Genomic DNA, 54176 nt, shown 5'->3' with positions numbered 1-54176 from the left:
CCTGGTCAGGAAACTAAGATCCCACATGATGGTGTGGGAAAAAAAATTGTGTTTGGCAAGGTTACTGAACACAAAAATTAACAAAAATCAGTTCGATTTCTAAATACCAGCAAAAAAATAAAAACAAAAGATATTTACAGTGGCATAAAAAATGCAAACTATCTAGGAAAAAAAGCTTTAAAAAATACATGTAAATCCACTGTGTGAAAAAGTACAAAACTTAACTGAAGATAATAAAGGCCAAAATAGATAGTATCATGTTCAAGGACTGGGGGGCTCTGTATGATAAAATGTACTTTTTCCCCAAAGTGATCTTATAGATTCAATGAGATTCTAATAAAAATTCACAAAAGTTTTCATGAAACTTAACAAGCTTATTCTAAAACTTTTATGAAAGTACAAAGGTTACAAATAACCATGACAATCCTTCAGAATAAAGCTATGTATGAGGTACGCAGAAGATAATACAGAACAACAGCTTTAAAATACTTTTCTCCATTATGATGTCAAAAATTAACAATAAAAAGAATACATAAAGGGAAAAAGATTAACTAAACATATTAAAGTTAATTTTTATTCATCAAAAAGTACCATGAAGAATGGGAAAGGACAGTCACATCCCAGAGAAGATATTTGCAAATATTTAACCAGTAAGAATTAGTACTCAGAATATGTGAAGAATTCCTATGAACTTATAATAATGGGCAAAAAGACTGGAAATGAAAATTATAACTACAATTCATGCCTAAGGCCCACTAGATTAGCAAAAATTAAAAAGTTTGACATAATTAAGTATTGCCAGGGATGCAAAGTGAATCTCTTACAGTGCTGGAAGTGGTCCACTTTGGGAAGTAAGTTGAATATACACACAACTGGTGACTTAGCATCATTACTCCTAGAGAAGTTCTCAAATGCTCGTAAGAGACATACACAGCAGTATTCATGGCAACATTGCTTGTGACAGCCAAAGCAAATAAGGAAACAAACGACAAAAAAAACGAGTGATCCAAATATCTATCAAGAGTAGAAAGAATACTGCAGTATATTCATTTAGTGGAATCCTAATCAGTAATTAAAATGAATTAACTTTGAGATTAACATGAACGAACAAAAAAAAACCACTGACTGTTAGAGAATATATGATGAATTAATACACATATTAATTCAAAACAGGTAAAATAGTCTATTGTGTAGATATACATACATAGTTGGGAAAACAGTGAAGAAAAATAAGTGAAAAATTATCACAAAAATCATCAGGATAGTGACTAATACGGTCAGAGTGAGGGTATGTGATTAAGAAAGTGCACACAGAGGCCTTTCATCAACAAAGTTTGAGATTCAAATCTGAATAGCTGCTACACTGGTGTTGGCATCACTATTCTTTAAAGTACACAGTTATATGTCATGCAATTTTCTGTATTTGATACTTTTCAACAGAAAGAAATTAGCTTATCACATTTTGATTTAACTTTTGATAATAAAATACTTTATTGGTATCTTTTACTATCAAAAACATAGTAAAGTTTCCATTGCTTAGCTTCCATATTTAAATTAAAAGCCTGTTTTTTAAAAAAGAAGAAAAAATTCATTTGGTTCTGTCAAAAAACAAACTACAACTCACTTCTGTAAATAATTAGGTTCTCTCACTTTAAATATCTTAATTCACTGGTCTTTACAATAAATAACTGTATATAAAAGGAGACAATGACCTGAACAATTTTGCAGAGAACATTTTACACATCTTAAAAAACCAAGTCTAAATGCTATCCCAATTTAATACTTAAAAGAACAGTAAGAGTTACTGTAAAATTGAATTCATGTAGCACCAAGAAATTTGGGACTTATAATATTTCAGATGATATGATATACAGAGCAAAAAGAATAATGATTTGTCTTCCATGAATTTTCAGGGGTTTATATACAATAGAAAGAATTCCGTATAGGTCCCTTTGAAAAGCCAAAGGTTCAAAAATCTATGCATGCCTTTCACCACATCTCCAATTTGTGGATATAGTGCTTGACCCTATGGCAAAAGATCCATGTGTGATAAACAGCACAGTACAGTCCTATCTGAATGTAACTGCTTCCTCATCTTGTCTCATTAATATAATTTATACCTCAATTAAAACATCATTCTATCTGCAAGTTATATATTCCCTAAAATACTCTATAATTCAGATTTCCATTTAGACAATGTTCTGTTCTGCCCCTTTCCTTGAATCGGTATGATCTTATGGCATACCTCATTAAATTGCTTGGTTTTTCTCCCCTCCACTCTAAGTATTATAATAATGTAAATACAGATGTAGCATAATTAACATAGAAGACAAAAAGGATAAAACAAACATATGGATCCATGCTAAATGAGACAACACAAAGCAAGAAACACACAACGCTATGCTATGTTCATCTACTCTGAGTCACAAGAAGGCCCTGCTAGAGCCGTGGCTCACGTAAACTGATGTTCCCAGACACCCCCGGTGTCCTGTACTCCAGCATAACTAACTGTTACGTTTAAGGTGCTTCCATATTTATTGTTCAGAACAGGCTATAGCAACTCTGACTCCTAATCCTGAACATGATGATAAATTTGTAACACATTATATTTTTAATCAAGTGATAGATTCTATCCTTAGTATTTTCTACTATTACCCATTTGTTTAAAAATAGACATTCAGGGGGCTAGGCAACACAAAGCTGAGGAATTTTTATCTCTGCCTGCTCTTCATTAGTTGGGAATTTAGGTATGTCATTTAGTTATACTCTGCTTCAGTGAAAAAGGATTCTTTAAGCAAATGACCAAAGATCTTCATTTAAAACCAAGCAGGTTGACTCAGTGGTCAGCAGGTGAAGAACCCTTGTTGACACACTCCATCCATAACACTCCATCCTCTCTAAAGGAACAGGATGCTCCAACCTACCTTGAGCACAACACATTTCACCCCTCAGCCCAGATGCAACCAGGATACACATCAGAACATGAAGCCAGGTAGAAACTAACTCAAGACTACTCTCAGAACAAATACCAGATTTTGATTTGTCAATGATCCATAGTGAGGTATGCTCAGAAAAAGAGACTCTGCATTGCAATGCTGCTTTTTCTTCTCACACCAAGTTAAACTGCTGAAGTAACATCAGCAAGAACACAAAAGCATGTCTTCCTGAAAGAGGCACTGCATCTGGAATTGGAATTAAGGCTAAACAAATAGTCCTGGTTTGTGGTTCAGATAATGTGTCAATGACGACATTAGCCAACAGCTTCGCCATTTGTCCTGTACGCCTGCTTGTGAAGGTGCGTCTCGATCTCCTCCCTGAAGACCAGCATCCCCAGGTGCGAGTGCGAGGCCTCGTTCATGGCTTTGGACTGGATGCACATGCGGTACTGCTCGGGGGCCAGCTCGTCAGCACAGCGCTTCTCGTGCCAGAGGTGGAAAAGGCCAGGAACCGGAGTCCGAACCACCATCAGGTCACTGTGTAAGTATTTTCGATACAGATGAACATCTTCTCCACCCCAACCTTTTACTTCCATATCAAATCCACCTGCAGGATCAAAACTCATACTATTAAATAGCTGCCTGGCAGAGCACAGTCAAACCTGATAAAGATTTAAACATTCTGCCTCAAAAAAGATGACATGTGCAATCTAAAGACACCTGAAGTAGAGGACTGACATCTTGGCTTAGAAATACAGTTACCAGCTGATAGCTGGAAGGCCAAGGGTCTGTTGTTGAGTATCAAAAATAAGATTAAATATTTGAGAATACTTTGCCAACTTCAGTTTTATAGGAAATTTCTAGAAAGTCAAATAAAGGAGAAGGAAACCTAAATCACTCACAATATCACCACCATTAGTGTTTTATGGTGTTTTTCTTCTATCCTTTGAGATCCAAGTTTTTCTGGGTCACAGAAAATTTTCCAGAGGGGAAAACAGAAGAAATGGGCCAAGTGGGACACATAAAATTGAGAATGGACACACAGATGATTTAAAGCCACATTAGTAGATGAAATTACTAATAAAGTTTACAAGGAAAACAGGGCCCAGGTCTAACTGCTAAGAAATGCCAAGTATCTAGAGGGCAAACAGGCAGAGAAAGTTAGCAAAAGAGACTGAGGCAGCCCCAGAGGAAGGAGAGAATTCTGGAGAATGTGTCATGACAGCAGTCAAGTGAGGAAAGCATCCTAAGGAAGAAATGGTCATGTGCTGCTCAATTAAAGAGAATCAAGTAGATTTGGCAACGTTAAATGTCACTTACAGCCTTACCTAGAGCATAGGAGATCAAGTTCATACTATTTTTAAGTTGATTTAGGCTGAACTAACTGTAAAGAAGCATGGAGAACAGAAACTATTTTGGGTTTTTTGAAGAGCTAGAAAAGATTCTGAAAGATGGAGAAAAAATTAATTGTTATTAAAATCTAGGTTTCCAAATGATGTCTTTTATCAAATAATTCCATGTCACTTAATTTCATACTTACAGGATGACAAGAATCCTGAGATCTCTGAAAAGTATTATTTTAAATAATCACACCCTTACTAAATGCTATGTTTAGTATATCTTGGCTTTTCTTACTTGTAGATATGAATAAGTTCCTCAAATATTACAGATGGTGTAGACAGTGAAAATAAATAGAGGACTTCCCATTTCTGTCCAACATGTACAGACAGACCTTCATTCCATCCTTCCAACAAATAAAAAGTTGAACAGACTGAAAACTCAACTCTTCTCAGATCCCTCAGAGAAATAAAGTCAGGGCAAACTGCTCTTCCCTAAACTGAAGAGATAGACTAGTTGTGTAAGACAGAATCACAACTATTAATGTTAGAGAAGAAACAGACTAGAAGAAATCTCCAGGGGAACCAGTACAGGGGTAGGAAAGTCTGAGTTGATGAACTGCTAGAGGCTCAGTGGAAAAATCTAAGAATTGAAAACTCCAGAGGGGCCCATACACTTTTGTGAGTTTTACCTCTAGGTTTACCAGGTTCTCACAGTGAAGACTGCAGAAAAATCCTGCAGTGCTTTCAGGAGTGGGAAAGTAACCATACTGAAATATGCCAGGGTGTTTTTTGTTCCTAACAAGGTCTACCCTCAGGAAAAACTATCCTACCAGAGCCTAACCTATCTGGGGGGAAGGATATAGCCAACTAGTCCACTCTAGCCATCCTGTCCTGCCTAAGATTGGGGGCAGTGTCTGAGAAATGACTGTAAAATTCATGGTCCAGATTCACAGGATCGCTAAAGAAAGGACTGAGACCTTATCATAGGACTATAGAACACTTTCTCATCTCCCACGCCTTATCATCACATCACTGAAGGCCTATTTACTTCAGTCTTCTTTACCCAGTACATCATGTTCAGCTACGAAAAAAAATTACGCAAACTGAAGGTCAAAAAAGATTGAAGAGAACGAGGAACATCAGAACCAGAGTCAGATATGGCAGGGATGTTGGAACTATAGGACTGTGGATTTAAAACAACTATGATTAATACACTAAGGGCTGTAATGGAAAAAGACAATATGCAAGAACTGATGGGCAATGAAGCAGAGATAGATTCTAAGAATGAATCAAAAGAAATGTTAAAGATAAAAAGCAGTAACAAAATGAAGAATGCCTTTGCAGGGCTCACTAGTAGACTGGACTTGGCTGAGGAAAGATATCTAAACTTGAGGACACATGAATAGAAACTTCCAAGACTTAAACGCAAAGAGAAAGAAGATTGGAGGTGGGGGAAAAAAGAAAAAAAAACAGAACAGAACATCCAAGAACTATGGGACAACTACCAAAGGTATAACGTTTGTATAATGGGACAGCCAGAAGGAAAGAGGGAAAGGAATACAAGCTCCGAATGAAAGAGGCGACATTGCAAACAAGTGCCGCTGAGGGGCAGGGGTTCCTGTCTTCCCCAGCCCACATTCACAGGATAGAGGCTCTTCACGAGGGAGAGGGAGTTGGTGATGGACAGGGAGGCCTGGCATGCTGTAGTCCATGGGGTTGCAAAGAGTTGGACATGACAGAGCGACTGAACTGAACTGAAGAGGGAGAGGGGCCTTTCGGCTCCCACCTAATGTTCTGATCATAAGGCAGGGGTGTCCCTCTGAGAGAACTATGTCACCATTTCCACCCCCAGGTCTCGAGCAGAGACTCAGAGCTTTTTAGGGGAAGAGGCAGTCCATAAGAACAAACACTCCAGAGCTCTTCCCAAAGGAACTGACTTTACCTGAAAGAAAGTGTACAGAAATTAAGGCCTAAAGGGGCTCCTGTAAATATTGGCGATTTGGTGATGAACAATTTTAAGAGGTGCTGGTAGCCATTAGAGCAAGCTAAAATGCAGGCCACCCAGTTTACCAGAGAGGAAGGAAGAGAAACGGCTAAGAGCCATCCTGGGGTCCAAACAAATCTCAAAAACTTGCCTCCAAAACTACCCTACAAAGGGTTAAGGGCTTCTCTGGTGGCTCAGATGGTAAAGAATCTGCCTGCAATGAAGAAGACCTGGGTTCGATCCCTGGGTCAGGAAGATACCCTGGAGGACAGAATGGCAACCCACTCCAGTATTCTTGCCTGGAGAATTCCATGGACAGAGGAGACTGGTGAGCTACATACAGTCCATGGGGTTGCAGAAGAGTCAGACACTTAGCTGAGGGACTAACACTTTCAAAAGGGTTTAGTTTAATCCATTCAGACTGTGGAGAAATCTATGTCCCAGAGCACTGTCCTGTGAGCAAATTAATGCAGCCTAATAGCTGGGCGTGACACCAGCAGAGGCATGGGAGGAGACAGTGAAAAAGATATCCACTCAATCCAATGTCATCCCAGGATGACTGTACACATGCCCTGATGAGTGACGTGAGAAGTGACAGGAGGTGGAGGATGGGGAGCCGTAATTCACTGAAATAATAAAACCGAGTCAATCAATAAACAAGTCAAGTGGAACTGGAGTTGTTCAGTCGTGTCCTACTCTTTGCGATCCCATGGATTGTAGCCTACCAGGCTCCTCCGTCCATGGGATTTTCCAGGCACGAATACTGGAGTGGGCTGCCATTTCCTTCTCCAGGGGATCTTCCCGACCCAGGGATCGAACCGCTGTATCCCACATTATAGACAGATGCTTTACCATCTGAGCCACCAGGGGGGGTCAATAAACAATTGTAAAGGTAAAACAAAATATAAGCCCGGGGGGCAGGGGAAATTAATATCTAGAATCAACACAATACATAACTTAAAATGTCTCATTTTCAAAACAGAAAGGTATTGAAAGAAACAAAACTGTGACCTATATATCAAAAGAGAAGCAGACAACAGAAACTGCCTATGAGAGGGACCAGATGTCCGTTTCAGCAAAGATTTCAAAACAACCATAATAAATATGTTCAAAGAATTAAGAGAAATCATGCTTAAAGAAGTAACAGAAAAATGACAATGTCTCATCAAGTACAGAACATTATAAAGAGATGGAAATCATATATCTTTAATAAGAGAAATTCTGGAGTTAAAAAGCACCATAACTCAAATGAAAAATTCACTAGCGCAGCTCAACAAGTAGATATGAACTAACAAAAGAATCAGAGAACCTGAAGACAGATCAATTGAGATTATGTTAACGAAAGACAAGAGGAAATGGATGAAGAAAAATGAACATGTCTCAGAGAAATGTGGAACACCATTAACTGCTCCAATATACATCTGATAGGAATATGAGGGGGGAAAAGAGAAAGGAGCAGTGAGAAATAACAGAGGTCAGAAGGCGATGATGGATCCTTACTATTTTATTAAGCAAGAAATCAGGGGGAAAATGTATTAGTTTTACTTAATAGTCTTTTTATTACTATTTGCTGATTTTACTATTTGCTGATTTTCCATCATTTGTTACAGAGATGAAAAGGTGGAGGAATTTCCAAGGCAAATGGTTGACTATAAAAATGAAGGTAAAATGGACGTATATGTATTCTATTAAAAATACATCAGCTTCTCAGAGCAAAATTCAGGCTTAAACTTAAGAAAGCAGGGAAAACCACCAGGCCAACCAGATACAACTTAAATCAAATCCCCTAGGCATAGTGGAAGTGACGGATAGATTCAAGGGATTAGATCTAATAAACAGAGTGCCTGAAGAACTATGGATATTGCACACTGCCTCTGTAATATTGCACAGGAGGCAGTGAACAAAACCACCCCAAAGAAAAAGAAAAGCAAGAAGGTAAAGTGGTTGTCTGAGGAGGCTTTACAAATAGCTGAAGAAGAGAAGAGAAGTGAAAAGCAAGGAAGAAAGGGAAAGGTACACCCAACTAAACGTAGAGTTCCAGAGAAAAGCAAGGAGAGACAAGAAGGCCTTCTTCAATGAACAATGCAAAGAAATAGAGGAAAACAACAGAAGGGAAAAGACTAGAGATCTTGTCAAGAAAACTGGAAATATCAAAGGAACATTTCATCCAAAGATGGGAACAATAAAGGACAGAAACAGTAAAGACCTAATAGAAGTAGAAGAGACCAAAAAGAGAAAGAATACATAGAATCACTGTATAAAAAAGATCTTAATGACATCAATAACCATGATGGTGTGGCCACACACCCAGAGCCAGACATTCTGGAGTGTGAAGTCAAGTAGGCCTTAGGAAGCACTGCTATCAATAAAGCTAGTGCAGGTGATGGAATTCCAGCAGAGCTATTTAAAATCCTAAATGATGCTATCAAAGTGCTGCACTCAATATGTCAGCAAATTTGGAAAACCCAGCAGTGGCCACAGGATTGGAAAAGGTCAATTCTCATCCCAATTTCCAAGAAGGGCAGTACTAAAGATTGTTCAGACCACTGGACAACTGCACTCATCTCCTACGCTAGTAAGGTCATGCTCAAAATCCTTCAAGCTAGGCTTTAGCATTATGTGAACGAGAAATTTCAGACATCCAAACTGGGTTTAGAAAAGGCAGAGGAACCAGAGATCAAATTGCCCACATTTGCTGCAACATAGAGAAAGCAAGGGAATTCCAGAAAAACATATATCTCTGTTTCATTGACTATGCTAAAGCCTTTGACTGTGTGGATCATTAACGAACTGTGGAAAACTTTTTAAAGAGATGGGAATACCAGATCATCTTACCTGTCTCCTAAGAAACCTGTATGCCAGTCAAGAAGCAACAGTTAGAATTCTGTATGGAACAACTGATTGGTGCAGGACTGCAAAAGGAGTATGACAAGGCTGTTTATTGTCACCCTGCTTACTTAACTTATACACAGAGCACATCATGAGAAATGCTGGGCTGGATGAGTTACAAGCTGGAATCAAGACTGCCGGAAGAAGTATCAACAAACTCAGATATACAGATGATACCACTCTAGCGGCAGAAACTGAAGCAGAACTAAAGTACCTCTTGATGAGGGTTAAGGAGGACAGTGAAAAAGTCAGTTTAAAACTAAATATTAAAAAAACTAAGATCATAGCATCCAGCCCCATCACTTCATGGCAAATAGAAGGGGAAAATGCGGAAGCAGTGACAGATTTCTTATTGGGCTCTAAAATCAATGTGGATGATTACTGCAGCCATGAAATTAGAAGACAACTGCTTCTTGGCAGGAAGGCTATGACAAACCTAGACAGTATGTTAAAAAGTAAAGACATCACTTTGCTTACAAAGGCCCATATAGTCTTTCCAGTGGTCACGTATGGTTGTGAGAGCCGAACCATAAAGAACGCAGAGTGCCAAAGAATTGATGCTTTCGAACTGTGGTGCTGGAAAAGACTCTTTTTTTTTTTGGAAAAGACTTTTGAGAGTCCCTTGGACAGCAAGGAGATCAAACTAGTTAATCTTAAAGGAAATCAACCCTGAATACTCACTCACTGGAAGGACTGATGCTGAAGCTGAAGCTCCAATATTTTGGCCACCTGATGTGAGCAGCCAACTCACTGGAAAAGATCCTGATGCTGGGAAAGATTGAAGGCAGAAGGAGAAGAGGGTGCCAGAGGATGAGATGGCTGGATGGCATCACCAAGTCAATGAACGTGAACTCGGGCAAACTCCGGGAGATGGTGAGGGAGAGGGAAGCCTGGCAGGCTATAGTCCACCGGGATGCAGAGTCGGAGATGACTCAGCTACTGAACAACAACAACATGCAGTGGAAAGGGAGCTCCTGAGTAAATCAGGAAACACGGAATGAATAAGTCAGGTTTCAGCTTGCTTCCTTAAACTATGCTCTGATGCTTTATATTTGCTAGGTAAGACTGACGGTGGGGTGGGCCAGGTAGCTTAGATCAGATTCTTCATGGTCAACTTGCTTTAGGGGAGTGAATGACTAAGCCAGTGATTCCAAGTCCCTTACTCCAACTACAACCAGAGTTAGAGAGAGGAGATTTTTTCCCCCCATTTGTTTTAAATACTGAAATTCTGCATTATGTTCAAAAGACAAATAAAGGTGGTTTTCTCTCTAAATAAAAAAATATGGGCGCAGGCCACCCCAGGCCGCGGCGCCCTCCGCCCAGCCCTGGCGGTCCCCGCGGCCTGGAAAAAAAAAAAAAAAAAATATGAAAGCCCTTGAGCTAGACAACTGAACATTACTTCTAGCCATCTGTGATTACAACACCAAAGTTAGGTACAGATCTTTTGTTACAGTACTAGAAACAACTGCAAACATGGCTATTTTATCTTTATGACCTCATTTTTCTAGTCATAGACTCTAATAAAATAAACTTATTTTGTCTTTCATATTTCCAGACTCTTCAGCCAATCTCAGATATTCAAAATTTCTTAGGAAAATATGTAAATCTGAGACCTTTAGAAAAAGGTCTTAAGATATTATAGTAAACACCTAAAGACCTATTCTTAAACGTAAGGTATACTTACCAATGGTCAGGAAATCTGATTGGTACTGACAAGTCATTCCAAATCCAAAATCTCGCCAAAAGCCAGAATCCTTTTTGTGAACCTTAAGTTTAAAAGACAAAACTCAATTTAATCCCTCAAAAACCAGAAGCAGTTTCAGTCAACGATGAAACAAATTAAAATATTTTCCAAATAATTTTTTCTGTAAAAAAGGAATCATTTATGTGACTAATAATGGGATCACATGGCTTTATATTATTAAATCCTTATAAAAACCAACAAAAGTATAGTAATCCCCATGAGCATAGGATTCTTAACCGCCTTCAACTTAATCTGATTCAAGTCTTGTAACAAGGTTCGAGCTGAGTTTACTAATAATCAAAGAGTGTGATGCTTGACCTCAGGGGGCTTACATTAGAGGAGGACACCAGTGGCGTAAGCACATACTGTAATACACCAATCACTTCTCCACAGCAGACCTCATTTGATGCATGGCCAGCATCCATTCCCCTACCCCCATTCCTAACTGTGTACAGTTTTGCTCAGTAATTACCTGGCAGCCCATGGGCTTCAGGGATGCTCCTTCCACTAGCAGCATCAGACAGGACTGCGAGCACTCTCCACCAGTGAGACAGTTTCATCCCACTCATTCACGAACTACTTCACTAACAGGCATTAGATAATGTTCAGGCCAACATGCTAAAATAAGACGCTTGTTGGGAACTTTGGAAAACAGAGAGCCCCCTCATTCTTCTGAGAGATACCAGAAAAGACACTTGCTCCCTTTGGATGGTACAGGACAGGAGTAAGCAAACTATAGCCTCCGGGCTACATCTGGCTGGCTACTGGCTTTGAACATCATTTTACTGTAACACAGGCACACTCATTTGTTTATGAATTGTCTTTGGGTGTTTTCATGGTACAATGACAGAGCTGAATAGTTGCAACAGGGATTTATGGCCCGCAAAACCTAAAATATTTCCTATGTGGCTCTTTACAGAGTAAGTTTATCAGCCTCTAGCATAGGGTATAAATATGAAGTCTGGAACTGCTGCAGTTTTTTTCCCACCACGAGGGAAACCACCTTTAAAATGGAATAGTCACCATTGAAGTCCAAGCAGAGAAAGAAAAAAATCAGGGCTTTGGTGATATTGGGCATGTAGAATCAAGTAAAAGTTGAAGCTTGATAGACCGCCTTTTAAAATACACAATTCAGTGGGGACCCAGCCATGAACAGAGGTGACAGGAGTCCCTGCTACCACAGAGCCTCCGTTTTGATGGGAAAATAGCAAATAAATAAATATAGGTCTCAGGTGGTGACACATGTTAGGAAGAAAGATGCCGTAGGCCAAAGAGAGAGCAAAACAGAAAGCCTATTTTAGATATAACAGCCACAAAAGGCCCGAGGAGGTAAAGTTTGGGCAGGGACCCTAGTGAAATCAGGGAGTGAACTATGCAAGTATCTGGAGATCATTCCAGGAGCATGTACCATGGCTCTGAGGTAGGAGCACATTTGGAGTGTTCGACAGTAAAGAAACAACTGTGGCAAGAGCTCAGAAAACAAGGGCAAGAAGAATGTGGTTCCAGGTCAAGAAAGAGCTATTACATTTTTCAGACCTAACTGGTATTACAGTATTTTTGTAGGCTAATGGCGATGATCCAGAAGAGGCAAAATGTTAGGACACGAGAGAGTGAAGAAAGCTGGAGGGATGTCCTTGTTTAGACATCAGGAATGAGACATCTAGTTCACTACAGAAGGATGAGCTGGCCTTAGGAAGGGATGTGGGGAGTTCCTCCACTGGGACTGGAGAGAGAGAGGCTGAGGATGTGACAGGGCCAGTGAGGCCCATGGTCTCATGACAGGAGAATAAGGAAGTGAACGCTTGACTGCTTCTCCCTCCTAAGTGAAACAGGAAGCAGGATACATGGAGTGAGAAGTGGTGAGGGTTGCTGGGAGGCGTAGGACAGTGCGGCTGGACTGGAGGACAAAGAGTAAGGGGACTAGAGGCAGCCTGAGACCCAGAGGCCTGTGGTCAAGTATTTAAAGTTGTTCTGTGCAGTGGGAGTGTGTTTCTCATTCTCTACCTTCTGCTGCTCTGCAGCCTGGTTGACAGAGGTGTCCTTAACTAGGCTGGGGTTATAAGAGAAAACACTGGAAGGAGTGAGGGATGAAGGAGGTGAGTGTATAGCAGAGAAGAGGCTGTGGCTCATGACTGACCACAGAGTCTAGTCAGGTATGGAGGGAAGTGAGGATATGGCTGTGAGGAGGGTGACAGAAAGGAGAGAGACTGATCCCTCACCCAAAGTGCAGCATTCTGAGATGGCTTTCTCAAGAAATGAAGTGAGAGCTGGGATCTGAGAGAGAAGCAAGAGTTAATCAAGTAAAAGAAGATATGCTGGGACAGAGTTTCAGGCAAGACAACAGTTTGTGCAAAGGCCTGAGGTGGGAGAGAGCACTATGGGTGAAAAATGATGCGTCTAAACACTTCAGTCAGATGTATCGGTGTCCATGAATGTAGAGCAGGTCTCAGGAAACTTTGATAAAAACTAGATAGTAAATATTTTAGGCTCTGAAGAACACAGAATCTGTCTCAACTTTGCCAGTGTAGAGTGAAAGCAGTCATCAACAACAGTTAAAGAAACATGCTGTGTTCCAAAACACTTTAAGGCCACTGAAATTTGAATTTCATGAAATTTTCATGTCATGAAATATTATCCTTTTGAAAATATTTTTCAACCATTCTTAACTCCTGGGCCCTACAAAATTAGGCAGGAGGTCGGACCGCAGACTGCTGTCCTGAGAAAGGGTACGTGGCGGTTATCTCCCCCAAGAGTGGGAGCACCAGGAAAGGGTCAGCCCAGGAGTAATGATGTGGAGCAACGTTCTGGACATAATGAATTTGAGTGATCTATAGGGCAACCATGCGGAAATTCTTACGGATAGCAGGAATACAAGAATATACAGGTCTGTAGAGGCAGAGAAGAGTTAGGGGAGTTGAGAGTTTCAGGGGACAGTCTGAAAAAGCTGCGGTGCAGAATGAGAGAACAAACTGGAAAATAGAATGACCCAGGCAGTACTGAGGATCTGGCTCAAGTAGGAGCTAATAAATGAAACACAAACTTTCCTATTCCATTTGGGAGGTTGCGGGGGAGAAGGCAGCTTCTCTCCTGCTTCTAGTAGAACGTAAAACTTCCTGAGGGCCGGACCTTTTGCTAATTTTAATCAATTCTATATCTCTAGCACCTGGAACAATGCAAGGCACAGGATAGGCTTTCAATAAATATTTAAACGAATAAACAAACTTATAGAGGTATGACTTCTGTGGCAAAACCAAGATTAGGCTCTAATATTCTTATCTCTTCAGTCAAAAAATATATAATACATATAATCCTGGTGCAAAGTATTAAAACATCTACTCTGACATTTCTACCCTATGCCAATTCTGATTTAATAAATATTATGAAAATTCTTCAAATATTATCAGACTTGGGGGAAAGAGTCATTGGCTTTGATTTTTAAATCGGCACATTTTCATGGAGGAAAGTAGAAGGAAACTCACATTGTCCATAATCCCTGATTGTTAATATTTTACTGCATTTTGTTTTTACTCTTATTTTTCTCCTAAGCAAGTGGGGGATGCAGCTATCCACACATAACTACATCTCCAGCTCTCAGCCCCTCATGAACAACAGGTTCATGAATCCCCTGGTAACCCTGACACGTCCCCTCAGGCCACTAATAAGCAAGATGCACCTACCATGCTCAAACCGACGTCCTGTTCTCTCCTCTTGCAACTCCTGTCTCTCCCTCACTCCCCACATTCTAATCCAACAGCAAGTGCTATTTCTAAATCATACCTAAACCTCTCTCTACAGTTACCACCCTTGCCCAAGCCACAGCACCTCCTCGATCTACTGCAAAAGCCTAACTGGCTACTTGCAGCTGGAGACATATACAATTCATTCTCCACAGAATCAAAGCTCCCAAGGCTGTCTATCACCCTTAGCATAAATTCAAACCTCTCACAGGGGTATAAACAGGCTCTCCATGACCTGGCCTTTGTGTTCCCTCACCCACTGTTCTCCAGTCACCTTAGGAAATCCACCAGCTATCTTTCTGTCTGGAACCGCCTTCCCCAGTCACTGTGCAGCAGGTTCCTTCCTGTCATTCAGATGGCCCTCCAAAAGCCTCATCTCAGAGAGGCCTTTCTGACCAAACAGCACAGAAATGATCTCATCATTCTTCACAACTCAGCCTCTTTTAATTATCGGCTGGTTATTTGCTAACTGATTTTATTTTCTGTCTCTTCCTGCAAGACTAAAGATTCTTATGAATAATAACCACATTTGTATGGATCTTGGGGTTCCAGTGGTGAATAATGGCTGGCACAGAATGGACACTCACTATTTAATGAATTAATACAACAGAGTGGAGACTATGAAGCCAACACTGCCCGGGCTCCTGGCGCCACTGTGGCGAGCTGTGCACTGGGGGAGGGGCACCCATTCACGCCTAGCTCTCTCTTCATTTAAAAAATATGGGTAATAATAGTGCCTACCTGAGAGACTGTTACAGGATTAAATGAATTAACATGTATAAAAAACAGAACAGTACCTTGCACGAAGAAAAATGTACATAAAAATACTAGATATTATAGTATTAAAATATCTAAAATATATATACACCATCTTCCATTTTTTAACCTTACATTTACTTCTACATTTATGCAGTTGTATTTACTTCCATTTCATGAACAATGTCCTCTTGACACATAACATTCACCACAGTATATTCTATAATTCAACCTTTCATTTTATTATTAGAGTTCTACTTGACTTGAATGTTGTCAAAGTTCTGCATATTGTTACTCTACACCTCTGATTATTTCCTCAGGAGAGACTCCTGCCATGGAAATTACTGGATCAGAGGGATGAACTTACCTGACAACTCTCAAACCAGAAAGTGCACCTGCATTCCCACACCACTGCAGGGATGGAAGAGACCCCCTATCCTGCCAGCCTCACTCATGTGACTGTTTTTTTAAAAAAGCGATTTAACAGCAGAAAAAATCATCACCTGTTGTTTTAACTCATTCTTGTGAAGAATGACTATATCAAACTGTTTATTATGAATTATTGTCAGATGTCTTTTACCTATTTTTTTCTGTTTGGTGTATTTCCTATTTACTTTCTAATGTATCTTTAAATATTATAGAGAGCAAACTTTTGTCTTATGCTTTTTAAGGAGAATGAAGCTTAAATAGGTTAAATAACTTGCAATGGTTACAAAGTGGTGAAACTAGAATTTGAAGTGGAAGCACTTAAACTTATTTTTCTATACAACATCTAGAATGTATCTACTTCAAAACATTCTTTGTCCACATTCTCTCAAACCAGACAAGAATATTAGCTCTTCATTCTTATAGGTTGAGTCCATTTTGCATTTCTTTTGGTTTGTTTTTCAAGTAAAATTTTTAGATTTTTAAATTTTGAAACAATTTCAGGTTTACAGAAAAGTTACAACATAATAAGGAGTTCCCATATATTTCTCATGTAGTTTCAGCTTCCTTTAAAAGTTATGATCTTACACTGTTGTGGAACATTTATCAAAACTAAGAAACCAATATTGATACATTACTACTAACTCACTCCAGACTTTATTTGGATTCCATCAGTTTTTTTCTTTATTTGAATTCTACCAGTTTTTCCTTTAATGTTCTTTTTTCTATTCTAGGATCTGTCCAGGACACAGTACATTTGATGTTGTCTCCTTAGTCTCCTGAGAAACTGTGAGTGCCTCTCAGTCTTCTTTTTGATGATCTTGACAGTTTGGTGGAGTAATGGTCAGGTATTTAATAGGATGTCCTTCAATTTGGGTTTGTCTGAAGTTTTTCTCATGATTTAGGCTGGGGTTATAGGTTTTTGATGTACATGAGTTTGAGTAGACTCCGGGAGTTGGTGATGGACAGGGAGGCCTAGTGTGCTGCAATTCATGGGGTCGCAAAGAGTCAGACATGACTGAGCAACTGAACTGAACTGAACTGAATAGGTTTTTGGAAGAAAGACCACAGGGGTGACAAGCCCTTCTTGTTACATCATATGTGGGGGGTACAACATTAGTGATGTTAACCTTCATTATTTAGTTTAAGGTGGTGCCTGCCAGGTTTCTCTGTTGAAAAGTTAAGAAAAAAAAGTTTTCTTTTTTTCTTACTTGTTTCTTTGGAAGTGAGTCACCTAGCTCCACCTTGTGGAAAAGGAAGTACCTACAAGAGTTCTTTAAAATTCTGTGGGAAGATCTGTTCCTTTTTCCCCATCTAATCTAATCAACCCATCAATCTGTCATTTATTATTATTATTTATCTCCTTATTCACTCACAAAGTTATTCATATCAGTAATGGACTCATGATATTTATTTTATGCTGGTGTTATAATCCAGTACTAGTTTGTTGCTCAAATTGTTCCAGCTTTGCCACTGGGAGCTCTTTCAGGGTCTTACATCCCTCTGACATATACCATCATCTTTTTTTCTAGAGCTACAAGATGTTCTGGGCTCCTCTATTACCCATCTCAGCACTAAGATCTGGGAGCCGGGCATGGTTATTACTCTAAGGATGTCACTGCTTCCAGGTATCTTGGGACAGAGTTAGGTAATACACATATGTATACCATGTATATACCTTTTGACTTTTTAATCCTAAATTGCTTTTTAACTTTTTTTATTATGTGTTTCATCAACTATTTAAAGAAATTAATTAAAGAAGTTTTACTGGGTTCTTATTGTTGTTGACCACTCTTATTCTTAGGTCTTCCTCTTTCAATATGTTCATTTTTCATTCTGCTGAATTAGAAAAGGCCTCTGAAAAATAGTTAAACTGAGTTCTTCAGTGTTCAAAAATACCTGCTTCGCTTTCAAATAGGTCAAATATGGATTCTATAATTGAAGTTATTTTTCTTTAGAATGTTCAAGGGACTGTTTTAGTATTTTCTAGTATCAATATTATCACAAAGGCTGTAAGTGCCAACCTGATTATTATTCCTTTGTAGATAAGCTAGATTCTGCTACTTTGAGCATCTCTGGAAACTATTAGGATTGTCCCTTCTGTTCTCAAATACCAGAAGACTTCTCTTTCCCTAGTTCTTTGATGTTTTCTTCTATTTCCTTCTCGCTCTGTTCTCTCTTTTCTCTCCCTTTCAGAACTCCAATTATTTAACATTCTTAGAGCTTCTGAATTGATTTCCCATATCTTGATTTTTCTCTCACACTGCCTCTTGGTCTTTATATGTCCAGTTGGCCTGTCTGCTAGTTTACAAATCTATTTCAACTGTGATCATTCTGCTAGTCAGCCCATTTATTGAGTTCAATATTTTTGCGATTTCCAAGTTCTATTTTTAGTAACAAATGTTAATAACTTTATGAAATTAACATTTTCTTTAATTTCCTTAAAGATATATTTAAGTTAAAGTTGTTTTCTATTTCTATTCATATACTCATGTGCCAATTTTTCTCTTTATTAAAATTTGGTCTTCTTTCATGGTGTTAGTTTTCCTCAACTGTTTGGCTGGTTGTGGTTAGTTGCTTCTCATTTTTGTTTCAAAAATCACTGTTCAAAAACCATGGTTGTTAGCTATGATTACAAAGGTCTATCTCTAGTAACAGTGAAGAAGGGGCTAAACATGGTCTTGGACAGAATGTGCCAACAGCAGTTCACCTTTGGAGTCTGGGACTCCCCATCCACCCTACAATCGGTAATCTTAGGGCTCTACCCTGCCTCTAGCTCCAGGGACCAAACATATTTCCTCAGCCTGTGGGTCAATGCCTGCTGCTCAGCACACCTCCCAGAGAAGCACACAGACTCCACCACTCCTGTCTTCCATGAGCTCAGAGGATGCAAGGCAACCTCATTGTCACTGTTCTCCTAAATATGTTCCAGACTGCTCTCTCCTCCAATAACCAATCCTGTGACAACTATTGTCATCTTATAGAAAGTTCTCAAAATTTAGATCTCCCAATGGCACTTCTCCCATTCTCCAATATTAATATGGCTTTTCATTTTTAATAATTTATTTCTACAAAGGATTTAGAGTGTCAGATAAGGCAGATGTGGATGCCCAGACCCCGTGTCAGGAAGCAACAGATAGAACTGGACATGGAACAACAGACTGGTTCCAAATAGGAAAAGGAGTACGTCAAGGCTGTATATTGTTACCCTGCTTAATTGCCTTATATGCAGAGTACATCATGAGAAACGCTGGGCTGGAAGAAGCACAAGCTGGAACCAAGATTGCCAGGAGAAATATCAGTAACCTCAGATATGCAGATGACACCACCCTTATGGCAGAAAGTGAAAAGGAACTAAAAAGTTTCTTGATGAAAGTGGAAGAGGAGAGTGAAAAGGTTGGCTTAAAGCTCAACATTCAGAAGACTAAGATCATGGCATCTGGTCCTATCACCTCATGGGAAATAGATGGGGAGACAGTGGAAACAGTAGCTGACTTTATTTTTTTGGGCTCCAAGATCACTGCAGATGGTGATTCTAGCCATGAAATTAAAAGATGCTTATTCCTTGGAAGAAAAGTTATGACCAACCTAGACAGCATATTAAAAAGTAGAGACATTACTTTGCCAACAAAGGTCTGTCTAGTCAAGGCTATGGTTTTTCCAGTGGTCATGTATGGATGTGAGAGTTGGACTGTGAAGAAAGCTGAGTGCCGAAGAATTGATGCTTTTGAACTGTGGTGTTGGAGAAGGCTCTTGAGAGTCCCTTGGACTGCAAGGAGATCCAACCAGTCCATCCTAAAGGAGCTCAGTCCTGGGTGTTCATTGGAAGGACTGATGTTGAAGCTGAAACTCCAATACTTAGGCCACCTCATGCGAAGAGTTGACTCATTGGAAAAGACCCTGATGCTGGGAGGGATTGGGGGCAGGAGGAGAAGGGGACGACAGAAGATGAGATGGCTGGGTGGCATCACTGACTCGATGGACATGAGTTTGAGTAAACTCCGGGAGTTGGTGAGGGACAGGGAGGCCTGGCGTGTTGCGATTCATGGGGTTGCAAAGAGTCAGACACGACTGAGTGATTGAACTGACTGACTAACTCTATCTATATTCCTAATACCGTCCTACAGATAAAGTAGACATCTGTGTATGTGTATGCTATGTATACATGTTTTACCAGGGGTTGGTATGAAGATGGGCTTCCCTGATGGCTCAGACAGTAAAGAATCTGCCTGCAGTGTGGGAGACCTGGGTTTGATCCCTGGGTCGGGAAGAACCCCTGGAGGAGGAAATGGCAACGTGCTCCAGTAATTTTGCCTGGAGAATCCCTATGGACAGAGGAGCCTGGCAGGCAGATGACATGGTACTAATATTATCTGTTCTTTGAAAGTTTGGAAAAACTCAACAGTGAAATATATATATGTATGTATATATATATATGGAGGTTAACTATTTGATAACTGTTCTTATATTTTTAGTTGCTCTTAATCTCTTAAGAGCTTCCACCTCTTTTATTTATAGACTACTGAGATGAGCTTTTATAAAATACTAAAACGAATTTAGTTCATGTTAATATTTTATAAACTTTCAAATTTTTCTGTTAGATTTTTTTTGGCTGTGCTGCATCTCCATCGCTGTGTGTGGCCTTTCTTTATTGCAGTCAGTGAGGGTTACTGTTCTTTGCGGAGCACAGATTCTAGCAGCCGCAGTACACAGGCTCAGTAGCTGCAGCGTGTGCTTTAGCTGCTCTGAGGCATGAATAATCCGCAGCAGGGATCGAACCATGTTCTCCGAATCAGCAGGCAGATTCTTATCCACTGTACCACCAGGCAATTCCTATTTAGAATTTTTTTTTTCCTATTTAGAATTTTTAAAAACTTACTATATGAGGTTGATTTCTTGTAATGTTTTCTTATTCTAATTTCCTATGTTGTGTTTTCTTTTATACCCTGAATTCACCTAACTTTATGACTAATTTTTTCCTGCACATAAAGAATAATCTCCTATGTGTGGTAACCTATTATTTTTGGTTCATTAATTTCTGTTTTTATCTTTACTTCTTTCCTGGAGTTATTTTTCATTTTTTAAACATGTTAAATTATCTTCTTAGTTTATATGTTTCCTTTTTGTTCTTAATGTTATTAATAACAATAAAAGATTAGGCTAAATGCAATGTACTATGGACCGGATCCTGGAACAGAAAGAGGACTGTAGTAGAAAAACTGGTGAAATCCTAATAAAATCTACAGTGCAGTTAGAAGTAATTTACCAATGTTAATTTCTTAATTTTGACAAATGAACCATGGTTATGTAAGATGCTAACATTAGGGGAAACTGGGTGAAGTATAGGAACGCTCTATACTATTCTTCCAACTTTTCTGTAAATCTGAATTATTCCATAGAAGTTTAACTTTTTTTTCCAAAACTTGTGTAACTGTCAGTAACTGTTAAGTTCTGATACATGGCATTCCCATTCTAAGACTTTCTAAGTAATTTCCCATAGTATACTATTCCTTCTTATTTAGTAGTTTTAATTTCCAATAAGGTTTTAAAATTAAATTTTATTTTTAGTATCACTAAAAGTAATTTGGTAGAAATGACCAGAAAATTTTCACAATCTAGAACATGAATTTTTCTCTATAGCCTAAACTTTTCTCTCCCATCCCCAACATCCCTGCCAGAATGACAAAACTCTGAAATAATAAATATGAAAGCATGTTATGGAAGAGGGTATACCATGAAAATGTGTTTATAGTAACTATAGTTTTTAACGGAAACTTTTTCTACCAGTGAAACAAACATTAAGGAACCTAGCAAGGATCTTTGAGGCTTTTCATAACTGACAGTAAGAGTCTTACCAGCTGCTGTTCCACAGGTGGGGGCACATCCAGGTTGGCATAAACGATGGCAGGGTTGTAAAGACTGAACACCACAGGGTAAAACACCTTCTTACCTATAAATGAAAATATACATTTACATCACAAAAAGAATAAAATAAAGCACTGATCTTTATTGCAATATCTACTACACTTTTGTTAAAGTTTTTATTACATAGGATGATTTTATTTTATTAATATTGCATTCTATCAATGTTCAGGTTACTAAAACCTCATGTTGATGATCATGATAATGATTTTACAATGTAGCAGTAATTCAGGCTATGAAACTATAACCCTGCAAAAGAACAGAGAAAAAAGACTAAAAGATGTTTTATTTCCTTTTGACATGTTTATTCCCTTGACTCTGAGGAGATGCTCAAAAGTATTCTCTTAGCTGTTCATGAGGTGAGCCATTTATTAATCATTATTTCATTGAATTAACAGTAACAGATGTAGGTTAACCAATCACCAAGAAACTCCAAAACATCTATTAAATTCATCCTTCAAAATGAATTGTGAAACAGTGAATCCAGAGGATATCGTACAATGGATGTACAGAGAATAAGTAAAATATAGAACTGCAGACAGATCTGAACAAGATTTGGAAAACTTGGGAAGACTGAGTTTTAAGTACCCGATGACCCCTCAAAAGGCCTTGTTATTAGTTTTCAAATAGTTAGCACCGAAGAGACCATTAAGGCTAACTAGCTAGCCCATCTCCCCTCAACAGAGAACACCTTGCTGAAATTGGCTTCAATCAGATATGGTAATAAAAAGTGCTCAAAAACTGCAAAGGACCCTGTAAATAATGTGGCAGTCTTTTTAATACAAGATCCCCAGCATACTTCATTCATCTTCATTAAAACCCACGTAGGGAAGGGGAGCTCAATTTCCCCAAGGCAAATTGTTCTTTTTACATTAAAGAAACAATTTAAAAATGTATATAAAATACTTTAGATAAAATATTTCTTTTACATTAAGCAAATACATCTCTTTCAACTACCACATTCTGGCCTTCATGCTATCTGCTGCAAAAACAGTAAATCTAACTCTCATTTATCCCCCCGAGTCTCAGAGTTCCTCACAACCATCCCTAACCAAAATGATTCGCAAGAAGATAACCTGCACGATCTAAGTAGTTCTATATAAAAAACATACATTATGAGAATTTTTAATATAGAAAAACCTCCTTATCACATTAGGATAATATCTGATATATAAAAGTCATTTGCTCTTAACATTTTTGAAATATGTACAAATAAAACAAAGTACAGTCAGTAGTCATCCCAAAATGCACAGTCGGGAGCCCAAGCACCATCTGTACCTAGACTTCTTTGTGAGTTCATGCCCACATGAGTGTTGGCAGCAGCTGCCTGAGGAAGAGTGCCTCTGACTCACACATATCACACTGCTTGGCTTTTTCTGATGCGTTCTACTTCCTCCTTAATCAATTTCAAGACTTTTTATTTCTTTGCATTTGTTTATTTGGATTCTAATGTATACACTGGAATCTGGCCACAAAATAATAAGGGGTATGAACTTCAGAGGGGCAAATTTTAATTTCCTACTTAACATTCCAATTAAATTACGCCAAATATAACTTTAAAAAACTTGACTCAAAGTATGGAATGTGCTGACACTGTTCTAAAAGTTCACACTCAATTCACCTACCAACATTTTACGCACCTGGCTCAGCATTTAATCGGCAGCTGTTAAGGAATTCGGCTGAGAAATATATGTCGACATCACAGAAAAACATCAAGACTTCTCCCTTGTCCCAGGCTCGGGCACCCACGTTTAGTCCTCGTCCACGATTAAATTCTTCATTCAATGAGACCAAGGTGTAATTGTGAAAATTAGACTCACTATGAGGAAAACACATACAACAAATGGTAAGTCCCACTTGAAGTTGACTCTATAACACAAGTTACAAAAAATATTTTACACTTCAGGTATTTATTATGTTGGGTCTATATTCATATAGGGAAATCATCAGCTTTGAATGTCTGTATCATCAGGGACAGATATTCAACTAAATGCCCACATCTGAGGCAACATGCTAGTGATGTGAAGTTAGTAAGTGTTGAGAGGCCACTACCTTTCAGGATCTTAAAAACCTATTGGGGAGGTTAAGAAATATACACATGGAAAAACAATAATAATGTCTGGTAATAAATAATGCAATCCACATGAATGATACATACAAAGAATATTCTTTTCTCGAATTTGTTAGACCTTTGCTCAAATGTGCCCTCATCAGAGGGAGCCCCTTCACACCATACGTGAAGCAGCCCTGACCTCCCTTTGCTTCAATCTTCATCCCTCTGCCCAGCGTTGTTTCCCTCAGTATCACCAGACATGTCTGTTCGAGTGTCTCCCACTGGAATGTAAGCTCCATGAGAGCAGGGATTTTGTTTTGTTCATTACTATGGACACAGTGCTCCTCATAGGGTATGAGTTCAATAAGTATTTTCTGATTGAATGAATCATTCATTCATTCAAAAAAACTGCTTGTGTCTGTAGTAGTTAGAAGAGAGGTTAGAAGCAGAATTTAAGTTATGCCTTGGTTAAAATACTGAATTCAGTGGGGAATGTAAAGGTCATTTCAATTAATTATTCTCAAAGGCAAGGAGGTAAGAAAGTAGAAAGCCTTTTAAAGAACAGTAATCTGACAAATCAGACTGGAACACAGGGATAAAAATGGCAACAATGAGAGAAGACCAGAATAGGGTCAGACTGAGGAGAGGTTAAAGAACTTGGTTAATGTTCTGAAGTCAAGGAGGAGTCAGAATTTTTCCACAAGGGCAGTGGTTTCCACAGCCAAGGGACTGCACCCACTGCATCAGATCTGCCTGGGAACGTGTTAGAAACACAAATTCTCAGGCCCCACCCCAGACCACTGAATCAGATATCAGGGAAGGAGCCAAGCATCTGCAACTCTCTCGTGACAAGTCACTCCCAGGTGATTGATGCTGGAGAACTGCTGCACTAGGGGATAGCTGGATCAAAAAAGGAACATTTTTAAAAGATTACTCTTACAACAGGATAGAATGGGGACTGGAGAGATAGATGCCAAGGCTCAAACAAGGCATGGAGTGGACTCTGAGTGCCCATCCCCCTCCACCCCACATGTTGCAGATCTCTCTCCTCTCTTGAGGAAACTGTCAATCACCACCTCTCACTCCAGGATCAAATGGAGGAACTAATCATAGAATATACCAACCACAGTGACTTCCTAGGGGCAGGGAGCCAGACTCAAGTTGGGCTAATCAAAATATCCCCACACCACCTGGCTATAGTAACTGGCTCAAGACTGGGCAAAAGTCCTTCTCTGGGATTTTCTCAACTGGACCTGGGAGAAAGCTCTTTCCTCTCTGACAGCAAAGCTGAGAAGATGTGAGCCCAGAGCCGCCAACAGCCATATACCTCATGTGTGGAAGGAGCCAATCTGCAACAGGAGAATGAAGTCAACATGCAGAGAAAAACAGATAAGAAGATAAGAGAACTTTGATGGTATTCAAGTCTCTGACCCCAGTCACTGAGACACCAAAGCTGTTTTGGTATTCTTCATTAAATTTGGTTTTAATAATCCCTTTAATCTGGGGAGTTATCCAAGATTCTTCAATAACGCTCCCATTTGCCTCAACTAAATTAAAAATAAGTTAATAAGTTTCCATCATTTGCCACAGAGGAGTCTTGATTAACGCAACTTCCGTGATACTAACATTAGTCACTGGCACTTAGTAGGTGATCTGAAAACGGTAAGGAGGGAAAGGAACCTGGGTTAAGGTGGTGGCAGCAGCGAGGAAAGGACAGAACAGAGGTCCTGGGCAATGCGCAGAAACTGACTGACTAGAGGGAAAGAATGAGTGAAAGATGCTGCTCTCAGACATCAAGCCCAGGCATTATGAGAATGAGCTTAGTGTGAACTGAAAGAGGGCCATCAGGAGGAGCAGCTAGCGAAGGGGACGGAGAAGACAGTGTTTTTCATACCCCAATGCTGTGAGTCCCTTTGGGATAGGGAGCGCACTCCCTCCTCTGTGCCCAGTCCTATCCCAACCACCCCAGTCAGACTCCCAAGCAGTGTACCTGAAACATAGTCGGTGGGACTCAATGAATGTTAGTTGAACGACTCGAGAAGAAAGGCCGGACAAAGCTGGACTCTTAGGGAGTGGCCACAACTAGCAGAAAGGTAAAGAAGCAAGTAAAGGATACAGAGTTGATGTGGTCAGAAAAGACAATCAACCTAGTATCTTACATTATAACATATCTGCATTTACAAAATATATACATTTTACAAACATCAGAGGAGAGTTTCAAGAAGGAAATACTGGTTAGGAAGCAAGTGTAAGAAAGCAGTCAAAGAGGATGTCAGAGAAAAGGCTGAAATTGGCAGTTAGGTCATAACTCTGGGCCCATAACTTAGAGATGAAAAGGAAGAGAAGCTACAGAATTAATAAAGAAGTATTAAGGAATGACTAATTCATTCATTCAAACCTCTGAGCACCTACTATGTGCCAGGTACTACATGAGTTGCTTGGTTAGAGAACTACTGTTCTGTGAGGTTTAGTTGTGAAAGGACAGAAACCTAATGGTAGTTACTGGGTACTGCACAGTCAGGTGGGGGTCTCTGAAGGATAGGGGAGACCTAAGCATCATTTGCAGGGAGAGAACAAACTTAGGAAAATGGAAGGAAAGAAAGGTGGCAAGTAAGAGACAAGCTTAGGAGATGATATCAAAGTGAAAGGATTAGATTTAGAAAAAAGTAAAGAGTTCAAAAGAAGGAAATGAAGAGTGAATGGAGGCAAATACAGAGAAGGTGAGTGGGCCACAGAGTAAGAGCACCCTAATCATGCCACGCCGAGGTTAAAGGAAGACGGGTCATTAGAGTTGCATGAATAAACTCAGGGGTGAAATGAGGAACTACCACCACTCACATCTCAGCCAACTTTCAACAGCAACTATTCAAAATTATTAATTCACTCAGTATCTGAAATTCTCATTCTTCTGCTATTATACATACGAGACTTCAATTGTGGACATGGCTCACCAACCTTGCGACAGATTCTAGGATAGACTTGACTTTAGAAAGTCCTTCTTTACCAAAATACACCACTGTGAGATGAATTCTCTTGTCCTGATGAATACATACATCCCTGACAGGGTTGAAAAATAAAATTCATTCAGGAAAATATAGAAGGCACTACTCATTCAGAAGGCAATCATATGAAGCTTTACAAGAAAACAATAAAGCATTACTCATTTAGAACGAAATCACACGAAGCTAAGGAAATATAAAACTGGCAATATTGCTGAATTATTAAAGGCATCACAGCAAACGTGTAACAGCACATATGTCTAAATGAATGCAACACTTGGAGAGCCAATGTAAGCAGCCCAAGAAGCTGCCATATTTTGAAACATTTTTGGAACTTTTGCTTTGGTATTGCCTTCAGAAGCAAACTATAAGTTACTCAAAGAATTAAGTTCAATCAGTTCAAAATCAAATAAATATCTCAAGTTTTAGTTCAAAACTTATTTTGTACTCAGACTACCTAATTAGAGAAATTATACCTATCATCAAGGAATAAATATTTGTCATGATTGAGATTACTAACTGTAAAGAAAAATGTAGCATCTGAAGGTAATTCCAAAAAGGCAATTAAAAATGCTTTAGGAAATCAGATCTCAAGCAAGAAATTTCAAAAAGGCAAAACTCATTTGGAAGCATGATTTCGAGATGTTCTGCAACAGAATTGTGTTAACTAGTTTTCATATCCAACAACTCCAATGAGAACAAAAATTGGGATTACAGAGAATTAAGACTATCATATTAAAGTATTAAAAACATGACAATTATTAAATTAAAAAACAAAATTTTTCTCAAATACAAACTCTAATATGTAGTTGTTAATTTTTAACACTTCAGCATATAAAAATATCCAAATTTAATAATTTTAAAAAATGCTTTTAAAACCATTACAATCTCTGATTCCCAAGATGGAGTAACATTCTCCCATTTTTACTTGAATATTTGTCTTTTCTTCCAATTTTGAAATTCAAATTGTTCTCAGTGGAGTTTTCTGGGGAGACAGTAATGTTCCATATCTTAATTGGAAAGGCAGTTATAAGAATGTATAAATTTGTCAGAAGTCATGAAACCTGTATGCTTGGAATAGGTCAATTTTATTGTATATAAGTTACGCCTCAATAGTTATTTTTAAAAATTCAACTTGTCCTAAAATGAATTAAAACACAATTATAAAGGTAATCAAATTTAGTTCCTAATAGTTGTCACCCTCAATTTACTCCACAGTTCAAATTGTCAATAACACAATATACTATACATGCCTTAAGAATAAAGGGAATATTAAAAACATAAAGTTCCCCAAAGCCTATAAAATTATTCTGCAATTCTAAGTAACCCTACTCAGTGAAGGTAAACTAAATAAAATGGCATGAAATGTGTTTTTCTTTTTTTAGGAGCACTTAGCCAAATCACTAAGCTCTGGGAATTACCTGAAGTTCTGCATAAACTGTGCAAATGCTTCAGTTCTTTCAGCAAGTGGCACGATGATATTAATAACTGATCTAGTAATGTCAATCATCTCACTCTTCACTTTCATGAGAGGTCCAAAAGGGCGAAAAAGAGTCACGTGTCTATATTCCATAAGGTCTGCTTTCTTAAAAAATAGTTCATACTGTGTGCCCTTATCTCTCTCAGTGCGATAATAACCTAAAGGAAAGAATTAGGAACAAAGATGCATATCAAAGTTCACAAATTCAGTACGACTAACGACTGTACTCAATGATCAAAAGTGCGAAATCAGACTTGTAAAGCTTTTATACATCTGTGAAAATTCTATCCCCATGATACAACCAGTAAAAACTACTACTTTAAAAGAAGGTTAAAAAAATATTCTGCTCTATTATTCAATCCATAAAATTTACTCCAAATGATGATGATTCCTTTTTACATATGACTTTTTTTAATAGCAGAATCTATCAACACAGAAACCAAATGATGAAAATAAAGAAATTACTTCTGGCAATAGTAAATTCTAGACTGAAAGTCAAAACTTCTGTTGCTTGGTTCAGCGTAACAAAAAATGAATTGAGTGTATCTGTGTCAGGTACTAATGGTATAAAGAGGGCTACATGGTCCCAGTTCCGTCTAGCAATGGAGACAGAAAAAGGAAATAATAATACAGTGATATACACATGCAAACACACAGACTCTAGACAGAATGAAGTCAGACAAAGAAAAATTAATATAAATTTAAACACGGTGATTTGAGATGCCTTTGGGAGAAAAGCCTGGAAGTCTATTAGGCAATTTGATTTTTAAGTGTGACGCTCAGGAGAGAGATCAGACCTACAGATGTGTCAGTCAGCCAATATCTGGAAATAAAACGGTGAACAAGAGATTGGTCCCACTCCTCCTGAGGCTTATAGTGTAACAGGGACTACAAATCAGGAAATGGGCAATGCGGTATATTAAGACAGTGCTGTGAGAGGGGGCCCAGGGTAGAGATTACAAGAACATACAGGAACACTGCTATCTTAAACTTGTAGGTTGGTGATGACCTCCCCAGAAGAACTGACATCTAAGCTAAAGTCTGGAAGAGGAACAAGAGCTACTAAATCATAGTCAGTAATTATTTTTCTGAAGTGGCACAATGGAGGAGAAGCAAGGGACAAAATATGTTCCATAACAGAGAAAAATCCTGTAAGTGACAGAATCCCAGGAGAATTACATTTAAAAAAAAAAAAAAAAGCAGAAGCTACAGAACATAAAACTGGCATAGGTTCCTTTCTTTTTAAGAAGACATGAAGACATTTTACATATCTTAGTTACTTCCTTTGCAGCTTTCAATTCTGCCGTACGCTATAAACATAGAGCGAAAAGATAAAAAGCTGAGCCTGCAGAAAAACTACAGGAGTTTTGAAAGAAACAACCCATCAAAAACTGCAGGAAGTAACAGGGGGTAAAAAGAGATGGCTATAGGGAGAAGATAGCTAAAATGCCACAGAAAAGCACAAGGCCCTTGCTGACGGCCTCCAAAGGCTAAAGGTATTATATTATAGCAAGTGACACCCATGAAGACTGGGGTCAAAAAAACCAAAAAACTACATGTGGCATACAGAATCAAGCAAAGAGAATTTTTAAGAAATGTTTGTATTCAAAGCGGCTTTAAGCCTACAATTAAATATCTAGCATGGGGTATAAGATGGAGATGGGTTGGGGTCTATAATTATTCCTGATATAATCTATAATTACATCAATCCACAAATTTCTTAAGTGTATATAAGTGCTCCTCAACTTTTGAGCCATGTCCCATCTTGACATATAAAAATGCTATGCCCTTTCTGCAGTCTGTATTAAGAAAATGGGTTTATTTCTTTACTTTTCCAAACGCCAAATATGCTTTTCAAAATTACGTACGCCTCCTTGATGTTCTGACATGTGTTTCTCCTCCACTCAAAATACAGAATAACCACTAATCTTAGTTAGGTTCTTCTTTCCTTTAGCAAATGGTTTTTAAATCTTGAGCCTTAGTTCATACATTTTAAAAAATATAAAAAAGGAACATCAAAACCACTTCAGAGATGAATGCAAATACATATACATGCAAATACATACACAACCCTAAGAGCCCTTCAACTTGGGAAGTATTCTGCTATATAAGCTTAGATTTCTTCTATTTCCCAGGGAAAATTATCAGCATAGAATAACAGAATTTTGTCATACTAACGTTAATGGACCAACACATTTTTCACATTACCTTCTATGAAGTCATTTTCATTAAATATCAGTTTCTCTCCAAGGGGACCATCCTCATCTTCCTGTTCATCATCTTCATCAGGATTATTAATGACCTCCAAGCCAGCTTCAATAACTTCAACCAATTCATCTCGCTTATCTTTTCTAACTGGCTTTTCCTCAGGATGGCGAGTGAGACCCATTTCCAACTGGAATACTTTCATTAAGGTAAAACTTTCAAAGGGAATGACTCCATACTCACTAGGTAGTTTGGCTCCTATGCTAACTTCAGCTTTGTCAATTTGTGAATGAAGAAACTCTAAAAGATCACTAGGTGCTTGTTCTTTGTTGCCTTGATAGCCTATGCCATTAGCCCCTGCATTCTTTCTCTCCTGCAAAAATCTCATCTTCTCACTCATTTCTTGTAGTTCTTGTTTCAGTTGGGCAATTTGGCGTTTCAGACTGGTTGCTCTGGTTTGATAATGTTCTTCTTGCTCCTGTAGGAGGGCTTGATAATACTCTTTACCATAATTTTCCCCAATGATACCAGGAAGAGATGCATTTCCATCAGTCTGGGGGGCACATTCCAGAAGGTATAAAAATAATATCAAACTGCAGAGTAAAGCAAGACCCAACAGTAGCCAGTGGGTCCGGGTCTGAAGAATCAACCCTCTTCTAGGCATTCTTATTAATGTGGACTTGCCTAATGAGATGAGCTCTTTGCTTGTTCATACCCTTTGCAAAAGGTTATAAAAAAGTAAAAACAAAATCAAGATTTCCATAAAAGGTACCAAAATGAATTTGGCTGTAGCTTAAAAAATTGCTTCCTTCAGCAGTGAAGACTACTTGCAGACATGAGAAATAATGCATATTTCCTGTACTGTTACCATGATATCCAGAATAAAAAAACCTGATCTACACAGTCAGATAAAATCCATGGGTGTTGATTTTTCTGAAAGAAACACATCAGAAACAATCATAATTTTGTTTCCTTAAGTATATCAAACTGTTGACAGCTTTAGTAAACTTAGCTATGTGATATAGGCAGAGCACCATGAGAGCCACTAAAATATAATATTCAGTTAATGCTGGGGGATAGTATTAAGAAAAATACCTTCTGAAACACTAAAATATATGTAATACTTTCAACTAGAATATCTACATGTCCATAAGTTGAATGAATCACGGAAACATTAAAATTATGTTTAGCATAGTTTTGTGTTACATAGATTATATCGGTCCCTGAGTGAGTGAGTGAGTGAAGTCGCTCAGTTGTGTCCGACTTTTTGCGATCCCATGGACTGTAGCCTACCAGGCTCCTCCCTCCATGGGATTCTCCAGGCAAGAATACTGGAGTGGGTTGCCATTTCCTTCTCCAGGGGAGATTCCCGACTCAGGGATCGAACCCAGGTCTCCTGCATTGCAGGCAGACGCTTTAACCTCTGAGCCACCAGGGAAGCCCATATCGGTCCCTAACTATTTGCAAATTACATCACGTATAACTCTGTACTAACATAGTATTTCAATTAACTCACTATTTCCCAACTATAACTTATCAACATTTGGGAGTTGAGCTTCTATAAACTGTTTTTGTTATATTGGTAATGGCTTTCTAGAGAGAGAGATTTTCTTACTGTTTATTCAATTCAAGCATTCCACTTTATTAATTTCTATAGCTCAACTTAGTGAATCTAAGAGACTTAAAATTAAGTAGGGGGGGAAGCAATTTCAGAAGGCCACAGACATCTGGAAAACACATTAAGAAACATTTTTATATCCAAAGTCTTTCTTCCAGTAGATTATTTGAGCATTAGATCACATAATTATTTCCACTGTATTACACAGCAACAGATCTCCTACAAGTCTGGAAAGGTTTGCAGTCTATATAAAGAAAAACATGAACATGTTTATCTGCAGGAAAAAAATTAAAGAATCCATTATGTGGGTGGGTGGGTTAGTCACTCAGTCGTGTCCGACTCTGCGATCCCATGGACTGTAGCCCACCAGGTTCTTCTGTCCATGGAATTCTCCAGGCAAGAATACTGGAGTGGGTTGCCATTCCCTTCTCCAAAGAATCCATTATAAATTTACAAAATTACATGCTATCGTTCATACCACAACCAGTTATGTGAGCTCTTCCATGTTTATTTCTAAACTTTAAGGATACTTAATTCTAGAAAGAGAGAAGATTAAATCTAGGAGACAGGAAGCAGGGAAGGCCTCTACTGCAGAGAGAACTACTCTACTAAAGAAGTGTCTGTCAAGAAGAATATGTGATACTACAGCTAGCTTGTAATAGAATTGGTTTCTACCACTGCAGCAGAACCTATGGAACAAATAACTGGGGAACAATGATCCTCATCAGTTTCTTACTGATCTGGAAAGTCTGGATGCCTTCTGTGTAAAATGCTGTGATTTCCCCCTCCCCCAAGTGGCACATATCTGTACAAAATGTAGGATAGATTCAAACTTCTTTGGGCTAGTGGATCACAAACAATGGACTTTACTATCCTTAGCCATTTATTACTTTAGTTAACCAAAAGATAACCATGTATGCTTAAAAATTTAATTCACAAATAAATTTTATTATGATGGCATCTGTTTTTACTGATTTTAAATCTCCTTTTAAGTGATACAGAAAAAATAAGGAAAAAAATAAGTATTAAGAAAACTAAGTAAAAAATAAGGATGCAAAGCTAATAATAGTTCCAGGACTTTTAACATGTCTCAAAACTAATTCTCTACATAAGAAGCCACTTAAATTTCATTGTTTAAAACTTAACAGACATCGCTCTGAATTATTTATGCGTTATTACCAGCTTGTTTATCAGGGGAAAGAAAGACTAAAACTAAAAATGTGGAGATATAATCTTGAATAAATTATTAATAAAGTTACACATATTTAACTATACTACATTCAAACTTGGTAATATTTTGAATGAAATAATCTAAATACTTCAACCTTTCATTAATATGATACCTCATAATTTCTTTCTTTATACAGACAGTGTATTTGAAACTGAGATATCATCCATTAATGGCTTCCTAGGTGGCACAGTGGCCTGCCAATGCAGGAGACGCCAAGAGACACAGGTTTGATCTGTGGGTTGGGAAGATCCCCTGGAGTAGAAAATGGCAACCCACTCCAATATTCTTGTCTGGAAAATTCCATGGACAGAGGAGCCTGAGGGGAACTACAATCCATGGGGTTACAAAGAATTGAATCCAAGTGAATGCACCGACACACACCTAAGGTTTACTTTGCAATGAAATACAACAGGAAATATTGGCATACATTATGTACAGTAGCAAATTCTGTATTGTAAATCCAGAAAGAAAGTTTAGGAGCCATCAATTCTTACTCTTTAAAACAGACTAAAGAGATTTCCTCTTATAGCTAAGATGAAGTAATATGGACCAGATTTACTCTCACACTTGAAACAACTAAACACAAACAAAATCAATTAAAAAATAAACCCAATATAGGAAACAATGATTTTCAAAATACTGAATATTAGGTGATAAAGTACACTGATCTCTGGAAGAACAAGAAACAAGTGCCTGCACAGCTAACTGCCTCAGTTTCCACGCCATAGCACAGACGGTCCTCTCCTAAGCAGAGTCCAGCTAACTCCCTGAGTTGATGAGGGGAAGCTGACAAGTCTGAGGAGACCAAGGCAACTAGGTTCAAAGGACACAGTACCAGAGGAGCGAGCTGCACAGGGAGAGAAGGCCAGAGATCTTAAGAGGACCCCAGAGGGGTGTGCAGCAGAGCACTGATGAGGGCAGGCACACAAAGAAACTAAGGCTAAGGAAAGAAGCACAGAAAAATGAGATACAGAACTCAGCACACAAACAGGACCAGGAATAGTGAATGTTCCCACCAGACAGACTGGAAAACTTCAAATTCATGGGGCACTGACTGCGTACAGGACTCAAAAAGGTCTTGCCTCAGTAGTGGGAAATAATTAGCTCCAGACTAAACATGGACCTGATCCTGCCAACAAATCTTAAAAGCAAGACCTGAAAGGATCAAATTGTTTCCATGTAATTACACAAGCCACACAAATATTTATAGAAATATAAAAATATCTAGCATTCAGTAAAATAAAATTCAAATTTTTGACATCCAAACAAAAATGATCAGACATACAAAGAAAAAACGCAATCCATAATTTTAAAAATTAATGATTGAAATTGACCTAGAAAGACACAGAGGCTGGAATTCACAGAAAGACATTAAAAAAGCAATTACAACTGTATTTTAAAAGACATTCATGTTCAAAAAACATAGGGAGAGACAAATGACATTAAAAAAAAAAGAAGACCCAAATTAAACTAAGGAGATGAAAACACCAATGTATGAGATGAAAAATACACTGAACGGGATTAACAGCAGGCTAAATATTTCACAACAAACTATTAACGAATTGAAGACATAACAAACTGTTCAAAATGTAGATGGAAAAAAGAATGAAAAGCATGAATAAAGCACCTGGTAAGCGTCAAGGAGCCAGTATGACCACTTCAAGCAGCCTTATATATATATATATATATATATATATATATATATATATATATATAAAATAGAGAGCTGAATTGTAAAGAAGGCTGAGTGTTGAAAAATTGATGCTTTTAACTATGGTGCTGGAGAAGACTCTTTAGAGTCCCTTGGATGGCAAGAAGATCAAACCAGTCAATCCTAAAGGAAATCAACCTTGAATATTCACTGGAAGGACTGATGCTAAAGCTGAAACTCCAACAACTGGCCACCTGATGTGAAGAGCAAAAGACCCTGGTGCTGGGAAAGACTGAGGGCAAGAGGAGAAGGGGGCAACAGAGAATGAGATGGTTGGACGGCATCACTGACTCAATGGACATGAGTTTGAGAAAACTCTGGGAGATAGTGAAGGAGAGAGAAGCCTAGTGTGGTGCAGTTCATGGGGTCACAAAGAGTCGGACTTAGTGAATGAACAAGAGAGTCTCCAAAGAAGGGGGAGAGGGCTAGGGGAAATATTTAAAGCAGTAAGGCTGAAAATTTCCAAATTTGATGGAAACTATCAACATATAGATGCAAGAAGCTCAATGAATACCAAATACAAAAGCCACAAAGAAAACTAAAGTAAGGCTCATGATAATTGAACTGCTCAAATCCTACTGATAAACAGAAAACTCTAAAGTGAACCCTAGGAGAAAGACACATCATACACATACAAGAAACAAAGACAATGGAGCAATGTCTTTATAAAATTGAAAGGAAAAATAAAAAAGTCTCTTTCAAGAATAAAGGCAAAAAACTTTTTTTTTAAACATTAGAAAGTTAAAAATAATTCTTCATCATCAGACCTGCACTAAAGTCCTTTAAGCAGAAAGAAAATGTTAGCAGTTGAAAACATGGATCAACACAAAACAATGAATAAATAAGAAGTGTTAACTTCATGGATAATTACAAGATTTCATCTTTCCTTCCTTTTTTTTTTTTTTCCTTCTTTTGGTTGCATCACACACCTCGTGGGATTGTTAGTTCCCTGACCAGGACTGAACCTGGGCCACAGAAGTGAAAGCATAGCATCCTAACACTGAACTGCCAGGGAACTCCTCAAGATTTATTATTTAAATTGCTTTAAGATATAACTGAATGAAATGGGTAAATTCCTAGACAAACTACTGTAACTGACTCAGGAGAAACAGCAAATATGAATAGATCTATAATGAGACTGAATTAGCAATGAAAAAAACTACCCACCAAGAAAAATTCAGAACCAGATAGTTTTACCAGTGAATTCAAGCATTAATAAGACTTAATATCAATTCTTCACAAAATCCTTCAAAAAACAGAATACTTCTTAACTCACTCTATAAGGCCAGTATTACTCTTGATATCAAGACCAGACAAAAATATCAATGGAAAAGAACATTCCTTATGAATACAGACACAAAAATAGTCAACAAAATATAAGCACACTAAATCTATCAACAAACAACACCATGACCAACTGAAATTTATCCCAAAAATGCAAAGTGGATTTACCATCTGAAACTCAATTAATGCAATACACCACATCAACAGAATAAAGGACAAACCCCGTAAGATTGTATCAATAGATTGAAAACATTTCACAAAATCCAGCACCATTTCCTGATAAAATCACTCAACAAACAAGGAAAGTTTTTCTATTTCTTCTAAACATATTTTTTACCCCAGTGTTCAGGATGGAAAGAAAATTATCTAGTGAAGTTTTTACAGAGTATAACTACTCATAACATGTATCACTGCTTACTTTTAAGTCTACTGCTAAAAGCACACGTACAATGTTTGTGTCACAATTTGGTATAATTGATAAAACATGTAGGCTATAAAATGTTTTCCTATTAGCATGACCGAAAAAAAAAAAAAAAAGCCCTCACAGCAAACATATATTAAACCCACACAGGCTACACCGGGATGCTCCTGACTATAAATAGCTCTCCAAGATTATAGTAGATAATTGTTTCTCCTAAACTCACAGAGTAACAGAAATATAATCAAAATGAAGCAGCAGAGAAACCAATAGTCCAAGAGAATTTCCCTAATGGAACAACCAATGAAACAGATCTCTTTGGTCTGACACCAAGTTCAAAAGGAAATGAAGATACTGAAGTAAAGAATTAAGAAAGGGTAGCAACAGAAATGCAGATTACTGTAAAAAGGAACTAGAAACTATATGGAGGAGTCAAGAAAAATTAGAAAATTGATTTGCCAAGATGAAACCTGAGCTAAAGGCAGTGAATAGCAGAATGAATAATGCAGAAGAAAGAACAAGTGATTTGGAAGATAGAATAATGGAAATTAATCAAAACAACAGGCAGAAAGTAAAAAGAAATGAAAGCAATCTAAGAGATCTATGGGATAATACAGGCTTCCCTGATAACTCAGTTGGTAAAGAATCCACGTGCAGTGAAGGAGACCCTGGTTCAATTCCTGGGTCGTGAAGACCCACTGAAGAAGGGATAGGATACCCACTGCAGTAATCTTGGGCTTCCCTTGTGGCTCAGCTGGTAAAGAATCTGCCTGCAATGTGGGACACCTGGGTTTGATCCCTGGGTGGGGAAGATCCCCTGGAAAAGGGTAAGACTATCTATTCCAGTATGCTGGCCTGGAAAATTCCACAGACTATGAAAAGGCAAAAAGATAGGACACTGAAAGATGAACTCCCCAGGTCAGTATGTGCCCAATATGCTACTGGAGATCAGAGGAGAAATAACTCCAGAAAGAATGAAGGGATGGAGCCAAAGCAAAAACAACACACAGTTGTGAATGGGACTGGTGATAGAAGCAAGATTCAATGCTTTAAGAGCAATATTGCATAGGAACCTGGAATGTTAGGTCCATGAATCAAGGCAAATTGGAAGTGGTCAAACAGGAGATGACAAGGGTGAACATCAACATTCTAGGAATCAGTGAACTAATATGGACTGGAATGGGTAAATTTAACTCAGATGACCATTATACTTATTACTGTGGGCAGGAATCCCTTAGAAGAAATGGAGTAGTCATCAGGCAACGAAAGAGTCAGAAATGCAGTACTTGGATACAATCTCAAAAACGACAGAATGATCTCTGTTCGTTTCCAAGGCAAACCATTCAATATCCCAGTAATTCAAGTCTATGCCCCGACCAGTAACACCAAAGAAGCTGAAGCTGAACAGTTCTATGAAGACCTACAAGACTTTTTAGAACTAACACCCAAAAAAGATGTCCTTTTCATTATAGGGGACTGGAATGCAAAAGTAGGAAGTCAAGAAACACCTGGAGTAACAGGCAAATTTGGCCTTGGAGTACAGAATGAAGCAGGGCAAAGGCTAATAGAATGCTGCCAAGAGAACACACTGGTCACAGCAAACACCCTCTTCCAACAACACAAGAGAAGACTCTACACATGGACATCACCAGATGGTTGACAACGAAATCAGGCTGATTATATTCTTTGCAGCCAAAGATGGAGAAGCTCTATACAGTCAGCAAAAACAAGACCGGGAGCTGACTGTGGCTCAGATCATGAACTCCTTATTGCCAAATTCAGACTTAAATTGAAGAAAGTGAAGAAAACCACTAGACCATTCAGGTATGACCTAAATCAAATCCCTTATGACTGTACAGTGGAAGTGAGAAATAGATTTAAGGGACTAGATCTGATAGACAGAGTGCCTGATGAACTATGGACGGAGGGTCATGACATTGTACAGGAGACAGAAAACAAGACCATCCCCAAGAAAAAGAAATGCAAATAAGCAAAATGGCTGTCTGAGGAGGCCTTGCAAACAGCTGTGAAAAGAAGAGAAGCAAAAAGCAAAGGAGAAAAGGAAAGATATTCCCATTTGAATGGAGAGTTCCAAAGAATAGCAAAGAGAGATAAGAAAGCCTTCCTCAGCTATCAATGCAAAGAAATAGAGGAAAACAATAGAATGGGAAAGACTAGAGATCTCTTCAAGAAAATCAGAGATACCAAGGGAACATTTCATGCAAAGTTGGGCTCAATAAAGGACAGAAATAATGTGGACCTAACAGAAGCAGGAGATATTAAAAGGAGGTCGCAACAATACACAGAAGAACTGTACAAACAAGATCTTCATGACCCAGATAATCACGATGGTGTGATCACTCACCTAGAGCCAGACATCCTGGAATGTGAAGTCAAGTGGGCCTTAGAAAGCATCACTATGAACAAAGCTAGTGGAGGTGATGGAATTCCAGATGAGCTATTTCAAATCCTGAAAGATGACGCTGTGAAAGTGCTGCACTCAATATGCCAGCAAATTTGGAAAACTCAGCAGTGGCCACAGGACTGGAAAAGGTCAGTTTTCATTCCAATCGCAAAGAAAGGCAATGCCAAAGAATGCTCAAACTACTGCACAATTGCACTCATCTCACACGCTAGTAAGGTAATGCTCAAATTTCTCCAAGCCAGGCTTCAGCAATATGTGAACTGTGAACTTCCAGATGTTCAAGCTGCTTTTAGAAAAGGCAGAGGAACCAGAGATCAAATTGCCAACATCATCGAAAAAGCCAGAGAGTTCCAGAAAAACATCTATTTCTGCTTTATTGACTACGCCAAAGCCTTTGATTGTGTGGATGACAATAAACTGTGGAAAATTCTGAAAGAGATGGGCATACCAGACCACCTGACCTGCCTCTTGAGAAACCTGTATGCAGGTCAGGAAGCAACAGTTAGAACTGGACATGGAACAACAGACTGGTTCCAAATAGGAAAAGGAGTACATCAAGGCTGTATCTTGTCACCCTGCTTATTTAACTTCTATGCAGAAGAAACCTCATGAGGAACGCTGGGCTGGAAGAAGCACAAGCTGGAATCAAGAGTGCTGGGAGAAATACCAATAGCCTCAGATATGCAGATGACACCACCCTTATCGCAGAAAGTGAACAGGAACTAAAAAGCTTCTTGATGAAAGTGAAAGAGGAGAGTGAAAAAGTTGGCTTCAAACTCAACATTCAGGGAGGGGGGATCGGGATTGGGAATACATGTAAATCCATGGCTGATTCAAAAATAAATAAATAAATAAATAAATAAATAAATAAATAAAAGCATGAATTTTCTGAAAAAAAAAAACAAACTCAACATTCAGAAAACTAAGATCATGGCATCCGGTCCCATCACTTCATGGCAGATAGATGGGGAAACAGTGAACAGTGGCTGACTTTATTTTTTTGGGCTCCAAAATCACTGCAGATGGTGACTGCAGCCATGAAATTAAAAGACGCTTACTCCTTGGAAGGAAAGTTATGACCAACCTAGATAGCATATTAAAAAGCAGAGACATTACTTTGCCAACAAAGGTCCGTCTAGTCAAGGCTATGGTTTTTCCAGTGGTCATGTATGGATGTGACAGTTGGACTCTAAAGAAAGCTGAGCACCGAAGAATTGATGGTTTTGAAGTGTGGTGTTGGAGAAGACTCTTGAGAGTCCCTTGGACTGCAAGGAGATCCAACCAGTCCATCCTAAAGGAGATCAGTCCTGGGTGTTCATTGGAAGGACTGATGTTGAAGCTGAAACTCCAATCATTTGGCCACCTGATGTGAAGAGCTGACTCATTTGAAAAGACCCTGATGCTGGGAAAGATTGAGGGCAAGAGGAGAAGGGGATGACAGAGGATGAGATGGTTGGATGGCATCATCACTCGATGGACATGGGTTTGGGTGGACTCCAGGAGTTGGTGATGGACAGGGAGGCCTGGCATGCTGCGGTTGATGGGGTCACAAAGTGTCGGACACGATTGAGTGACTGAACTGAACTGATATAGTCCATGGGGTCGCAAAGAATTGGATATGACTGAGCAACTTTCATTTTCATGGAATAGTACAAAGCATGGGATGCAGGAAAAGCAGTTTTCAGAGGGAAGTTCATAGTGATATAGGTCTTCCTCACACACACACACACAAAAAGCAAGAAAAATCTCAAGTAAAATTAAACAACCTTACTTACCACCTCATGAATCCTGAATGAATATTCATTGGAAGGACTGAAGCTGAAACTCCAATACTTTGGCCACCCAGTGCAAAGAACTTACTCATTGGAAAAGACCCTGATGCTGGGAAAGATTGAAGGTGATAGGAGAAGGGGACAAGAGAGGATGAGATGGTTGGATGGCATCACCGACTCAATGGACATGAGTTTGCGTAAACTCTGGGAGTTGGCAATGGACAAGGAGGCCTGGCGTGCTGCAGTCCATGGGGTCACAAACAGTCAGACACGACTGAGTGACTGAACTGAACTGACTGAAAAGATTTAGAAAAAGAAAGACAAACAAAAACTAAAGTCAGCAGAAGGAAGGAAATAACAATCAGGCAGGAACCGAAATAGAGATTAAAAAACAATAGAAAAAAAATCACTAAAACTAAGAGTTGGTTTGAAACAAAACTGACAAACCTCTGGCCAGGCTTACCAAGAAGAAGAAGAGAGAGAATCCAAATAAAATAAAAAATGAAAAAGGAGAAACCTCAACCTATACCACAGAAATACATGAAAAAAATATATGAGAATACTATGAACAATTATAAGTCAATGACAGCCTACAAGAAATGGACAACTTTCTAGAAGCAGCCCATCAAAAGTGAGACAGAAGAGCTAATTTGAACAGACCCATCATTAAAAGTGAAATACAATCTTTAAAAATCAAAACAAACAAAAAAACGCCTACAAACAAAAGTCCAGGGCCAGATGGCATCACAGGCAAGAAGAAAGAGCTAATTTGAACAGACCAATCACTAAAAGTGAAATAATCTTTAAAAATAAAAAATAAAAACAAACAAGAAACTCCCTACAAACAAAAGTCCAGGACCAGATGGCATCACAGGCAAATTCTACCAAATATACAAAGAATTTATACTGATCCTGCTCAAACAATTCCAAAAGACTGAAGAGGAGGGAATACTCCCGAATACATTTTATGAAGCCACCATCAATCTTGATGCCAAACCAAAGATAACCACCAAAAAAGAAAATCACAGGTCAATATCTTTGATGACTACAGATGCAAAAATTGCCAACACAATATTAGCAAACCAATCCGACAACATATAAAAAGATCATACACCATGACCACGTGGGATTCAATCCAAGTTCACAAGGATGGTTCAGTATATGTAAATCAATATAATATACCACATGAAAAGTCAAAAACCACATGATCAGAACATGCAGAAAAAGCATCTAACTAAATTCAACATTCATCCATGATAAAAACTCTTACCAGAGGGTATGAAGGGAACATACCTCTAAATAATAAAAGCCATATATGACAAATCCGCTGCCAAAATAATACTCAATGGTGAAAAGCTGAAAACCTGTCTGCCAAAATCTGGAACAAGACAAGGATGCCCACACTAACCACTTCTATTCAATACAGTGTTAAAAGTCCTAGCTACAGCAATCAGACAAAAAAAAAAAAAAAAAAAGGGAAGTAAAAGGTATCCAAATTGGAAGGGGAAGAGGTAAAACTGTCACTATATGCAGATGACATGATATAGAGAGAAAATCCTAATGACTCCACACAAAAACTATTAGATCTAGTAAATGAATTCAGCACATTGGCAGGATACAAGATTAACATTCAAAAATTGGTTGCATTTATTTACACTAACAATAAAACATCAGAAAGAGAATGTAAAGAATTTTAGAACCACACCAAAACAACAACAAAAAAACCCCAAACCTAGGAATAAACCTGACCAGGGAAGTGAAAGACTTATACGATGAGAACTATAAAACATTTTATAAAACATTTATAAAGGAAAATGAAAGATGATTCAAAGAAATGGAAAGAAATCCCACACTCCAAAAATTTATATGGAATCATAAAAGACAGAATTGACAAAGCAATTCTGAGGGGGAAAAAACAAAGCAAGAGGCATAACACTCTCTCTCAGACTTCAGACAACACCAAAGCTACAGTAAAGAAAACAGTGTGGTATTGGTACAAAAACAGGACATTTGGATCAGTGGAAAGTAATAGAGTCCAGAAATAAACCCACACGCCTAAAGTCAATTAACCTTCAACAAACATAAAATGGGAAAAGGATAACCTCTTCAGCATGTGATGCAGGGAAAGCTGGACAGCTGCATGCAAATCAATGAAGTTAGAACACACCCTCACACCATGCACAAAAATAAGCTCAAAATGGCTCCAAGAGTTAGAAATAAGACATGACACCATAAAACTCCTAGAACAGAGCATGAGCAAAACATTCTCTGACATAAACCACACCAATGTTTTCTTAGGTCAGTTTCCCAAGGCAATAGAAATAAAAACAAAAAGAAACAAATGGGACCTAATCAAACTTACAAGCTTTTGCACAGTAAAGGAAACCATTAAAAAAAAAAAAAATGAAAAGACAAACTACAGAGTGAGAGAAAATATGTGCAAATGATGTTACTGACAAGGGCTTGACCTCCTCCAAAATATACAAGAGGCCAAACAATTCAACAACAAAAAAAGCCAATTAAAAAAAGGGCAGAAGACCTTAATAGACATTTCTCCACAGAAAATATACAGATGGCCAGCAGGCACATGAAAATATGCTCAATATCACTAATTATTAGAGAAATGCAAATCAAAACTACAAGGTACCACCTCACACCAGTCAGAATAACCAAAATTAAGAAGTCTACAAATAGCAAATGCTGGAGAGGGCGTGGAGAGAAGGGAACCCTTCTACACTGTTTATGGGTATGTAAGTTGGCACAGCCACTATGGAAAACAGTGTGAAGTTTCTTAAAAAACTAATAACAGAATCACCATATGATCCAGAAATCCCACTCCTGAGCATATACTTGATAAAACTATAATACCAAAAGATACATGCACCCTATGTTCATAGCAGCACTGTTCACAATAGTCAATACATGGAAATAACCTAAATCATCAACAGATGAATGTATAAAGAAATATGGTACATATATACAGTGGAATACTATTCAGCCATAAAAAAGAATGAAATAGTCATCTGCAGCAACATGGATGCAATTAGAGATTATCATGCTAAGTGAAGTAAGTCAGAAACAGACAAACACCATTATCACTTATATGTGGAATCTAAAATATGGCACAAATGAACCTATCAGCAAAAAACACACAGACTCACAGACATAGAAAACAGACTTGTGGTTGCCATGGGGTTAGGAGGAGGGAAAGGGAAAGACTGAATTTTGGGTTAGTAGATGCAAACTATTACACTTATAATGGATAAACAACAAGGTCTTACTGTATGGCAAAGAAACTATATCCAATCTCCTGGGATAAACTATAATGGAAAGAATATTAAAAAAGAATGTCTATGTATGTATAACTGAATCATTTTGCTGTACAGCAGAAATTAGCACAGCACTGTACATCAACTATACCTTAATTTAAAAAAAAAGTTACAAGTCCTGTACTCTGAAAACTACAAAAGACTGTTAAAAGAAACTAAAAATTTAAATAAATGGAAAGATAGCAATGCTTACTGACTGGAAGACTTAATATTATTAAGATGGCAATACTCTCCAAATAGATCTATAGATTCAACACAATCTCCTTCAGATTCCCAGCTTTACAGAAATTGACAAGTTTATCCTAAAACTCATACGGAAATTCAAAGAACCCAGAATAGCCAAAACAGTACTAAGAAAGAAGAACAAAATTGCAGAACTCAACTTTTCCATTTCAAAACTTACTTCAAAGCTATAGTAATCAAGACAGCATGGAACTAGCATAAGACTAGACATATGGATCAGTGGGGCTGAATTGAGGGTCCAGAAATAAACCTTCACAGTAAGTCAACTGATTTTCAACAAAGGTGGCAAGGTAACTCAATGGAAAAAGAACAGTCTTTTTAATAAATGGTACTAGGATACCTACTCAACAAGCAAAAGAACAAAACTGAATCTCTACCTCACCCTGTAGTCAAAAGTTAACCCAAAATGGATCAAAGATCTAAGTGTTTTAGAGTTAAAACTATAAAGCTTACTTTACAAACAAACAAAAAAACACAAACAAACAAAAAAAGCTTACAAACATAAGTGTAAATCTTTGGGACCTTAGATTGGGCAATGGTTTCTTAGACATGACATCAAAATACCAAAGATCAAATAAAGTAGACTTCATTAAAATTAAAAACTTTTGTGCTGCAAAGGGTATCATCAAGAAAATATTTGTAAATCATATATCTAATAGAGGTCTGCAGCTAAAATATATAAATAATTCTTACTACTCAATATTAAAAAGACAAATAACAGGGAATTCCCTGGCAGTCCAGTGGTTAAGACTCTGTGATTCTAATGCAGAGGGCATGGGCTCCATTTCTGGTCAGGAAATTAATTAAGATCCTGCATGCTGCCTAATGCAGCTCCCCCCCTCCCCAAAAGATACATAACCCAAAAGGTATGAGTAGACATTTCTTTAAAGATTAAGTCTACAAGTATATAAAAAGATGCTCAACATCATATTCCAATAGAAAAATGAAAACCACAATGAGACGCTGCTTCATACGCACTAATGTATAGTTCAAACTGAATCATAGGGGGAAGGGGCATGATAGGGGAAGGGGTTTAAGAGATATGAACTACTAGGTATAAATAAGATACAAGGATGTATGTATAGCACAGGGGACACAGCTGATATTTTATAATAACTTTAAATGCAGAATAACCTATAAAAATAGTGAATCACTATGTCATACACCTAAAAACTTAAATATTTTAAGTTAACCACACCTCAACTTAAAAAAAAAATCACAAAATGAATCATAGTTCTATATGCAAACTATAAAACTAGAAGCATAGGGGAAAATCTTCCTGCCCTTGAATTAGGCAAAGATTTCTTTGATATGTAACTAACAGCATAATTAATAAATTGAACTTTATCAAAATTTGTGCTCTTTGAAGAACACTATTAAGGGAATGGTGAAACAAGTCACAGACCAGGAAAAAATATGGGTCAAGCAAATATATGATAAAAGACTTATATTCAGAATATATTTTTAAAAGTATCAAAATGCAATAATAACAAAACAAACACAATAAAAAAACTGGCAACAGATGTGAAGAAACACTTCAAATAAGAACATGAAAAAAATACTCAACACTGTTAGCCATTAGGGAAATACAAATTCAAAACATAATGAGACACCACAATGGTTAATCTCAGATGTGCTAAAAGTTAAAAGCCTTGATGTTAGTGACAAGTGGAGGAATTAGAACTTCCATACGCTGCTGGTGAAAATGCAAGATGGTTTCAGTTTCTTAACAAGTTAAACATAAGCCTATCATTTGATAGAGCCATTCCATTCCATATTTAACCAAGAGAAATGAAAGTGTATGTCCATACAAAGACTTGTACACAAATGTTCAAAACAGCTGTACATGAAACAGCCAAAAACTAGAAACAACTCAAATGTCCATTAACAAGTGAATGGATAAACAAACTAGTACATCCATACAGTGGAACACTGCTAGCAATAAAAAGGAATAAACTACGGATACAGACTTCAGTGGGTTTCCCCAATGGCTCAGTGAGTAAAGCATCCACCTGTAAGAGGAGAGACAGTTCGATCCCTGGTTCAGGAAGGTCCCCTGGAGGAGGAAGTGGCCACCCACTCCAGTATTCTTGCATGAAAAATCTCATGGACAGAGGAGCCTGACAGGCTACAGTTCAAAGGGTCACAAAGAGATGGGAGTGACTGAGCTTCAATATGGATGAATCTCAATAACAGAATTAGTCCAACAATAAAAGAGTACAATGAAAGACTATGATTCCATTTACATAAATTCAAGACAACGTAAGGTAATTTGTAGTGACAGAAAGCAGAGAAGTCAGTGGTTGCCTGGAATGGGGTGAGAGTAGGGGAAGGTGATACCAGGAAGAAATTATTAAAGGGCACAAGGAAACTTTTGGTAGTGATGGATATGTCTTATCATTTTGAGTGTGGTGATGATTTCAGGTAGACATGTTCAAATTATCAAATTTTATACTTTAAATACGTGTAGGGTATTATAAGTCAATAATACCTCAATGAAGCTGTTTAAAAAATAAACCCAAATCCGATTTAGTTTGAGTAGTAGTGCCAAAGAGGCATTTGCAAGTAAACTCCATTTTGGTCATTCGGACAAGTACAAAGATTTATTAACAACAAATCTGTATTTAAAAAAAACAAAACTAAGAATACCTCAGGCTCCATCCCTACTAAAGTAGAACTTGGATTACTCTGAAAGTCTCATTCATCTTTTCTATTTGCCTTGTGACTCTGAGACAAGAAGAGAGTATTAAAGATAGTTCATCCTACAGTACTGATCCCTACATAATATGACCTTTCCAGTTCCTACTCAAACATTTGATTCTATAATTTTATGGAACTACTAATAAACTTTTCAAACATCACTTCCAGAATGCTTACACTGCAGGATGCCAAACTAACATCTGCAATAAGAGTAGCCTACTGTCTTCTGCAAAATACAAGCAATTCATTTAATCTGAATATTTATTTTCAAAGTTCTAGTCTGTATAATCTTCCTAAATTTTCTGTGCAGAATAATTTCTTATTAAGTTAATATATAAAATTAATATATAATTTTGAGTTCATTTAAACAAAATCACAAAAATTATTAGGAAAACAAAGCCTGTCAGTAGACCAAACATGAAGTACAAACATATGTGAGGGAGGGAATTACAACTTTTTATTTCTTGAGCAACTGATGAATATTCCAGTGATACATGGATTCTTTAACATGTTATTGAATAAGTGTTTTGTAGATATTTAGCAATACTGATTACCAAAAGGCAGTGTGCATTCAACAAATACTTTGAGTACCTACTGTGTGTCCAGGTACTGCAATGAATGAGCCGCACTCCCCACCCCCCAGCAAATTCATATGTTAAAATCCTAAACCCCAATATGGCAGTATTAGGAGTCAGGGCCTTTGGCAGCTAATCAGTTCATGAAGGTGGAGCCCTCTTGAATGGGACTTGAATGAGAAAACAAAAGTGAAGTCGTTCAGTCATATCTGACTCTTTGTGACACCATGGAATACAGCCTGCCAGGCTCCTCTGTCCATGGGATTTTCCAGGCAAGAATACTGGAGTGGGTTGCCATTTCCTTCTCCAGAGGATCTTCCTGAGCCAGGGATTGAACCCAGGTCTCCTGCACTGCAAGCAGACTCCTTACCGTCTGAGCCAGCCAGGGAAGCCCTATCAGAGAACAAAGTAGCCCTCTTTCTGCTTTGTGAAGATAAAATAAGATACAGCCTGGAAGAGGGCCCTCACCATAACCCAACCAGGCTGGCATCCCGATCTCAGACTTGAGAAATATACTTGTTATAAGTCACTCAGTCTGTCACTTGCTCAGTTGCATCTGACTCTTTGTGACCCCACAAACTGTAGCCCACCAGGCTCCTCTGTCCATGGGATTTTCCCGGCAAGCATACTGGAATGGGCTGCCATTTCCTCCTCCAGGGGATCATCCAGACTCAACGATCTAATCTGCATCTCTTCCGTTGCAGGCAGATTCTCTGCCTCTGAGCCACAGGGGAAGCCCTCAGTCTACAAGTACTTTATTATAATTGCCCAAACTGACTAAGAGAGGCATAGTGCTAGGGGTAAGTAAGGTCAGATGGATTAATTCTGACAAATGTTTCTGGAGAAAGCTAAACTTATGGTACATGGATTTCAGCAAGATAAATGGCAGGAACATCAATATCATTATAGATAAAGCAGGAAATTGTGCCAAAGGCAGCCTGTAGCACAATAAAAAAAGAGTCAAATCATAGCTACTTAATAGCTATGTAAACTTGAGCATAACACTTAACCTTTCTGGGCTTGGTCTGTAAAAAGAAATGGTTTGTCTGGATGACAAAAGATAAACTAAAAATATACACATACAGACAAAGATAAACTTAAAATACACACATTAAACAGACACACATGCACACACATTCTTATTTTTTGGAGGACAAACTTGATTTAAATGCACATGGCCTTTAATTCAACAATTTGCAATTCCATGTTTAAGATTCTAAACTATAGAAATATTTATACTAATATATGAAGTCAATGCATAAGATGTTTGCTAGTGTTATGAGTGTGAGTGAGTGTTATTCGCTCAGTCTGACTCTTTGTGATCCGACGGACTGTAGCCCACCAGGCTTCTCTGTCCATAGAATTCTTCAGGCAAGAATACTGGAGTGGGTAGTCATTCCCTTCTCCAGGGAATCTTCCCAACTCAGGGATCAAACCCAGGTCTCCTGCACCGCAGGCAGATTCTTCATCGCCTGAAATCCAGGGATATAACAGCTAACTAAAAGCAATTTAAAGTCCTTCAATACGGGAAAGGTTTAGTAAACTGCAGACTGTCTACCAGAAAACAACAGAATGTCTATCTAAAAGGGATGACATTAAATAAATAAATAAATAAATAAAAGGGATGAAGTAGATCCAAATGAGGCTCACATAGATAATATCTATACAATGGTGTTAACAATCTACAAATACTTCTTTCAGGTTTTGTCTGTATAACAGTCTTGGGAGCCAGATGGCGTGAGTTCACACATCTGCTCTATCACTTTCTAACTCATCAATACAAACAAATTCCTGAATCTCTATAAACTTCAGTTTTCTCATCTGTTAGGTGGGGACAGTTATAGAATCTACCTTAGAGTGTTATTGTACAAATTAACTAAGCAAAACGTGCCAGTCATTAAGTGTTCAATAAGTGTTAGGTATTATTTCCCATTACACAAAGTTTTGCTTTGTTGATGCTGTTAATGGTTAAACCTATCAATCTTTTCCTGCACAACTTCTCAATTTTGGCTTCCCTACCAGAAATAATTCTAGTGTAAAATTTATTTCCTCAAATAGTCAATTCTTACAATTTATTAAATAATCCATGCTCTTGACACTAACTTGAAATGCCCCTTTAATCAAAGCAAAATTCCTACATATATGGAAGTCTATTTCTGGCCTCTAAATTAGAGGTTAGCAAACATTTTAGGTAAAGGGTCAAGCAGTAAATATCACAACAAGTCAACTCTGCCTTGCAGCACAAAGGCAGCCATAGAAAATGAGTAAATGAATGGTAGAGGTGTGTTCTAAAGGATGCTGAAATTTTAACTTCATATAATTTTCATGTTACAAACTATTCTTTTTTTCCCCAAGCTCTTAAAAATATAAAAGCCACTCTTAGGTCACAGATCGTACTAGGTGGTCAACCAGACTTGGCAACTCATGCTCTAAACCCTTACAGATTTTTACATTCTTAAAAATGTTTTATATTTTTAAAATTCCACAAAACAAATACATGTAATAAAAAGGGTAAACACAATATAGAGGCTTACAGTGACACCTATCTTTCTAACCCAGAGGCCGGGTTCCCCTCTCTAGTTTTTGTGTATTCTTCTAAATCCACTGACATTACTAACATCTCAGCAGAAATAGTTACATGTGTATACGTAACTTTCCACATGTGAATTCATCTTCAGGATAAATCCCTGGAAATGGAACTTTCCAGCTGGGACAAATTTCCATAAAGCATTCATTTCAACAGTAAATGGTCAGTTATCTATAGCTTCTCCCTTACTCGGGATAAACCTTCCAACATGCTTTATCTATTATCCACCTTCCCAACTAACTTTAAAATCATGTCAAATATCTGTTCCAGATTACAGACTTAAAAACTATATACTCTGGTTTAAGAATTTTTCTTTTGCATTACATTAAACTTCTTAGCTAGTTAGCAATGCCTTGGAGTAAAGTAATACATTTTACTGTTTTCTTTGATTACTGTTTCTTGAATTCCACATGTATTTTTCTTGGATTAATTTTTCATTTGGTATAGTACATCCTGAGACATTCCAAGTGGGTCTGGGTAAAAATGATTTTATTTGGCCACTACTTTGAATGAGAGTTTGGTGAGAAATAAGATTCTGAATTCAAAACATGTCCAATGGGGGGGAAATGCTCAATGAGAGCTTTTCCGGGGGAGGAGCCACAAAGCATGGCATGTGCAATCTTAGCTCCCCATCCAGGGATGGAACCCTTGCCGCCTGAAGTGGAAGCCTGACTCTTAACCAATGGACCACCAGGGAAGTTCTTTTTCCAACACTCTATGTTTTAATATTCAAGAACTGACTGTGTATTTTCAGGCCAGCTGGTATATATTCAGTAGGTATGTGATTGTGCTGACTGTGCTCAGCTGCTCAGTCATGTCCGACTCTGCAACTCCATGGACTGTAGCCCGCCAGGCTCCTCTATCCATGGGATTGTCCCAACAAGACTACTGGAGTGGGTTGCCATTTCCTCCTCCGGGGATTTCCCCACCCAGGGATCGTACCCACATCTACAACGTATCCTGCACTGCAGGCAGATTCTTTACCACTGAACCACTGGGGAAGCCATACCTTCCCAAATCTGGGCATATCAATATTTAAAGTTTTCTTTTTCTTACGTGAACTCCATTGCCTCAGGTCTAGTCCTTTGTGTTTTGTTCAGTCAGGGGTATCTTTTATGTGCTATCCATTTCCCACAAATGTTTAGTGATCTTTGTGGTCTGTTTCCATTATAAATGTATCACTATCTCAGCACAGGTAGAAATCACTGTACTCCTGTAGTAAATTCACATTTGTAACTAACCTTATAATTCAATTTTACATTTATACCCAGAACTTTGTGCAGTATGACAACAACAACGTTAAGTGTTTTGACTTGCAATCCTATTTTTAGTGACCTTCTTTCGGTGTTTCATTTCCCCTAACAACCACTAACTTGAGTAACACAGTTCTTACCTAAGTGTTATACAACAAGCTTCAGGGACAAAACAGAACCAGCTCTATCTAACAGACTTACCTAACGGACAGTTAAATAATGACAGTCACAGATGTGCAATCCAAGCAGTAAATAATATGATAATAAATCACTTAAGTCTTGAAAATATTAATGGTTATGCTTTTTACCAATCTTTAATGTTACAAAAGTTAACAAATTGTATTTTTTAAAAAGGAAGACTCCATGATGGTTAAAAAGTAATTTTCCATCTACTTTATGATTTAGCCATTCCACAGCTGACAGAAATACACAGATGTTTACCAAAACATCTGTAAGAATGTTCATAGCAGTCTTTAAAATACACAATATAGAAAAGCTGGAAACAAAAAGATCAACCAACAGAGCAGTCCTATAATCATGCAATGGATTCTACACAACAATAAAAAAGAACAAACTACTGATACATGAAACATTATGGGTGAAACTCATAAGCAGTATGCGGATTCCATACTGTATGATTCCATTAATATAAACCCCCAACTAAACAAAACTAATAGATGACAGAAATCTGAATACTGATGGGGGGGTGTGGGTACAGGGGTATAACTGACTTAGAAGTAGCAGGGGGAAACTCCTGGAATATGGAAACGTTCCATAGGTATAAAATATGATGTGGCTGGTGGTTGCAAAACTTAATAAATACATAAAAGTTCACTAAGCTGTACAACTAAGATTCATGCACTTTATGACTTCATATAATTTTATACTTCAATCAAAAAGTTAAGAAAAAATGTAATTTCCAAACTGATGGACTAAAATTGTGTTTATGTCAAAATTCTCTGAGCCACAAATACTGGATATCCAAAATCCTTTTTACATTCTTTAAATCATAAGACAATTTAAAACAAACGGTATCAGAATAATACGAAACCAACGTTAACATTCTCAGTCATAAGATACTTAGGAGTCCTACTTCCACATTTGAAGTACTATTCTAATACAACATTAATTCCAGCAAAAATGAAGGCCCAGGTCCTGAGAACCATCAACGATAGTTAAATATCCAAACCGCATATAAATCTGAAAAGCAGGCTGAAGGATAAAAGCTTGAGATTTACAATCAAATTTTCATTCTGCCAATAACATCATCATCAACAAAAGCCTCACTATGGCGTTTACAAATTATTCCTCTGCAAGTTGCTCTGGAATAGTATAATTTTCAAGATGAAGTCTGAAAATGCAAGAGGTTTCCCGTCCCTTGGTCTCCTCGGCCCCACTAATTGCTCCCACAAATGTGCGTCTTTCAAAGGTGCCTAGGTCTGGCAGAAAGCGAGGCTGCCGCCAGAGAATACTAATTTAACGCAATAAACAGGTAACAGCTGACTACAAAGTTTATCCACTCAGGGGAACAGAGACAGTGGTGTACTGGTTTTTTAAAAAAGTGATAAAAATAAAACACGCAAACCAACGGTCTCTGGCAGCGCTGTTCATAAAAAGACAACTCAAACCACTCCGAAAAACCGCGGCTTTTCCTGACACGGGAGCCGACTCCGGAGGGCTTGTCGGTGCGGCGACCCCCGCGGACAGGATCCCCCCCGGAAAGCTCGTCCGTGAGGTGACCCGACCAGGACGGAGACCCACAGTCCGGGACCCGCGCTCTGGAAGCTGCAGGCGGGTGAGCCAGGAGGCCTGGGTACTCACCGCGTTCACCCATCTGCTCACGGCGGCCGCTGCCCCCCCGCCAGCTCCCCAGCCGCACGCACTCCTGGGCGGCGCCCGGCTCTCAGAGGCCGCCACCTCCTCACCTCCCACCCTCCGGGCGCGCCGCCTCGCCGCCAACCTCCACTTCCGGCGCGCGTGAGGAAATGGAGCAGCCGCAGCGGAGCGATCTCGCCAGGCCCACGCCCGCCCCGGCCCCGCCCCCGCCTCGGCCCCGCCCCCGGCCCGGCCCCGCCCCCGCCCCATCCGCGCCCAGTGCTTGGCAAAGAAAGCGCAATAATTAGCATCCAGTACTGATTATAATCCGTGATCTGTTACACATATGCCTGTATGCGTGGCCGCGCGTGTGTAGCTCAAAAAACGACTTGTGGAGGCTAGGAGAGTGCGGGAGGCAGGAAACTGCTTTTGCCCGAGCAAGCGTCTACAAGGACGGGAGTACCAGCTTGGTCCGGACGGCTGGCTTTGCAAAAGGGAGGGACTCAGCAGAGGATGGCAGCGCTGATCCTGCCCGGGTGCCCTGACCTGGGAGACCGAGGGGGCAATAAGTGCCTGCGTGGGCAGTGAGGGGAGGACTGACAGGTCGCCAGAGGTGTCTGAGCATCCTTAGGAGTGCTGGGCTGCGTGTTTAACCCCAGCGAAGAAGCCCTGGCTGCCAGTCACTCCATTTCTTTGGCCCTTAATTTCCTTGTATGTGAAAGGAGGGGATTGGGGTAGATTTTA

The 54176-nt window shown here is 38.5% G+C and overlaps 1 protein-coding gene across 7 annotated transcripts; it reads right to left on the bottom strand.

Moving 5' to 3' along the window:
• Window positions 1-365: 365 nt before the first annotated feature.
• On the bottom strand, window positions 366-53596 carry CSGALNACT2 (chondroitin sulfate N-acetylgalactosaminyltransferase 2). 7 transcript variants are annotated; one of them, XM_043925754.1, is made up of 8 exons: window positions 53439-53593; window positions 30475-31404; window positions 28208-28424; window positions 26743-26844; window positions 23375-23553; window positions 21668-21762; window positions 10834-10915; window positions 366-3543 (listed from the first exon to the last, which is right to left on the bottom strand). In XM_043925754.1, exons 2-8 carry the CDS (start codon window positions 31133-31135, stop codon window positions 3251-3253), a joined length of 1629 nt encoding a protein of 542 aa, XP_043781689.1. In that variant the 5' UTR covers window positions 31136-31404; window positions 53439-53593; the 3' UTR covers window positions 366-3250. The 7 variants fall into 7 exon arrangements, with proteins under 7 accessions (XP_043781689.1, XP_043781692.1, XP_043781690.1 ...); XM_043925757.1 differs by having other exon boundaries at window positions 53543-53562; XM_043925755.1 differs by lacking the exon at window positions 53439-53593 and adding an exon at window positions 53203-53406.
• Window positions 53597-54176: the final 580 nt, after the last annotated feature.

Source organism: Cervus elaphus, chromosome 15 (assembly GCF_910594005.1).
Source record: "Cervus elaphus chromosome 15, mCerEla1.1, whole genome shotgun sequence".
In the NCBI taxonomy this organism is placed as follows: Eukaryota; Metazoa; Chordata; class Mammalia; order Artiodactyla; family Cervidae; genus Cervus; species Cervus elaphus.
This window is presented reverse-complemented; position numbering and strand designations above follow the sequence as displayed.

Bases quoted from the DNA above. Each gene is read 5' to 3' on its own strand.
- CSGALNACT2 (XM_043925754.1), bottom strand. From the start codon at position 31,135: ATGCCTAGAAGAGGGTTGATTCTTCAGACCCGGACCCACTGGCTACTG. The intron at 10,916-21,667 runs GTAAGACTCTTA...TTTAAACTTAAG, and splicing joins CACCTGTGGAACAGCAGCTG to GTTCACAAAAAGGATTCTGG. The intron at 3,544-10,833 runs GTAAGTATACCT...TTGATCCTGCAG, and splicing joins ATCAGATTTCCTGACCATTG to GTGGATTTGATATGGAAGTA.